The sequence below is a fragment of the Haliotis rufescens genome, unplaced genomic scaffold (assembly GCF_023055435.1).
Source record: "Haliotis rufescens isolate VD_foot unplaced genomic scaffold, xgHalRufe1.0.p SCAF_10, whole genome shotgun sequence".
Lineage (NCBI taxonomy): Eukaryota > Metazoa > Mollusca > Gastropoda > Lepetellida > Haliotidae > Haliotis > Haliotis rufescens.
The window spans coordinates 9,474,932-9,547,020 of NW_025963780.1; the positions used below are offsets into that span (position 1 = coordinate 9,474,932).

General features: G+C 38.7%; 3 protein-coding genes across 3 annotated transcripts; all 3 read right to left on the minus strand.

The window, feature by feature from the left end:
- Positions 1-13,238: 13,238 nt before the first annotated feature.
- Positions 13,239-15,684, minus strand: LOC124116204 (protein PLANT CADMIUM RESISTANCE 2-like). The gene is made up of 3 exons (XM_046477459.1): positions 15,406-15,684; positions 14,786-14,854; positions 13,239-13,545 (listed from the first exon to the last, which is right to left on the minus strand). Exons 1-3 carry the CDS (start codon positions 15,616-15,618, stop codon positions 13,492-13,494), a joined length of 336 nt encoding a protein of 111 aa, XP_046333415.1. The 5' UTR covers positions 15,619-15,684; the 3' UTR covers positions 13,239-13,491.
- Positions 15,685-15,834: 150 nt separating this feature from the next.
- On the minus strand, positions 15,835-19,212 carry LOC125375660. Its single transcript, XM_048386748.1, has 2 exons — positions 17,764-19,212; positions 15,835-17,675 (listed from the first exon to the last, which is right to left on the minus strand). Exons 1-2 carry the CDS (start codon positions 17,954-17,956, stop codon positions 16,954-16,956), a joined length of 915 nt encoding a protein of 304 aa, XP_048242705.1. The 5' UTR covers positions 17,957-19,212; the 3' UTR covers positions 15,835-16,953.
- Positions 19,213-27,186: 7,974 nt separating this feature from the next.
- Positions 27,187-46,244, minus strand: LOC124116205 (protein PLANT CADMIUM RESISTANCE 1-like). Its single transcript, XM_046477460.2, has 3 exons — positions 45,902-46,244; positions 42,373-42,441; positions 27,187-27,423 (listed from the first exon to the last, which is right to left on the minus strand). The coding sequence occupies exons 1-3, from the start codon at positions 46,109-46,111 to the stop codon at positions 27,382-27,384; spliced, it is 321 nt and encodes a 106-aa protein (XP_046333416.1). The 5' UTR covers positions 46,112-46,244; the 3' UTR covers positions 27,187-27,381.
- Between the last annotated feature and the right edge of the window lie 25,845 nt (positions 46,245-72,089).

Sequence of the window (72,089 nt, forward strand, 5' to 3'; positions counted from 1 at the left end):
ATGGGGTTGTCCCAGGATGCTTTGAAGCAGGCAACTCGTCATCACTTTGACTCTGGTCTCGAGTACAGCCAACTGCTGCTTGCTGTACGTCGGGTGGAGGAGGAACTGCTTACCCCTAAGGAGGCACATCAGTGTCCCGTTACCACTCCTGTACCATGTGGTCGGGAGATGGAGGATGTGCTCTCTAGGCTTAAAGACCTTGATTAGAGTCTAAAGTCTATCGGGGACAAAGTTCACTCTCTTGAGCTCAGGTCTGCTCAAGCCTCCTCTTACAAACCACCCACCAGGAGTCAAGGCCAAGCTCCCTTCAGGGGTGCCCAGACAAATAAACCTTTAGTAAAGCAGGTCGGTGATAAACCCCCTCCACAACAATCATCAGTTTTCTGTTTTGATTGTGGAAGGCCAGGGCTTAAAAGGGGTCACCAGCATTGCCCTGCTTTAAACTTCTAAGAGTCCCAGTTATGGAGCGGTCTGAGGACTCTAACCAAAGCGCTCAACGAAAGGTGCCTTCCAATTTAGTTGGGCATCCAAACATTGCGCATGTGAAGGTAGAGGAGCATGCCTGTGATGTTTTGATAGATACTGGTTCAATGGTCACCACTATCTCTGAAAACTTCTACAGAGCTTACCTCCCTCACTTGCCACTCCACCAAATTAGCTCATTACTAGAGGTGCATGGAGCTGGGGGAGCCAAGCTACCCTATTTGGGGTATGTTGAGGCTACGATTGCTATACCCCCTGACTTCATGGGTCAAGTAGTGGAGGTACCCTCACTCATCCTTGTGGTGCCCACTACCGACTTCACCTCTAAGGTACCTCTTATCCTAGGGACCAATGTCCTGCGTGCTGCTTGTGAAAGCAACCCTGGTGACAGGGTATCTAGGAGTTCTTCTCCTTGGACCATGGCTATTCAGTGGCTCAGTAGGCGTTGGAATGACCTGAACCGAACTGAGAATGTGTGGACAACTAAATCTATAACCATACCCCCGTCTTGCAACCAGATTATAACAGGTATTTGCAGGGGTAGTGCTCCACAGATTGGTATGGAGTTTTGTGCCACACAGTCCGTTCTTCCTGGTTCACTTACCCTCGTTACTGGTGTTGTTGGGTTTCAGTCTACCCACTCAACAACACGGGTCAAGGTCGAGGTCGCTAACCCGTCCACCAAGGCTGTGACAATTCCAGCCAAAACAGTACTTTGTCATTTGGAACAAGTTGCTGTGTTGGACGGCTTATCCCCTGAGGATGGTGTCAGTAAGACTGGCTCTGTACCTACCAAACTACCAAAAGAGTTATTTGAACTGGACTCTCTGGGTGATAATCACACTCCAGATGAAATAACTCAATTGCGCTCTCTACTGAATGAGTTTGACGATGTGTTTAGCAAGTCTGATATGGACATGGGACATACTGACTTGGTCACCCATCGAATAGAACTCACAGATGAGACTCCATTTAAGGAAAGACATAGACGTATTCCGCCCTCTATGTATCAAGAGGTCAAGGACTATATAAAGCAGATGTTAGATGCTAAAGTTATCCGTCCATCTGCTAGTCCATATGCCTCGCCTGTTGTCCTGGTTCGCAAACATGACTTGAGTCTGCGCTTCTATATTGACTATAGAAAATTGAACAGTCACACAATTCGAGATTCATATGCTCTACCAAGGATAGAGGAAACTCTTGATGCTTTACACGGGGCAAAATACTTCTCTTGTCTTGACCTTAAGAGTGGATATTGGCAAGTCGAAGTGGATGAGGAGCACAAGGCCCGTACTGCCTTTACTGTTGGCCCACTTGGGTTTTACGAGTGTAACTCTATGCCCTTTGGACTGACAAATGCTCCAGCTACTTTCCAACGCCTGATGGAGAGGTGTATGGGCGACATTCATCTTCTCCAATGCCTCATTTATCTCGATGACATCATTGTGTTTTCTAAGACCTTTGATGAGCATCTTGAGAGATTACGAGCAATCTTTCAAAGATTGCGCAAGAACGGGCTCAAGCTAAAGCCGTCAAAATGCCAATTCTTGCAGACCTCCGTTAAGTACCTAGGTCGACGTGAAAATGCTCACTCTGACACCGCCATATTCAATGCCATGCGGAGAGCAGCCAAGGGTTCTGCTGCAGATCTTCTCAGTGGTTTCCCTGCTGAGGCAACCCTTGATTCTGCCTTAGAGTAGTTGGACATTGTCTTTGGCAATGTGATGCCCGGCGAGACGCTGATGGAGCGCTTTTACACAGCTCGCCAGGAAATAAACGAGTCTGCTGCAGCTTGGAGTTGTAGACTTCGTGACTTGATCTCAAAGATCGAAGTCTCAGGAATGCTCCCACCAAATGCTGCCATGACCTTGCTTCGAAGCCATTTCTGGATGGGGTTGTCCCAGGATGCTTTGAAGCAGGCAACTCGTCATCACTTTGACTCTGGTCTCGAGTACAGCCAACTGCTGCTTGCTGTACGTCGGGTGGAGGAGGAACTGCTTACCCCTAAGGAGGCACATCAGTGTCCCGTTACCACTCCTGTACCATGTGGTCGGGAGATGGAGGATGTGCTCTCTAGGCTTAAAGACCTTGATTAGAGTCTAAAGTCTATCGGGGACAAAGTTCACTCTCTTGAGCTCAGGTCTGCTCAAGCCTCCTCTTACAAACCACCCACCAGGAGTCAAGGCCAAGCTCCCTTCAGGGGTGCCCAGACAAATAAACCTTTAGTAAAGCAGGTCGGTGATAAACCCCCTCCACAACAATCATCAGTTTTCTGTTTTGATTGTGGAAGGCCAGGGCTTAAAAGGGGTCACCAGCATTGCCCTGCTTTAAACTTCTAAGAGTCCCAGTTATGGAGCGGTCTGAGGACTCTAACCAAAGCGCTCAACGAAAGGTGCCTTCCAATTTAGTTGGGCATCCAAACATTGCGCATGTGAAGGTAGAGGAGCATGCCTGTGATGTTTTGATAGATACTGGTTCAATGGTCACCACTATCTCTGAAAACTTCTACAGAGCTTACCTCCCTCACTTGCCACTCCACCAAATTAGCTCATTACTAGAGGTGCATGGAGCTGGGGGAGCCAAGCTACCCTATTTGGGGTATGTTGAGGCTACGATTGCTATACCCCCTGACTTCATGGGTCAAGTAGTGGAGGTACCCTCACTCATCCTTGTGGTGCCCACTACCGACTTCACCTCTAAGGTACCTCTTATCCTAGGGACCAATGTCCTGCGTGCTGCTTGTGAAAGCAACCCTGGTGACAGGGTATCTAGGAGTTCTTCTCCTTGGACCATGGCTATTCAGTGGCTCAGTAGGCTTTGGAATGACCTGAACCGAACTGAGAATGTGTGGACAACTAAATCTATAACCATACCCCCGTCTTGCAACCAGATTATAACAGGTATTTGCAGGGGTAGTGCTCCACAGATTGGTATGGAGTTTTGTGCCACACAGTCCGTTCTTCCTGGTTCACTTACCCTCGTTACTGGTGTTGTTGGGTTTCAGTCTACCCACTCAACAACACGGGTCAAGGTCGAGGTCGCTAACCCGTCCACCAAGGCTGTGACAATTCCAGCCAAAACAGTACTTTGTCATTTGGAACAAGTTGCTGTGTTGGACGGCTTATCCCCTGAGGATGGTGTCAGTAAGACTGGCTCTGTACCTACCAAACTACCAAAAGAGTTATTTGAACTGGACTCTCTGGGTGATAATCACACTCCAGATGAAATAACTCAATTGCGCTCTCTACTGAATGAGTTTGACGATGTGTTTAGCAAGTCTGATATGGACATGGGACATACTGACTTGGTCACCCATCGAATAGAACTCACAGATGAGACTCCATTTAAGGAAAGACATAGACGTATTCCGCCCTCTATGTATCAAGAGGTCAAGGACCATATAAAGCAGATGTTAGATGCTAAAGTTATCCGTCCATCTGCTAGTCCATATGCCTCGCCTGTTGTCCTGGTTCGCAAACATGACTTGAGTCTGCGCTTCTATATTGACTATAGAAAATTGAACAGTCACACAATTCGAGATTCATATGCTCTACCAAGGATAGAGGAAACTCTTGATGCTTTACACGGGGCAAAATACTTCTCTTGTCTTGACCTTAAGAGTGGATATTGGCAAGTCGAAGTGGATGAGGAGCACAAGGCCCGTACTGCCTTTACTGTTGGCCCACTTGGGTTTTACGAGTGTAACTCTATGCCCTTTGGACTGACAAATGCTCCAGCTACTTTCCAACGCCTGATGGAGAGGTGTATGGGCGACATTCATCTTCTCCAATGCCTCATTTATCTCGATGACATCATTGTGTTTTCTAAGACCTTTGATGAGCATCTTGAGAGATTACGAGCAATCTTTCAAAGATTGCGCAAGAACGGGCTCAAGCTAAAGCCGTCAAAATGCCAATTCTTGCAGACCTCCGTTAAGTACCTAGGTCACGTAATCTCCGAGGAGGGTATCAAAACAGACCCTGAGAAGATTGAAGTATTGAAGACCTGGCCAATTCCACGTAATGTCGAAGATGTTCGTCGTTTTCTTGGATTCTCCGGCTACTTTAGGCGTTTTGTTCCAGACTACGCTAAAGTTGCCAAGCCACTAACCAGTTTGCTTGCTGGACATGGCGGGAGATCCAAGCGCAAGATCAAGTCAAACCAACCATTTGTATGGGGGGATGCTCAACAGTCAGCTTTCAGTGAGCTTATTAGCAGGCTTTCTTGTGCTCCCGTTTTGGCTTTTGCTGATTTCACTCTGCCCTTTGAATTGCACATCGATGCAAGTGGGGATGGCTTGGGTGCAGTACTGTACCAATCCCAAGACAATCAAAGGCGAGTGATTGCCTATGCAAGTCGCAGTCTCAGCAAAGCCGAGCGCAATTACCCTGCTCATAAGTTAGAGTTTTTGGCTCTAAAATGGGCTGTCACCAAGAAGTTTCATGATTACTTGTATGGCAACTCATTCACTGTAAAGACTGACAACAATCCCCTCACGTATGTCCTAACTTCTGCTAAGTTGGATGCAACTGGGCATCGCTGGCTCGCAGAACTTGCTACTTATGACTTCTCCCTTGAGTATGTTCCGGGTGCAAGGAATGTTGATGCAGATGCTTTGTCCAGGTTGCCGCGTGAGTCCATGGACATTCAAAGTGTGTCTGCTCTCTGTAATGGGCAACTCATCTCATCATGTGCCGTGGAGACACTCTCCCTCAATCAGGAGGTGATGAATTGTATGTTGGCGGTCGATGGTATGGAACCTTCTGATGTTGTCGCTAGCCAACGGATGAGAACATATCAGCAAGCTGATTCCTCAATCTGTTCGATTTTGGAACTCATCCGTAATGGTACGCGTCCAACCAAGGAGGCTCTTAAATCCATGGACCGGGACACTGCATCCATTCTCAGGCAGTGGGACTCACTCACTGTCAAAGATGGCCTTCTCCACAGGCAACAACTTTCAGATGGTGTAGTACCCTACTATCAATTGATTGTTCCTCAGTCTAAAAGAGATGAGGTCATTACCCATCTACATGACGGCATGGGACATCTTGGTAGGGACAGGACCGTGGCTCTTCTCCGGACACGGTTTTACTGGCCGGGAATGATCACGGATGTGGAGAAAAGGATTCGCTGCTGCCAGAGGTGTATACTTCGTAAAGCTCCTAACCAAACTGAGCGTGCACCATTAGTTAGCATCCAAACCACTCAACCTATGGAGTTGGTGTGCATGGACTATCTCAGCTTGGAGCCCTCCTCTGGTGGTTATGAGAATATCCTGGTCATTACGGACCATTTCACCAAATATGCTGTTGCCATTCCCACTCGCAACCAAACGGCACGTACTACAGCCAAAGTACTGTTTGATCACTTCATTGTTCACTATGGCATTCCAGAGAAGTTGCACTCTGATCAAGGCCGGAACTTTGAGAGTGATATCATCAAACAGCTGTGCAGCATATTGGGTATTCTCAAAACGCGGACCACTCCGTATCATCCAATGGGTAATGGTCTATGTGAGCGGTTTAATCGGACGCTCTTAGGGATGCTCGGCACTCTGGAAGAGCAGCAAAAGGCAAAGTGGAAAGATCACCTTTCTCACTTAGTTCATGCCTATAACTGTTCCCTCCATGAGTCAACGGGGTTAACTCCCTACTTCCTCATGTTTGGCAGACAACCTAGGCTGCCTGTTGACGCTGCTTTTGGTACATCACTGGCCAATATTTCATCACCAGCTTATACGCAGTTTGCTGCTGATCTAGAGTGCAAATTACACACTGCATATGAGCTTGCAGCTGCAAACCTTGAAAGGGCTCGGGCTAAACAACGCAAAGCCTATAATCTTAAGGCACGCGGAGCCACAATCAAGGTTGGTGACGTTGTATTGGTGCGTAACGTCAACATACGTGGGAAGCAAAAACTGGCTAACCGGTGGGAAGAGGAGTATTACGTGGTTGATTCTCAACCTCATGCCGACGTTCCTGTGTTTAAAGTTCATAAGGAAGGAACCAGAGAATGTCGTGTACTCCACCGTAATCTACTCCTTCCCATTGGTACGAATGGTCAGCCCATACCCAGGCCACGGTGCACACCATCGACATCGACGACGACGACGACTACTACTACTTCTGTTTCAACACCATCTTCTGGCGAGCTTAAGGACACAAGTACTGACACAACACTGGAGATCTCAACAACCAACATGGATATTGAGAGTTCTCCTTCTCCAGTGTCGGTATCATCCCCAGTGTCAGCACTGCCACCAATCAGCCCGCCATTTGCAAGTGTGTCACCAGTAGTTTCACCATCCACACCAGCACCAACTGCACCAACCAGTTCTATCCCTGGCTCAGGACCGTCAACTCCACAGCCACCACCTCGGCGAGTTGGACGAACCCGAACAAAGCCAAAGTGGATGACAGATAGGCAGTTTGTTGTAAAACAAAGTGTCTGGGTGTGAGGAGGTAATTATACATTGCCGCTATTTAATGGCGAGGTCGCCATTTCCCAAAGTGGAGGTGTATGTAGCCGGGTGGTGGTGCTAACTCTGAATGAGTTATAGCCACATAAGTACCACCCACTTATAACCCCCCTTAGATTCATTCTATACATATGTACATACATGTTCATCTATTATCACCATCACTTCATTCTGTGTTCATTATATGTTCATTATATGTTCATTATATGTTGTCCTTGTCTGCAGTTGAATGTCAGCCAACTAACACCAACCTGATACCCTTCTGCAGCCTCTGTAATTTCTCCAGCTTCACCTGGACTTCCCCCCCTATCTATTTTTAGACATGTCCACCACTTTATGTGACTGAAGCATCTTGACTTCCTTTTAATACCTGTCAGATGCTACCTTTCTTCTGATTGGCCCTTTGGTCCACTTCTTTAACTTCCTTTCTCACCTGCCCTCCTCATGCATTCTGCATGAACTCTTTATGGAGGGAGGACTCTTGTTTACAGCTTCCCTCCCACCATCTACTACAAAAGAATAAAATCATCATCATCTTCAAGAACTGCCTCATGTTTTGACTAGCAGCCCAGTGGCTGGACACATCACACCACGCCCGGCTACACAATCATAGCGTGTGTATCATAGCAGCCATCAGACTGCCTGGCTTTACGGGAGTAGGTATCTATGTTTTCAACAATCAAGTATGTAACCTGAGAGAAAATGACTTTTATGAGAAATAGAGCGTGACACTTGTATGAGGTCAAGATCAACGAGCTTTTGCTGATTAAAGGCAAAAGCGCATGCGCGAGACAGGCAGGTCACGGATTTGAATGCTCCGACTGAAAAGTGAAAAACCTGTCATTTCGTAAGTCTTAATCGCCTTTTACATGTTTTAAATCACCTCGGATCTTATTCTTGTGCTCCGTCTTCGATTTTACATCAAGAAGAAACTTTTACACGAGATATTTTATACTTGCAACCTTGACGATGTGTGACGTGTTGAGAGAAAGTGACAGTGAATTTGTTGAGACGGTCATGGCTGCTACAATCATAAGCCAGTCCACATGTGAAGACAGATTAGAACGAAAAAGAGCAAGAGACGAAGAAAGCAACGAAAGTTGTTCTTGGCAAGACGAATCGAAGAAAATGAAAAGTTCGGGAAATGCGAGCGAGCAGGACACAGTCGGCCCAAGCCAACATAGCGGGCTCAGGGAAGTTTCAAATCCAGCCAATGACACTGAAGTTAAAGGCATGCTTACCCTTCTGGTTAAAGAAATGTCACAAATGAGAACTGATCTCAACGACAGAATGTCAAGCTTTGAGAATAATCTAGAAACAAGGCTCACTGAGAAATTAGCAGCAATAATTGACGAGAAGATAAAGTTAGAAATAAACAGGGCGAGAAATGATATAGACTCAAGATTAGATAACTTCGAAAAGAAAATACAACAATTTGAAAAGACTTTCTCAGAAGCTGCTAAATCCAAACCTCAAGACAGGATCATCGAGAGATCTGTTTTTATCAAGAATCTGCAGGTTCACACAGACGAAGTAACGGACCCACAAGTTACAGTTAACAAGGTAACGGCTCTTATCAGGGACGGGTTACACCTACCAGACGTGAATGTCTCTAATGTTGATAGGAAGAAATCCTATGGTAAATACCCTGGAGTAGTGTTAGCAACTGTTGACACTTTGGACCAGAAAACAAAACTTATGAAGGCTCAATCATCTCTGAAGAGCTCCCGTAAGTATAGTAACACTTTCATTGAAAATTGTACAACGTTGGAGGAGAGAATGCATAGCAACAATATGAGAACATTACTAAAGGAAATTGGGAAGGAAAATCTATATACTGTGAACAGAAGTGGATTTATTTCTAGTAAAAGAGAAGTAACACAACTCCCCGGGCCTAGGGGGTCAGGCTTGGTCTGTGGAACGTCGGTGGATGGTCTCTAATGAATGTAAATAATAGACATTTTAGGGAAAATGCAGTTGGGTACTTTGACTATGATATACTATGTCTCTGTGAAACATTTCTACGGGATCAAGAGGACATTAGTCTGGATGGATATGTATGGTTCGGTAATAATAGAACAAACCTGCATACAAAGGCTAAACGTGGATCTGGCGGTGTTGGGGTTCTTATAAAGACATCATTTTTATCTAGATATAAAGTTGAAGCACTGGACAGTGACCAGGAGGATGTGTTATGGCTGCGTTTGTCTTCTAATACTACAGTTGAGAGTCTATGTTTGTGTGTAGCGTATCTACCTCCAGCCGCTTCTACAAGGTCACATAATGCAGAAGATTTTTTTGATATTCTACTTCAACATGTTTATGAATATCAAAATCTTGGAAAAGTTGTCATCGCTGGCGACTTTAATGCACGCATTGGTAGTAACTCCGACTACATCGAAGGTGTTTACAGTGTGGGGGAAAGGAATGCGATAGACGAGAGCGTTAATGCAGCTGGGTACCTACTACTAGACTTTCTTATAGACTGTAATATGTGTGTTGTTAACGGTAGACTTGGAAACGACAACTTCACTTCTGTGTCGCATAGGGGTCGGGCTGTAGTAGATTACATTATTGTGCCTCATGAGCAGCTGAATGATGTGTCAGATTTAAACGTGCATCTTAGGTCAGACGTACAGAATTTTACTACTCAGATGGGATGTGACTGTATTCCTGATCATTCTGTGCTGGATGTAACGCTAGACTTACTTGCAATTCAACCAGATTCTCAGTCTGACGATATGAAGCTGTTATCGGGTTGCTGGGATATACCAAGGTACAATGTAGCTAATATACCGGACAGTTTCCTGAATGATGAACATACTGCACGCAAATTACAAGATACACTTCAGAAGATAGACGATGAACTAACACAAGGTCAAGACGCTCACTCTGCATATGAGAAGTTTACTACTTTCATTAAAAAAGAATTCGACTTAAAGCTAGATAAGATGAAGACATTTACTGAGAAAAACACCAACAACAGGCATTATTGTAGGCGAAAGCCATATTGGACTGATGAATTACAAATGTTATGGGATGGGGTTAGTGTAAAGGAAAAGCGCTGGTTGTCTTTTAAAGGTTGTGTTCATCGTAAACGTGTTCTTAAAGGCGTTTTTCAAGATGTAAGAAAACTGTTTGACAAAGCAAACCGCAAGGCGAGAAGATCATACCAGCTACAGAAACAAGAAGAACTAATCAGTGTACAGAACATTAACAGCGGCAGAGACTTCTGGAAAGAGATAGGTCGACTTGGTATAGCCAACGACAGAAAGTCTAGTTCCGTTATCCCTATGGAGGTGTTGATGCACGACGGGTCCGTGACCTGTGAGACTGACACTGTATTGGATCACTGGAAAACCTCCTACAGCACGCTTTATAACGGTAGTGAGAATACAGCGTTTGAACGTGCTAATTATGATACTGTGTGTGAACGCGTGCGTAGCGGTACCGTGGGGTGTGCAGATTATGATCTGTCGGAGTTGAACCGCTCTGTCTCAGTCCAGGAAGCTGACTTTGCTGTTATGCAGATGAAGACAGGAAAAGCGGCTGGGGTAGACGGTATACCGGTAGAAGTACTACGAAATCCTCATTGTATTAACTTACTTCACCATATTATTAATTATTGTTTTGAACATTCAGTGTCGCCGTCTCAGTGGGGAGCAGGACTAATAACTCCTATTCCTAAGGACAAAAGTACCCCGTCAGATCCTTTGTCTTACAGGGGCATTTCTCTCATATCAATACCCTGGAAAGTCTACACGTGTATACTGAACTGTAGGATACAGAAGTGGTTGGAGTCAAATAATATTCTTGTGGAAGAGCAAACTGGTTTTAGACCTAAGAGAAACTGTACTGATCATTTATATGCACTTTATGATATTGTTAATAACCGTAAAGCCTCTAAACGATCTACGTATGTCTGTTTTGTTGATATTAAGAAGGCGTTTGATAGGGTTAATCGCAATTGCCTTTGGTACAAGCTTATGTCTGTTGGTATTCATGGTAAAATGCTACAAGCTGTACAAGCCTTATATATGGACGTAAAGTGTGCAGTTAAGCTCAATGGTTTTATCACTGAATCTTTTAACGTTACCTTGGGCGTTAAACAAGGATGCAAGGATGCTTATTGCCAACGTTATTTTCCGTTTATATTAATGATTTGGTGTTTGTTGTATGCTGATGATATAGCCTTGTTAGCTGAAGACGAAGACTCGTTACAGAAAATGTTAAATGTTTTAAAGATATGGTATCAAAAATGGCGTTTGGATATTAATTCAGACAAAATCATGCATTTCAGAAACAAATCTGTGGCTTGATCTGAGCGAGTATTTGAATGTGGCAAATCTATTATTTATTATGAAAGCTCTTACAAATATCTTGGTTTAACTTTTAATGAGCATTTAGATATGCACAAAACAGTCCAGGTGTTGTGTAAATCGGCTAGCAGAGCTCTTTCTGCGTTGTATTCAAAGTTTAAACACGCGGGTGGCATTTCCTACGAAGTATTTAACAAGCTTTATAAAGCTCTTGTAGAACCTGTTCTATTTTATGGTGCTGGCATTTGGGGTTTGAATAAGTATAAGGAAGTAGAAATAATTCAAAATAAGGCTTGTCGTTTGTTTCTAGGCATAAGAAAAAATGCCCCCGTTACTGCTATTAGGGGGACATGGGCTGATGTTCTGTTAACGTGTCACAGCATGTTGAATGCTTTAGATTATATTTTAGAATTCAGAATATGCAGACCCATCATCTTCCTCTTATCATTCATAATTGGTCCAAAATCCGATCACAATCCTGGGATAAAAAAATCGTAAATATTTTAGCTCACTATAATTTGTCATATTTACCTTATTGTGGATACAGCATTAAACAGTGTGTTGATCGTGTAAAGTGTTTCTTAACTGCTGAAGATTGCGATATGTGGTATACTGCGCTTTGGAATGACAAGAATAATCCAAATGGCAATAAATTACGCACATACAGAATGTACAAATCATTACCTACTGCTGAGCCTTATTTATGTCATGTACGTTTTAGAGATCATCGAAGACTTTTAGCATCGTTTCGATGTGGTATTTTACCTTTACATGTTGAAACCGGCCGTTACGCCAAGCCACCTACCCCACTGTTGGATAGGACTTGTAAATATTGTCACCCCTATCCTATTAATGATCATGTAAATTATGTTGAAGATGAATGTCACTTTTTAATAGAATGTCCATTTTATGATGATTTAAGATACAACTTAGCTAAAGAAGCAACTTCAGTTGATAAAGCATTTCATTATATGAGTAGTTTAGAAAAGTTTCTTTTTATTATGAACGAAGAATCGCTCAAATGTATTTTAGCCAAATCAATTTACAACATGGTTAAAAGAAGGCAATTTCATTTTTAAGCCAAGTATGTATGTATGACTTATATGACTGTATGTTGGTATGTATGTATGTATGTATGTATGTATGTATGTATGTATGTATGTATGTATGTATGTATGTATGTATGTATGACGTGTGTGTGTGTGTGTGTGTGTGTGTGTGTGTGTGTGTGTGTGTGTGTGTGTGTGTGTGTGTGTGTGTGTGTGTGTGTGTGTGTGTGTGTGTGTGTGTGTGTGTGTGTGTGTGTGTGTGTGTGTGTGTGTGTGTGTGTGCTCGGGGAGCGGGGGCGGCGCAACGAGGTGGGGGGAGTCAAGGGGGAGCGCACTTTTTAACTTAGGACTTTCGAAGTCAGTTGCCCTGTATCCTGGCATACTGGCCGTGCTCCGCGCCTGCATCACGAGGTATGTATTTATGTAAATGTGTCTATGGATGTATGTATATGTGCGGTGTATGTTTAGTATGAGTACGCGCCTCCGTGTGGCTGAAAAGTAGCTTCACGTAGGTATGTGTCCGTGTGCTACATTTTTTATTCTGTTTCAATAGTTTTATGATTGATACGTTTTATAGTGTCTCGTAGGTCATATTTAGCCGGATGTTATATTTTACTGTTTTGTATATATCTTATCACGAAGTGTATATAACATGTGACACTTTATTAAACAATATTCTCTCTCTCTTCTCTCTCTCTCATTAAACGACTCGTATATTCCTTCACGCGTGGTTGGGGCAGTTCGACGGTCACGGCCTCTTGTCTACATACGAGTACAATGTGGGCCGGCTCCGTGATGGTATTACCAATGTACTTAAATGTCAATATCGTTCCAAAAATAAATTTTCGAAATGAATTTGCTGTCATTTGCACATTCGCCTACTTAAAGAAATACTCGACACATACGTTAATAAAACGATAAATATTTTATTCAAAACACTTCAGTACAAGTTGAAATGTGACATGATAAATGGCATGTCGACTGATAAAAATGTTCGTGAGCGCTGAATATTCATCTTTGGACGAAAGCCGACTGGATCGCGTGCTCGACAACAAAAACATGCTCTGTAATCCGTAAGTCGTATCACAGATAGAAAAATATGACGTCATCAGTGGACGGAAAGATGGATATAAGGCCGGTTGACAGACGAGGAACACACTTATTGCCGGGCCATCGCCTGTTGTTGGCCCCCACGATCCAGTGCATCTACTTCCTGTAAAGGAAATTAGTGAAGATTTTGAAACAAACACATACATGCCAAGAAAATAGGGCCTATGTCCATGTTTCTCACGGTCTGTTATTTTGTTTGTGATATATCATAACGCCAAATCGGATCCATTTGAAGACAAACGCACGAGCAATAAATAGTGAGTTCATGAAAAAAACTATCGATGTATCCGTAGTTCGTGTCGAGTGATGATAAAATGTATTACTTGGAATTTGAGCACGATTTTATTTTTGACTCAAACTGCTGCCCGGTTATTTCTGACAGAAAACATCTTTTCACGGTCAAAACTCCACTATATTGTATAATGTTAGCCCTTGCTGACCAGGGCTTTATACACAGGTATGTCCATTGGCTTCAAGAATCATCTCACAGTTGTTCCAAACTACATGTTTCTCGCGTATTAAAGACATGATTCTAAACCATTGTTTTTAATTTGAGGTTTATCTTAATCCACATACAAAAACACTATATTTTAAATCACCTAATATGTTCCTTGTGCGACAGTTGAAGCAACGTGTTATGTACCTATTTTCATTTCACAGATTAAATCAGCTTCAATTATTAATTGTTTTAATAATATTCACTTATACGTTGACAAGTATTCTTTGCAGGTACCATATCAGTAATGGTATGTCAAACAAATAAACCTATACTGTTATGTTCTGAATGTATAACAATACTTATCAGTGTAATAGTAAATTATGTTGCAATTGGAGATATCCTTAGTCACAAAGAAGGGTCATATCCACTAAAGCTAGGGACATGGCGTGATTGATACATGCTGATCCATAGCAACGAGTAAACAAAAGAGAAACACCTGACACTCTTTCAAAGTGGACGCACTACTATTAACGTGTGTGTGAAACCCCGCGTCTATGCAGAAAGCCGTACCGTCGCCTAGATATTTGTAGTTGACAGGTCACATAGCCAATCCTATTGAAATTTGCTGAGCTTACCTTGCATACAAGTCAAACGTGAAAATATTAACAGTTTTTGAACAACTTTCAAAAAGTTAATGCTATGACAGTCTTGACATTAACGCATTAAAAACCGTGGTACACAGGTAATGTTTTTACCCTGGTTGGGCGTGTTGCGTACCTTCCTACCAATCTGTCCGCTGGTTGGGGCAGGCACGTCCTGTGTACATGCTACATTACTGTCAGAGTATGGTTATGATGATAATGATGAAGATGATGAAGACGATGATGTTGTGAATCCTTCTTACCTGTGCTTCTTGTATGATTGAGCAGATGCCACAGAACCAGTGCATGATACAATCGTTACAGAATTCGCCCTGAAATACGAATGAAATCATACAACGTCCAGACCATGTCAACATACATTGTCCTTGATTACATGTATACATCTTCGTATCTGCAATAGCTGCATAAAGTCAATTGTCAAATGAAATTAGCATTCGGGAATTTCGTTTTAGTTCCAAATTATGTTGAAAAGAATCTGCGTTGTAACTGATGTAGGTTATTGAAACGTTCCTTCGACCGCGATGAAGAGAAGTGTATAAAACATATACACCACTTTCACAGTGACATACTAACTGTCCATCGGGACCTAATGATGATTATGTATTAGTGTGTAGTTGATTAGAAAACGAACATTGGAAGAAGAACTAATACATGGTCTAAGAGTATTTCTCTCAAGATCACTTCCTTGAAAACAACAATTTGTTTCTTGACTATTGATTTCTGATGTTTATTATGTTTTGGTGATATATAGTGAATTACCTCAGAACATGACGCTATTGGCGCATTTGCTTCTGTGTAGCGCTAACATGTACATACACAAACACACCTTTACAAAACTTCTGACTGTTTTTGTTTAATTTACCTCGATTCCTTTGCTTTCCCTGACCTTTGCCCTGGTTTTGGCTCTTGTGTAGATACCGATAGGTCCCAAGATGCTTAAACATCCATAGGTACAGCAGCTTTCACCAGTTTTCTCTGCGATTTTTCCTGCGGTGTAGCAGGGTACGAAATAGGTTATTATGCATAATCCGCAGTCATTGAAACAACCAAAGAGACCGTTTGACCACTCGCCCATGCTGATGATGTGTTAGACTGCCAACACCGTGCCAGGTATTCCGGTATGTCTGGATGTCTTGCTTGTGGGAGGTAATATACGCCCGCCTGACATGACACTGCCGTTGCCAGAGGTGACAGCCAAACAAAATATTACCAACGATTGGGCGTTCAGGAGAGTGTGGATATAGGAGGTCAACTGTAGTTAGACACAAAGCGCATGCAGGTTCTGGTGAGCACGTCTGTTGAATGTACGACATCGTTGACCTCCGTATACAAACAATGGACCTTACGCCTATTACCTCAGTGCATTGAACGTAATATTAAAATCTCAAACGTATTTCTCTTTATTAAATCTGATTGAAAAGTAATGGAGCTACAAGTGAGTGAGTGAGTGAGTGAGTGAGTGAGTGAGTGAGTGAGTGAGTGAGTGAGTGAACGTGCTGATGAAGCGCCATGTTTATTTACCACTTCTGCATAGTTTATATTGAAGGTATAGCTTATAAATAATGAATGTAAAGTTTATAATGAAGGTATAGTTCATAATGAAGGAATAATTTTAAAGGAAGGTATAGTTTATGATGAAGGTATAGCTTATAAGGTAGGTATAGTTTATACAGAGTGCGAACCAGCGACTACAGTTTACTGGCACGCCAAAGTGAAGCGATGACGACGCAATGGGCTGCTGGCTATTTGTGCCAGACATGATAATGTGTTATGAGTGACGTTGTATATTTGTGTGGTTCACAAGGGGTCTAGTTCGGGTGGACGGCGTCATGCTTGATTGAGTTAAGCAAGCTGCCTGACGGGGAGAAGCGTGCTTGTGGGGTGATTGGAGTTTGAGTTGGCTTGGTAACTGATTGGTGTGGGCCGATAAACCTTTTGTTGTGTGCTGAAGTAGATAGCTTTCTTGGAAATTTGTTTACTATATGAGGGCAAGTTATCGAACAGAAAGGGGGAAGGAAAAAGAATTGGAGAGGGAGAAATAATGGTTTAACTGAACGAGGGCAGTTCAGCCCAGCGGTATGTCCGGAGACAAAGTTAGAAGGTCATGTCGACGCTTCGAAGGAGGAAACTGTTGTTACCCAGTTATCCTGTGAACTGTGATATACAAGTTTGGAACAATGTGAAATGGAATTCATTGGGAATATGATGTCAAGAAATCTGAGGTGACTATTATCTATATTGCACATTTGCCATATTGCTTAAAGCAGCCTAAATAGATGTGTATGAGTGCCTTGCCCATGCCAGTAACTGAAGAAGAAGTCTTTATTTGTACCAAGGCCACTGGCCCATATACAATACATACATTTGAAATAGTGCGGTACATGAAAAAAGGTAATGTCAGGTACAAATTTTACCGGTTTACAGGCTTTTCATAATTACGTCTTCTTTCATAGCTGTAATACAGGTATTTACATAGTTTTCCAAGTAATTGTTTACACGAAGATGACAGTAGCGTTTTAAATTTATGCATATTTGGATTATGGCAAAATGTTGTTGGTAAATACAGATGTCTAATATCGTTGTAATATTCACATTCTAAAGTAAAATGATATTCATTCTCTATACTTGTTTCACATATGGGGCAGAGTCGTAAACGTAAGTCAATATCAGCCCATCTACCTTCGTTTACCTTAAGTCTTAGTAGCCCGGCTCTAAGCCTTATCAAAACATTTCGATATTTTATTTCAGTAATAATGGAAAGGTATTTTTCTGGTTCCAGGAGACTTTTAAATTTTTTATACAGAATGTACCTAGAACTAGCCTTGATAGTACTATTCCATGATTGGTAGAACATATTTATCAAAACGTTTTTAAAACTATTCATGAATGATGGTTTGTCGCCAACAGCTTGACTGAGCCAAACTACTCCGAATCCGTGAGAAAATAATATGGAACGAATAGAAGAAGCATAGTTATGACGACCGCACTTGTCATAATATACAAGCATATTATAAGATTTTCTTGGTATCCCATCTTCGTCCATTTTAATCAGTTTTAGCCAATACTTTACAGAACGACACATAGCATTTACATGTAGTGGGTACCGACCGCATTCCCCATACACAATAGCATTTGGGGTTTGCAAAATTTACCGCATTCCCCATACACAATAGCATTTGGGGTTTGCAAAATTTACCGCATTCCCCATACACAATAGCATTTGGGGTTTGCAAACCAACGTTAAGAAACTTCTTACAAGCCATAATATGCACTTGTTCTATTTTTTTAAAACTGTCTACGCCCCATATTTCCGCACCATATAAAAGAATAGGTTGAATCTGAGTATCAAATATTTTAAAGAAAACTGAAGTGTCAACAAAACCAATCTTCCGTAGATTGCGAAATATTTCCATTAAAGCTCGTTTACCCCTTGATGCTAGATCTGAAACACATTAGTTCATCTTTGATGTATATGAGAATACAAACCCAAGATATCTATAGGAGTTGGCGGTTGAAATACGTTTGCCTTTAAAGAACCATTTCTCATGAACAGATAACCGCCCTCCTCGTCTAAATACAACAACACTCGTTTTATCTAAATTAACCGTTAATCCATGTGAATCTGCAAAGTTATCAAGAATATTAAGTTGGTTCTGTAAACCAGTTACTGTGTCAGAGACAAGAATAACATCATCGGCAAATAATAATAATAATATTTCAAACAAGTCAGGAAATAATTGTACGCCGTGTTTCCCATGTGATGAAACATCATTTGACAGTTCATTGATGAAAAAAAAATAATAATAGGGCTTAATATACAGCCTTGTTTAACTCCGTTAGGACAATCAAAATATTCTGTATAAATGTTATCATTACATCTCACACACGCTTTCACGGAGGCATAGATTCCCTTAAGTGCTCTCATCATCTTTCCACCCAAGCCAACATCGTGCAGACACTCCCATAGTTTAAGATGATTTACTGAATCAAACGCTTTTTTAAAATCCACAAAAGCAACGTATAATTTCCCTTTTCTTTTCGATAAACATTTGTTAACAATTGCATTCAACGTGAATATGTGGTCAGCAGGAGAATATCCCTGTCTAAAGCCTGCTTGTGTCTCGGGTAATTTACTTCTTATATTAGCCCAGTTTGTAAGTCTAGAGTTTAAGACACTTGTGTAAACCTTACTAATTGTACACAATAGAGATATCCCTCTAAAGTTATCTGGATTATTTTTGTTACCTTTCTTATGTAGTGGAAGGATAATAGCTTTCGTCCAGTTCTGAGGGAATAATCCAGAATCAAATAACTTATTCAACAAATTTCGTAGGAAAGGAGTTATTAAATTTTCACAACATTTTAACATTTCAATGACCACGTCATCAACACCAGGGGATTTGCCATTCTTTAAACGATTTATAGCCTTGTGGATTTCTGAGTCGGTAATCGGCGACTCCAAAATACACTGGTCAATCTCATCAAGTATAAAATGTTCATCACATTGACATTCGACTTCAGCATTTAATACATCTGTACACTGAAAAACTGAGAATTGTTATATACTTATCTTTGTTTTAATTATTATACCTAGCTTTAAACTTCAGAGATTGTTGTGATTCTTGTAATTGTTATTTGTGGTATTAGCGGGAACCCCTGCCGTTCATACCACACGTAACAAGTGTATAGTGATATATATTAAACACGTCCCATTTTATTTCTGGAAACCCATTGTCCAGAAACTGTCCACGCAGCGGCATATTAGAACCTAAATATACACGAACACCGTTCATACATGTTGCTTGATAAACATATAGTGTTCAGCCGACAACGTTTATTTGTATCGATCCCTGCTAGCTTCTAACACTGTATGTTCGTGATCAGGACAGGCATGTACTGGGGCTCGTTGTACAGTGGGGTGTATATCCCTAACAGCGTCCAAGTCTGACACATATTTTCGATCGAGGATATATTGTCTTAATCCACAGTGAGTAAGTGGCTATGGTTTAACGCCACGTTTAGCAATAATCCTGCAATATCACGTCGGGGGACACCAGAAATGAGCCTGACACATTGTATTCTTGTCGTGAATTGAAACCAGCGTGACGAACGAAAGTTGTATCACAAGGCTGCACCACCAAGCGGCATCTGCAACGCGCAGAGCGTCGACGTGGTTGCTATGCTAGGAACTGACAGAAGTCAGCTTGCAGTGGTCAATATGTTCAATGTTTCACAGTCTGTGAATAGCAGGCTATGTTACAGGTGCCAACAAACCCAAACTATTGACGACCGACCCCGTTCAGGGCGTCCCAGGTCAACGACAAGACAGGCTCTTCGAAATCGAGCTCAAACGGCCAATCAAACTGCTGCAAACATTCAAGAGACAACTGGGGTACGAATAACTAGTGAGGCGATAAGACATCGTCTACATGTAGCTCATCTCCATGCTCGACGGCCACGTGTTGTGCCGCCTCAATCGTCACATTGCCAACAGACGTCAATGGTGTACACAACGTCGCAACTCGGGTATTCGTCGCTGGTCACGTGTCCCGGCACTACTGATCCAAAAACGTCAACCTTGAAATTTTCCATCTTACCCCTATCGTCATTCAAGATCGTTGGCGGTGTAGCATCTACTGTCGGTTGAACTAATTATATCTATTACAATTTTGGAAAGTCTAAGTTATTTCCGAGGATCCCCTTCATTTGTTAAGAGTATATAATGATATTATACAGATATGCAAATTATTATCACATCATGCATGTAAACATGGTTATATCAATAGTCATGTCAGTATGTTTACATTGCTTTTGGTAGACATTGTTGAATATTGTAAACCTATAGAAAGTGTGTTCTGTGTTGTGATTGGCTAATTTGGGTCACGTGACCAAATGTCAAAGGGTGAAAATATGATTTGCATTCCCTGAAGCAAGCGACCGAATCACTGTGTAGGAACACATAATTACTCAGCATTTTTTGCATACTAATCAACAATGGACGCAAATTGAAATACAAAATTAACATTCATAACAAATATTTTGATTTTCTCTATTCATGGGAATTATTGGGATTTTTAATTCTTAATTAAAAAAAATTATAATGAAATAATTACCAAAATCACAATCACCATAGCGACTAACGCGCTCCTAGCGAATCTTCAGATATCACTGTTCTGTATATCAAACGGCATAAAAAAAAATCCAAGACCAAGCCAATTCTTCAAGAAATGTGTGCATATAATTTAATGAAAAATAATATCGATTTTGTTTAAGTTATATCGTCAGTTTTAGTTATAAAATATAATGAAACGGCTATTCATGGACATTATTTATATGAACTTATAATATTGACTATTACACTCCCTAGAAATATATACACGATGAAATGTAAATATACCTGTCACATGTACACTTGTTCAAATTAAAGAAATATCGTATACAACACTATAAACTTATCAACTTCATATGTGAACATTGTTCAAACAAACAGGAGATTATCAAACGTTCATATATGTTGTGGCCTATATCTACGTATGATATCATATTGAACATTGATTAATATCCAAAGTGAAATTAATTGTGTGAAAAAAATGTACAAAAGATATGCAAGATCTACATCATGAAACAGTAAAAAGCAGTTAACAATGATCGTGTGTACTTTCATTCAAGGACCTTCACCTCAGAGAAATAACCACATATGTACAACAAATATGTTGAAGTTTGACATCACTACCGGTGACCGAATTTTACAAAATGGCGTCTTGACGGTCAACAGTGCGCGGGATTTTACGAGGGGACTTTCGTTGATTCAGGGTTCGTATATACATAAATGTGACATGTAAGTAATCAGAAACATTCTGACAATCTGTGTACTGTTTTTTGTTGTTGTATTTTTCATTGAAACCAACGAAAATAGTCAGAAATTCTGATAAATACCGTTGTCGTTGTGCGTGATTTTGCGTCAGTCATGGCGTCACACAGGACGGTTCTGTTGAAAATATCAAATTATTGCAATGTATATGTATGTTTAATTCCCTAATTCTTCCTACGATTCTCTTCCCGTGTATATTCTGAAAATGCAGATCTCGAGCCAATGTACTCAACGAATAGACGAATGACTTTGTTTACATTTCGCTCAAGTGCATTTTTTTCAGCGTTCGTTTTCACACCTCATTTATTTTGCTTCATTACATCCAGACAATTTGTATTGATGACAAAGATCATTTGGCATTTGATTCTAAAATGTATGAGGAATTCAAGGATGTAGGTATCGCAGCTGAAATATACGTGATGGTATTTGCGTCTCATTACCGGTGTACGTTAATTACCAAAATCACAATCACCATAGCAGCGACAGAACGTTCGATGTTGACGCCACACAACCGAGTAAGTACGAGGTGTTAAAGAGTGCGCATGTTTTTTTCTAAATAAAACAATAGGTTTACAATATCGATAAATACTATGTGTGTGTCTATTTCCGGGATTTTATCGAGTATTTGCATCTTGGAAATTTTCATTCGAGCCCCTCAAGCTAATGCTTTCGGGTCTCGAGATGAATTTCCAAGATGCAAATACTCGATAAAATCCCGGAAATAGACACACACATAGTATTTATCTTCTAAATGTTGATTGAAGTAATATCATCTTAAAAACTACTTAGTCGAATGTGACCTTTCTCTTAAATTAAAACGTCAATGCCACCGGAATATTCATAGTCGTTTCTGTGTCTTAAGAAAAAACCAGTGGCGTCGACAATGCGAGACTCTCGTGTAGACTACCAAGACATAGACGTACTTAATGCAGTGTGGTTACATAATGCAAGGTCACCTAGCTCTACACTGAAAACGCAGTGTATTTATCCCCTCATGTTTACTTAATGATTCATAAATGTGTCACCAACATGAACACTATCTCGTATTACGTTACAGCTGATGAGTTAAACATTCCGAATGGACGAACTCAAGGCAAACATTCATTTGCGATGTTATTAATCAATACTGTGCCTACGTTACACAGTTATATTTACTTACACATACTACACAAACCCAAATTAATGTCGTAAGTTTCCATGTAGAGGCTATGCATCTTAATCACTGACATCAACGCAGTATGACACTTTATACAATTTTATTGATTGATGATGAGAGGAAATACACAAATACATATGCAGAAATTAACTTTACAATGAATAGCTTGATATGGACACACACAGATACCAAATAACTTTTCATGTATAGTTTTATTGATATTGGTTGACTCTGTCGAGTATTTAGCAAATTATCTTCACGTTAAGGACTCCTAAATGGTGATGCATGCAGACGGAGTCCCCTAGTGATGAAGATGTATTATGTCTATTGACCTTTTTCACACTTCGCTACTTCCGGTTTGAAAGCGAGGCTTGGAGAGCAGAAGGTGAAGGCTGGATAGCACATGAAACACATGGAGATGTCAACAAGGCATGCAATCGGGACAAACTGTGACAATTTAACCATCCCGGTACATTTATCGTAAGTATTAAACATTATTCTTATTGACAAACTATTCTACTGTTATCTGGTCTCCTTACCGATATAAATTTGAGTCTGGCCATTCTGTTGTGATTTCAATTTAAAATATTCATGACCACCTGGTAACTCCCAGTGCAGTTTATGGTAGCTGAACAGACTTAAAACAAATTCTACTGAAATCTTGTAAAAATAATTTATTGTTTACACACCATTAAGCCAAACTATTTATTGTGAGTTTAAATAACTTTGCGGGTTGTATTTGAAGTCGAAATATTGACCTTTTGACCATATCTAGATATATGTCAGAAACTAACTAAATTGATATGTTGATATAATGTATCAAATTGTAACCTACTGAGAATTTACAATCGTAACAAATCAGAAGTTTGCATCAGTTGTGTATTTGATGTAAATTGTAATGGACTCAAATGCATTCCAATAAAATATTAGACCTCTAGATCTACTTGTGCTGTTGTGATTGTGAACAGTTGTTATTTTGATTGTCAATGTTGACAGATTAGATAGCATGAGGTGTAATATTTCAACTGAATTATTACATAAAGGGTGTGTAAATATTTAAAGTAAAGTACAGTTTGATCTGCAATTTTGGTAACAATTAATATTTCTACCAAAATGATATTTACTTTACTGTACCAATTTAATCATGTCATGAAATGAACAAAAACCCAACTAATAATGTCCAGTAAATGTTCAATCTACATGTGATCTTTACATAATTTACAGAAACAGATAACTCTTTAACAGTTTGTATTCAAATATTTCAAATGCATAAACTGATATTGACATTACTAAAAACTTAAAGTATAAAAAGAATTATTTTTAATTCCCATGCGTATTGCAGTCATAACTCATTTATTCCCTTTGTTTAATTGTGAAACCCATCTGGTTTTATGTCCACAAACATGTTTTGAAACTTTTAAAACAAAAAGATATTTTTGGGTGCAAGCAATTGCCATGTATTATTGATTATTAATCATATCAATTTATATATAAGTTTATTATTGTGCTTACTGTGTCATTTTGCAATAATTGTATTGTTATGATGTAAAATTTACAATTGTTAACAATCTTTAGAACTTTAGTTTATTTCAATCACGTCAAGTGGTGTGATCATTTTGATATTTTTTTATAATTCAATCAAAACGAGAAAAATAAAAAAATATAAATACATAGAAGAAATTTGTTTTTCTTGTCAAATAACGATGATAGCATGAATTTATCTCATGCTCCTTGTATAGCATGCTCCTTGTGAAAATTCATTCCATTTCTTCTTCGAATGTACCTTATATGATGATTTTAGGGAGACATTACTGACAGCTATCGATAATCTTGGAGGACAAAATACTCTACATAGTATTCTTTTTGGTGATTCAAACTTAGATGTTTTCCTGAATACAAAAATATTCTTGTCTGTACACAAATTTATAGAAACGACTAACAGATTCAGTAGCTAGCATATTATTGTTTCCAAACTGTTAATCATTAATATTGTTAAATCTATATTCAACACTAAAATGTATAATATTAGGATATGTATGAGATGCACACTGTCTTCACTTTCCAGCACATTGTACATATCCTTCATATATGAGCACTGTATATATATTGCGCACTATGTTTCCACAATGTGAAGCTTCAACTGTAAATTGTTCATTTTCATTATGCAATATTATGTATAACTGTATATAGGGAGAAGGCGGTAATAAGTGCTGCCCTTTGTCTTTTTGGACAATAAAATATGTTTAATAATATTTCATCTTGTGATCTGACAAAGTTAATATTTTCAAGTCAAAATATCAACTTTAGTAAACCACATGAAGAGATAAATATTGCATTTGACAAAACAAATTCAAGTCTTATATTTTCTTTGTGATCTTCATGAACTTACTCAGAAAACCATAGTGTCAATGAGGCAGACTGACTGTAGGTGTGACAAAACGTGATATTTCACCTGATTTTAATAAAAATCTTATTTTTTTCACTCTAGCGAAAGTATGTTTTCAGCATGGTCATGATTAAATACATACCGGTAATACAAATATCAAAACGTCTTTCATTAAAACAAGAGTGAATTACTGTGACATTGATATAAAGAGCTGTAGTACACTGTCATTAAATTGATGCATCTGTTGAGTTTACCCTTTACACAGAATATACTGTTTGAGTTTTCGACATATCAGATGAATTGATGCCTTCAAGATTGTTCTAAAGTACATGTAGCATGTAATGTTACACACTGTGATTAATTTTCCTTAAACTTCTCTATTTCAGAAGAATGTTGTTTTCTAAATACGCAATATTTTGAGAGAAGGTGACTATGCATTGTTTATAAAAAATGTTATTGAAGTAGGAATATTATTACAATATAATAGAATTATTCATTTCAGGCCAGCGAGTCAACACAATGAAGTACATGTACTAGTATCCGGTGACGGATGTCTGGAGGAGCTTTCTGCTGACAGTAACACAATGGTTACAATGTGCGTCCTGTCAAAGGACGAGGAAGTGAAAAGCCATATTCATTCAATCAACAAATGTGGTTCCTGTCACATTTCTCTTAAATAGGACGAGGAACTGAAAAGCCTTATTCACTCACAAATCAACATGGCCAATATTTATCGGACACTGAAAAAGCACATTGTACCATTTGTTTACAAGCAAGAAAATTACTTTCTCCTGGAATTTAATTAGGTGCTTTTGACTGACAAAGTCACTCAGTCCATGTTAAGTTTTGAAAACTTATATTGTGAGAAATAAAAATATGAAAATTTTGGTTTGTTTTTCTTTGTCAAATATGAGAAATCCAGATTGTTCCATCAACATAATTTGTACTGATACATATATTTTATCTTGGCTTGATTACCAATTGAAGTTGATTCCTTTTTATCTTTTGATATTTTATCTGTACTCATATCTGATCAAGACATTTTCAAACTATTCAGGATAAATGTATGAGTAGCTTCCTTTTGATATACAATTACCTTTCATCATACAGGATTAGGTGAGGGTGTTCAAGAAGTTGGTAGTTGTATCAATTCTTATATTTCTTCAATTTCATGCATTATTTATATTTATCAATTTTTAGTTTCCTTTTAACTTATTTTAAACAGTTCACACATTATTACTTTTGTAGTGCACGGTGCAATCTCAATCGTCAATAATCAGTTAAGTAAGTGATGTTTGAAGAACAAGTAAGTATCATCTGTCATTGTACACACTGAATAGGGTTATCGCCCCTTCTGAATTTTATTTTGACACACGAATTATTTTCATATTTAACATTGTAATATGTTAAAATGAAAATCATAGCAGAAAAAGTGTCTTTTGTCAACTGGACTCATGGCAAAACGATAGTGCGTTGTGCAGCAAACACCACTATGACACGTGAAAAAAACATGATCTCAATCTTGATCTAGAGTTCGCCCAGCCACGCATTGACTGAGCAATTTTGCAAAAGTACACTGACGTGTTTCATGTTATGCGGTTTTTTTACGATAGAAAACTTCTGTCATTGAATGTACTGTCACATTGTACCTATATGCCGACGAGGTTATGATAAAACAATCTATTTCTGAAATACGTATCTCGAAATGCACCTTTCGATTCACTTCCGGGATCCTGACAGCAAAATGCTAATTCCAGTGTATAACAGGCATATTTTAGTTGGACCTCATGATTTAATGTGAAATATCTTCTGTATTATATACAGAGGATACCATTTTTTGTTTGTTTGAAATGTCCATCAGTGAAATGCACAACATGCTGTCTATTCCCTATGAGCTGATGCGACTCTCACTGCATGGAGCTATGCTCTCCAAGCCTCGTTTTCGATCCAAGATGGCGAAAGTGTGAAAAAGGTCAATAGATGCCAACACTGACCTCGTTAACTCCGTCTGATGATGTAATGTTACAAACGCCTAATTTCAACACTCGCTTAACTCGAACGACATGTATTGATATCTCGATGTATACTTTCTATAGTCACAAAAAATCAAGTTAACGAGGTTTTAATTTTATATGAAAATAGTATGAGCAAAACAAGAGCATTCATGCTGAAAAATATATGAAGCCATAATTTGTTAAAAAGACATATGTCGTACATTTTTTGAAAATAATATATTACGTGTTTTACATTCGCAAATGTACACATTCAATGTAAATGTTATAAGTGCTTTACAAAATGTTCGAATGTTGGTCTCCTCGTAAAGTCAGTATGACCAACTTTCCAATATGCATGACCGTGCATAAATACTCAGCAGTCAGAAGACGGACGGAAGTGCATGTTGCTGAGTCGTCAGAGGTAACAGGCCCTACTCCCGTGCAATAGATTGCTGAGCCATACCTTCCACTTCCTGAAATAGAGAAATGAAACATCATGAATATTCCTCGTTCATTATCAGTAGTTTCACTCTTACGCGGGTAGTCACGAGGTATTTCAGGTAACCGAATTACCTGGGCACCCCCAGCACGAGCACCCACGTGCACTGTGACAGGGAACTTTGTTTGTTTTGTTTGTTTGTCGTTTAACGCCGCACTCAGCAATATTCCAGCTATATGACGGCGGTCTGTAAATAATCGACAATCCAGTGATTGGTATCATGAGCATCTATCCACGCAAGTGGGATACGATGACATATATCAGCCAACTCAGCGAGCCTGACCACCCGATCCCGTTAGTCTCCTCTTATGACAAGCATGGGTTGCTGAAGAACTCTTCTGGTCAAAATCTTCACGGGTCGACAAGAAACTGGTTATGAAGACAACCACAGGTCACTCCACGTGTTCCGCGAATAGGGGGAATTCAACATGAGTTTGTTCTCTGTCTAACGTATTAGTGATAAACAAAACAATTAACTCATATCGCCTCCTTTGATCTCCGATGTATCGTCTTGCCAAGCAGACCACCTCCGTGGTCTAGTGGTAGGGCGGAGAGCGGAAGGTCCGGGCTTCGATCCCCGGCCGCATCATACCAAAAGACGTTAAACGATGGTACTTGTTGTTACCCTGTCTGGCGCTCGGCATTAAGGGGCCAAAACAAGGACTGTTCGGCTCGGAGTCAGTATACTGTGTCTGAGTGGGGTATTCATGTTAAACTGCGGCATGATATCTCAGTGAGCTAGCACTATAAATCGGCATCAGTCCGGACTAGTACAAGCAAACACAAAACACGTACATGCACGTCGCTATATAAGTGCAATAATCTTGGACGCGACGTTAAACCCCATTTCACCTCACCTCACCTCTTGCAAAGCCCACTCTCAATATCAGCATTTTTTAAGTAGTGACTGTGTTCTTGAAAGAAAGTAAAGTCTGTGTATTAATTTAAAAATATCTTTCTAATATTTAACACAACCTCCGCTATATACCTGACTAAAACTAGTGTGTTTGCTTCAAACAATAAAAGCCGTTAGCCGTATGTGGGGACGGAGTAAGATAAAATGTCTATGTTGAGGTTGGAACCGCAGATGTACCTACCATGCTCTCGTGACAAGTTCAGAGTCTCATCCTTGATAATGTCACAAAATAAAGTGACATCACTCAGTTTACTTAAAGTACACATAGTTTATGAATTACAACTCCTGGACTACTTCAAGTTTGCACAGTCTTAAGTTACACATCGTTGAGGACATCTCGACTTTTTCACATGCCCATACGGATAACTCTGCCCCTGTGTAACAATGTCATTCCATACTTAACATGATGCCATGTATAGCTTTAATCCATTCCCTCGTCGCTATACATATTGACAAGATCACATAATGTCCGTAATTCGGGTCGATGAAAGACTATCTCTTGCAGATGTGTCCGAAGATGTTCTTCGGTGCGCTAGAACAATATGACCCTGTATATGATGAGTATATAACAATATGACCCTGTATATGATGAGTCTATAGCAATACGACCCTGTATATGATGAGTACATAACCATACGACCCTGTATATGATGAGTATATAGCAATACGACCCTGTATATGATGAGTACATAACCATACGACCCTGTATATGATGAGTATATAGCAATACGACCCTGTACATGATGAGTATATAACAATACGACCTTGTACATGATGAGTATGTAACAATACGACCTTGTACATGATGAATTTATAACAATACGACCTTGTTCATGATGAGTATATAACAATACGACCTTGTACATGATGAGTATGTAACAATACGACCTTGTGCATGATGAATTTATAACAATACGACCTTTTACATGATGAGTATGTAACAATACGACCTTGTACATGATGAGTATGTAACAATACGACCTTGTACATGATGAGTATATAAAAATACGACCTTGTACATGATGAGTATATAACAATACGACCTTGTTCATGATGAGTATATAACAATACGACCTTGTTCATGATGAGTATATAGCAATACGACCTTGTACATGATGAGTATATAACAATACGACCTTGTACATGATGAGTATGTAACAATACGACCTTGTATATGATGACTTTATAACAATACCAGCATGTACATGATGAGTATATAACAATACGACCATGTACATGATGAGTATATAACAATACGACCTTGTACATGATGAGTATATAACAATACGACCTTGTACATGCTGCGTATACAACAATACGACCTTGTACACCATGACTTTAGAACAATAAGACCTTGTATACCATGACTATAGAACAATACGACCTTGTATACCTTGACCACATGACACTATTATTATCTGACTATTGTTTCAGATATAATATATCTCGACTATTTTATGAGTTCTGATGGATCACGACTATTGTGTCAGATATGATACATCTCGACAAATGTATGAGTTCTAATGCATCACGAATATTGTGTCAGATATGTTATATCTCGATTATTGTATGAGTTCTGACGCATCACGACTATTTTTTCAGATATGATATATCTGGACTATTGTATGAGTTCTGATGCATCACGACAAATGTAGTAGATATGATATATCTCGACTATTGAATGGGTTCTGATGCATCACGACAAATGTAGTAGATATGATATATCTCGACTACTGTATGAGTTCTGATGCATCACGACTATTGCATTAGACATGAAATATCACAACTATTATATTAAATCTGATACATCTCGACTTATGTATGAGTTCTGATGCATCACGAATATTGTGTCAGATATGATACATCTCGAATATTGTATGAGTTCTGATGCATCACGACTTTTGTTTCAGATATGATATATCTCGAATATTGTATGAGTTCTGATGCATCACGACAAATGTAGTAGACATGATATATCTCGACTATTGAATGAGTTCTGATGCATCACGACAAATGTAGTAGATATGATATATCTCGACTACTGTATGAGTTCTGATGCATCACGACTATTGTGTCAGATATGATATATCTCAACTATTGTATGAGTTCTGATGCATCACGACTATTGTGTCAGATATGATACATCTCGAATATTGTATGAGTTCTGATGCATCACGACAAATGTAGTAGATATGATATATCTCGACTATTGAATGAATTCTGATGCATCACGACAAATGTAGTAGATATGATATATCTCGACTACTGTATGAGTTCTGATGCATCACGACTATTGTGTCAGATATGATATATCTCGACTACTGTATGAGTTATGATGCATCATGACAAATGTAGTAGATATGATATATCTCGACTATTGAATGAGTTCTGATGCATCACGACAAATGTAGTAGATATGATATATCTCGACTACTGTATGAGTTCTGATGCATCACGACTATTGTGTCAGATATGATATATCTCGACTATTGTATGACTTCTGATGCATCACGACTATTCTGTCAGATATGATACATCTCGAATATTGTTTGAGTTCTGATGCATCACGAATATTGTGTCAAATATGATATATCTCGACTACTGTATGAGTTCTGATGCATCACGACTATTGTGTCAGATATGATATATCTCAACTATTGTATGAGTTCTGATGCATCATGACTATTGTGTCAGATATGATACATCTCGAATATTGTATGAGTTCTGATGCATCATGACAAATGTAGTAGATATGATATATCTCGACTATTGAATGAGTTCTGATGCATCATGACAAATGTAGTAGATATGATATATCTCGACTACTGTATGAGTTATGATGCATCACGACTATTGTGTCAGATATGTTATATCTCGATTATTGTATGAGTTCTGACGCATCACGACTATTTTTTCAGATATGATATATCTGGACTATTGTATGAGTTCTGATGCATCACGACAAATGTAGTAGATATGATATATCTCGACTATTGAATGGGTTCTGATGCATCACGACAAATGTAGTAGATATGATATATCTCGACTACTGTATGAGTTCTGATGCATCACGACTATTGCATTAGACATGAAATATCACAACTATTATATTAAATCTGATACATCTCGACTTATGTATGAGTTCTGATGCATCACGAATATTGTGTCAGATATGATACATCTCGAATATTGTATGAGTTCTGATGCATCACGACTTTTGTTTCAGATATGATATATCTCGAATATTGTATGAGTTCTGATGCATCACGACAAATGTAGTAGACATGATATATCTCGACTATTGAATGAGTTCTGATGCATCACGACAAATGTAGTAGATATGATATATCTCGACTACTGTATGAGTTCTGATGCATCACGACTATTGTGTCAGATATGATATATCTCAACTATTGTATGAGTTCTGATGCATCACGACTATTGTGTCAGATATGATACATCTCGAATATTGTATGAGTTCTGATGCATCACGACAAATGTAGTAGATATGATATATCTCGACTATTGAATGAATTCTGATGCATCACGACAAATGTAGTAGATATGATATATCTCGACTACTGTATGAGTTCTGATGCATCACGACTATTGTGTCAGATATGATATATCTCGACTACTGTATGAGTTATGATGCATCATGACAAATGTAGTAGATATGATATATCTCGACTATTGAATGAGTTCTGATGCATCACGACAAATGTAGTAGATATGATATATCTCGACTACTGTATGAGTTCTGATGCATCACGACTATTGTGTCAGATATGATATATCTCGACTATTGTATGACTTCTGATGCATCACGACTATTCTGTCAGATATGATACATCTCGAATATTGTTTGAGTTCTGATGCATCACGAATATTGTGTCAAATATGATATATCTCGACTACTGTATGAGTTCTGATGCATCACGACTATTGTGTCAGATATGATATATCTCAACTATTGTATGAGTTCTGATGCATCATGACTATTGTGTCAGATATGATACATCTCGAATATTGTATGAGTTCTGATGCATCATGACAAATGTAGTAGATATGATATATCTCGACTATTGAATGAGTTCTGATGCATCATGACAAATGTAGTAGATATGATATATCTCGACTACTGTATGAGTTATGATGCATCACGACTATTGTGTCAGATATGTTATATCTCGATTATTGTATGAGTTCTGACGCATCACGACTATTTTTTCAGATATGATATATCTCGACTATTGTATGAGTTCTGATGCATCACGACAAATGTAGTAGATATGATATATCTCGACTATTGAATGGGTTCTGATGCATCACGACAAATGTAGTAGATATGATATATCTCGACTACTGTATGAGTTCTGATGCATCACGACTATTGCATTAGACATGAAATATCACAACTATTATATTAAATCTGATACATCTCGACTTATGTATGAGTTCTGATGCATCACGAATATTGTGTCAGATATGATACATCTCGACTATTGTATGAGTTCTGATGCATCACGACTTTTGTTTCAGATATGATATATCTCGAATATTGTATGAGTTCTGATGCATCACGACTATTGTGTCAGATATGATACATCTCGAATATTGTATGAGTTCTGATGCATCACGACAAATGTAGTAGATATGATATATCTTGACTATTGAATGAGTTCTGATGCATCACGACAAATGTAGTAGATATGATATATCTCGACTACTGTATGAGTTCTGATGCATCACGACTATTGTGTCAGATATGATATATCTCGACTACTGTATGAGTTATGATGCATCATGACAAATGTAGTAGATATGATATATCTCGACTATTGAATGAGTTCTGATGCATCACGACAAATGTAGTAGATATGATATATCTCGACTACTGTATGAGTTCTGATGCATCACGACTATTGTGTCAGATATGATATATCTCGACTATTGTATGAGTTCTGATGCATCACGACTATTCTGTCAGATATGATACATCTCGAATATTGTATGAGTTCTGATGCATCACAAATATTGTGTCAAATATGATATATCTCGACTACTGTATGAGTTCTGATGCATCATGACAAATGTAGTTGATGTGATATATCTCGACTATTGTATGAGTTCTGATGCATCACGACTATTGGGTCAGTTATTACACATCTCGACTATTTATCAGTTCTGATGCATCACGACAAATGTAGTAGATATGATATATCTCGATTATTGAATGAGTTCTGATGCATCACGACAAATGTAGTAGATATGATTAGCTCGACTACTGTATGAGTTCTGATGCATCACGACTATTGTGTCAGATATAATATATCTCGACTATTGTATGAGTTCTGATGCATCACGACTATTCTGTCAGGTATGATACATCTCGAATATTGTATGAGTTCTGATGCATCACGAATATTGTGTCAAATATGATATATCTCGACTACTGTATGAGTTCTGATGCATCACGACTATTGTGTCAGATATGATATATCTCAACTATTGTATGAGTTCTGATGCATCACGACTATTGTGTCAGATATGATACATCTCGAATATTGTATGAGTTCTGATGCATCACGACAAATGTAGTAGATATGATATATCTCGACTATTGAATGAGTTCTGATGCATCACGACAAATGTAGTAGATATGATATATCTCGACTACTGTATGAGTTATGATGCATCACGACTATTGTGTCAGATATGTTATATCTCGATTATTGTATGAGTTCTGACGCATCACGACTATTTTTTCAGATATGATATATCTGGACTATTGTATGAGTTCTGATGCATCACGACAAATGTAGTAGATATGATATATCTCGACTATTGAATGGGTTCTGATGCATCACGACAAATGTAGTAGATAAGATATATCTCGACTACTGTATGAGTTCTGATGCATCACGACTATTGCATTAGACATGAAATATCACAACTATTATATTAAATCTGATACATCTCGACTTATGTATGAGTTCTGATGCATCACGAATATTGTGTCAGATATGATACATCTCGACTATTGTATGAGTTCTGATGCATCACGACTTTTGTTTCAGATATGATATATCTCGAATATTGTATGAGTTCTGATGCATCACGACAAATGTAGTAGATATGATATATCTCGACTATTGAATGAGTTCTGATGCATCACGACAAATGTAGTAGATATGATATATCTCGACTACTGTATGAGTTCTGATGCATCACGACTATTGTGTCAGATATGTTATATCTCGATTATTGTATGAGTTCTGACGCATCACGACTATTTTTTCAGATATGATATATCTGGACTATTGTATGAGTTCTGATGCATCACGACAAATGTAGTAGATATGATATATCTCGACTATTGAATGGGTTCTGATGCATCACGACAAATGTAGTAGATAAGATATATCTCGACTACTGTATGAGTTCTGATGCATCACGACTATTGCATTAGACATGAAATATCACAACTATTATATTAAATCTGATACATCTCGACTTATGTATGAGTTCTGATGCATCACGAATATTGTGTCAGATATGATACATCTCGACTATTGTATGAGTTCTGATGCATCACGACTTTTGTTTCAGATATGATATATCTCGAATATTGTATGAGTTCTGATGCATCACGACAAATGTAGTAGATATGATATATCTCGACTATTGAATGAGTTCTGATGCATCACGACAAATGTAGTAGATATGATATATCTCGACTACTGTATGAGTTCTGATGCATCACGACTATTGTGTCAGATATGATATATCTCAACTATTGTATGAGTTCTGATGCATCACGACTATTGTGTCAGATATGCTACATCTCGAATATTGTATGAGTTCTGATGCATCACGACAAATGTAGTAGATATGATATATCTCGACTATTGAATGAGTTCTGATGCATCACGACAAATGTAGTAGATATGATATATCTCGACTACTGTATGAGTTCTGATGCATCACGACTATTGTGTCAGATATGATATATCTCGACTACTGTATGAGTTATGATGCATCATGACAAATGTAGTAGATATGATATATCTCGACTATTGAATGAGTTCTGATGCATCACGACAAATGTAGTAGATATGATATATCTCGACTACTGTATGAGTTCTGATGCATCACGAATATTGTGTCAGATATGATATATCTCGACTATTGTATGACTTCTGATGCATCACGACTATTCTGTCAGATATGATACATCTCGAATATTGTATGAGTTCTGATGCATCACGAATATTGTGTCAAATATGATATATCTCGACTACTGTATGAGTTCTGATGCATCACGACTATTGTGTCAGATATGATATATCTCAACTATTGTATGAGTTCTGATGCATCACGACTATTGTGTCAGATATGATACATCTCGAATATTGTATGAGTTCTGATGCATCACGACAAATGTAGTAGATATGATATATCTCGACTATTGAATGAGTTCTGATGCATCACGACAAATGTAGTAGATATGATATATCTCGACTACTGTATGAGTTATGATGCATCACGACTATTGTGTCAGATATGATATATCTCGACTACTGTATGAGTTATGATGCATCATGACAAATGTAGTAGATATGATATATCTCGACTATTGAATGAGTTCTGATGCATCACGACAAATGTAGTAGATATGATATATCTCGACTACTGTATGAGTTCTGATGCATCACGACTATTGTGTCAGATATGATATATCTCGACTATTGTATGAGTTCTGATGCATCACGACTATTCTGTCAGATATGATACATCTCGAATATTGTATGAGTTCTGATGCATCACGAATATTGTGTCAAATATGATATATCTCGACTACTGTATGAGTTCTGATGCATCATGACAAATGTAGTTGATGTGATATATCTCGACTATTGTATGAGTTCTGATGCATCACGACTATTGGGTCAGATATGATACATCTCGACTATTTATCAGTTCTGATGCATCACGACAAATGTAGTAGATATGATATATCTCGATTATTGAATGAGTTCTGATGCATCACGACAAATGTAGTAGATATGATTAGCTCGACTACTGTATGAGTTCTGATGCATCACGAATATTGTGTCAGATATGATATATCTCGACTACTGTATGAGTTATGATGCATCATGACAAATGTAGTAGATGTGATATATCTCGACTATTGAATGAGTTCTGATGCATCACGAATATTGTGTCAGATATGATATATCTCGACTATTGCATGAGTTCTGATGCATCACGACTATTGTGTCAGATATAATATATCTCGACTATTGTATGAGTTCTGATGCATCACGACTATTCTGTCAGATATGATACATCTCGAATATTGTATGAGTTCTGATGCATCACGAGTATTGTGTCAAATATGATATATCTCGACTACTGTATGAGTTCTGATGCATCACGACTATTGTGTCAGATATGATATATCTCAACTATTGTATGAGTTCTGATGCATCACGACTATTGTGTCAGATATGATACATCTCGAATATTGTATGAGTTCTGATGCATCACGACAAATGTAGTAGATATGATATATCTCGACTATTGAATGAGTTCTGATGCATCACGACAAATGTAGTAGATATGATATATCTCGACTACTGTATGAGTTCTGATGCATCACGACTATTGTGTCAGATATGTTATATCTCGATTATTGTATGAGTTCTGACGCATCACGACTATTTTTTCAGATATGATATATCTGGACTATTGTATGAGTTCTGATGCATCACGACAAATGTAGTAGATATGATATATCTCGACTATTGAATGGGTTCTGATGCATCACGACAAATGTAGTAGATATGATATATCTCGACTACTGTATGAGTTCTGATGCATCACGACTATTGCATTAGACATGAAATATCACAACTATTATATTAAATCTGATACATCTCGACTTATGTATGAGTTCTGATGCATCACGAATATTGTGTCAGATATGATACATCTCGACTATTGTATGAGTTCTGATGCATCACGACTTTTGTTTCAGATATGATATATCTCGAATATTGTATGAGTTCTGATGCATCACGACAAATGTAGTAGATATGATATATCTCGACTATTGAATGAGTTCTGATGCATCACGACAAATGTAGTAGATATGATATATCTCGACTACTGTATGAGTTCTGATGCATCACGACTATTGTGTCAGATATGATATATCTCGACTATTGTATGAGTTCTGATGCATCACGACTATTCTGTCAGATATGATACATGTCGAATATTGTATGAGTTCTGATGCATCACGAATATTGTGTCAAATATGATATATCTCGACTACTGTATGAGTTCTGATGCATCATGACAAATGTAGTTGATGTGATATATCTCGACTATTGTATGAGTTCTGATGCATCACGACTATTGGGTCAGATATGATACATCTCGACTATTTATCAGTTCTGATGCATCACGACAAATGTAGTAGATATGATATATCTCGATTATTGAATGAGTTCTGATGCATCACGACAAATGTAGTAGATATGATTAGCTCGACTACTGTATGAGTTCTGATGCATCACGAATATTGTGTCAGATATGATATATCTCGACTACTGTATGAGTTATGATGCATCATGACAAATGTAGTAGATGTGATATATCTCGACTATTGAATGAGTTCTGATGCATCACGAATATTGTGTCAGATATGATATATCTCGACTATTGCATGAGTTCTGATGCATCACGACTATTGTGTCAGATATGATATATCTCGACTATTGAATGAGTTCTGATGCATCACGACAAATGTAGTAGATATGATATATCTCGACTACTGTATGAGTTCTGATGCATCACGACTATTGTGTCAGATATGATATATCTCGACTACTGTATGAGTTATGATGCATCACGACAAATGTAGTAGATATGATATATCTCGACTATTGAATGAGTTCTAATGCATCACGACAAATGTAGTAGATATGATATATCTCGACTACTGTATGAGTTCTGATGCATCACGACTATTGTGTCAGATATGATTTATCTCGACTACTGTATGAGTTCCAATGCATCATGACAAATGTAGTAGATAAGATATATCTCGATTATTGCATGAATTCTGATGCATCACGACTATTGTGTCAGATATGATATATCTCGACTATTGTATGAGTTCTGATGCATCACGACTATTGTGTCAGATATGATATATCTCGACTATTGAATGAGTTCTGATGCATCACGACAAATGTAGTAGATATGATATATCTCGACTACTGTATGAGTTCTGATGCATCACGACTATTGTGTCAGATATGATATATCTCGACTACTGTATGAGTTCTGATGCATCACGACAAATGTAGTAGATATGATATATCTCGACTATTGAATGAGTTCTGATGCATCACGACAAATGTAGTAGACATGATATATCTCGACTACTGTATGAGTTCTGATGCATCACGACAAATGTAGTAGATATGATATATCTCGACTACTGTATGAGTTCTGATGCATCACGACTATTGTGTCAGATATGATATATCTCGACTACTGTATGAGTTCTGATGCATCACGACAAATGTAGTAGATATGATACATCTCGACTATTGAATGAGTTCTGATACATCACGACTATTGTGTCAGATATGATACATCTCGACTATTGTATGAGTTCTGATGCATCACAAATATTGTGTCAAATATGATATATCTCGACTACTGTATGAGTTATGATGCATCATGACAAATGTAGTAGATGTGATATATCTCGACTATTGTATGAGTTCTGATGCATCACGACTATTGGGTCAGATATGATACATCTCGACTATTTATCAGTTCTGATGCATCACGACAAATGTAGTAGATATGATATATCTCGACTATTGAATGAGTTCTGATGCATCACGCCAAATGTAGTAGATGTGATATATCTCGACTTTTGAATGAGTTCTGATGCATCACGACAAATGTAGTAGATATGATATATCTCAACTACTGTATCAGTTCTGTTGCATCACGACTATTGTGTGAGATATGATATATCTCGACTACTGTATGAGTTATGATGCATCACGACTATTGTGTCAGATATGATATATCTCGACTACTGTATGAGTTCTGATGCATCATGACAAATGCAGTAGATATGATATATCTCGACTATTGAATGAGTTCTGATGCATCACGACTATTGTGTCAGATATGATACATCTCGACTATTGAATGAGTTCTGATGCATCACGACAAATGTAGTAGATATGACATATCTCGACTACTGTATGAGTTCTGATGCATCAGGACAAATGTAGTAGATATGATCTATCTCGACTATTGAATGAGTTCTGATGCATCACGACAAATGTAGTAGATATGATATATCTCGATTATTTCATGAGTTCTGATGCATCACGACAAATGTAGTAGATATGATATATCTCGACTACTGTATGAGTTATGATGCATCACGACTATTGTGTCAGATATGATACATCTCGACTATTGTATGAGTTCTGATGCATCATGACAAATGTAGTAGATATGATATATCTCGACTATTGAATGAGTTCTGATGCATCACGACAAATGTAGTAGATATGATATATCTCGACTACTGTATGAGTTCTGATGCATCATGACAAATGTAGTAGATATGATATATCTCGACTATTGAATGAGTTCTGATACATCACGACTATTGTGTCAGATATGATACATCTCGACTATTGTATGAGTTCTGATGCATCACGACAAATGTAGTAGATATGATATATCTCAACTACTGTATCAGTTCTGTTGCATCACGACTATTGTGTGAGATATGATATATCTCGACTACTGTATGAGTTATGATGCATCACGACTATTGTGTCAGATATGATATATCTCGACTACTGTATGAGTTCTGATGCATCATGACAAATGCAGTAGATATGATATATCTCGACTATTGAATGAGTTCTGATGCATCACGACTATTGTGTCAGATATGATACATCTCGACTATTGAATGAGTTCTGATGCATCACGACAAATGTAGTAGATATGACATATCTCGACTACTGTATGAGTTCTGATGCATCAGGACAAATGTAGTAGATATGATCTATCTCGACTATTGAATGAGTTCTGATGCATCACGACAAATGTAGTAGATATGATATATCTCGATTATTTAATGAGTTCTGATGCATCACGACAAATGTAGTAGATATGATATATCTCGACTACTGTATGAGTTATGATGCATCACGACTATTGTGTCAGATATGATACATCTCGACTATTGTATGAGTTCTGATGCATCATGACAAATGTAGTAGATATGATATATCTCGACTATTGAATGAGTTCTGATGCATCACGACAAATGTAGTAGATATGATATATCTCGACTACTGTATGAGTTCTGATGCATCACGACTATTGCATTAGACATGAAATATCACAACTATTATATTATATCTGATACATTTCGACTTATGTATGAGTTCTGATGCATCACGAATATTGTGTCAGATATGATATATCTCGACTATTGTATGAGTTCTGATGCATCACGAATTTTGTTTCAGATATGATATATCTAGACTTTTGTATGAGTTCTGCTGCATCACGACTATTGTGTCAGATATGATACATCTCGAATATTGTATGAGTTCTGATGCATCACGAATATTGTGTCAGATATGATATATCTCGACTACTGTATGAGTTATGATGCATCATGACAAATGTAGTAGATGTGATATATCTCGACTATTGAATGAGTTCTGATGCATCACGACTATTGTGTCAGAAATGATACATCTCGACTACTGTATGAGTTCTGATGCATCACGACTATTGTGTCAGATATAATATATCTCGACTACTGTATGAGTTCTGATGCATCATGACAAATGTAGTAGATATGATATATCTCGACTATTGAATGAGTTCTGATACATCACGACTATTGTGTCAGATATGATACATCTCGACTATTGTATGAGTTCTGATGCATCACGACAAATGTAGTAGATATGATATATCTCGACTATTGAATGAGTTCTGATGCATCACGACAAATGTAGTAGATGTGATATATCTCGACTATTGAATGAGTTCTGATGCGTCACGACAAATGTAGTAGATGTGATATATCTCAACTACTGTATGAGTTCTGATGCATCACGACTATTGTGTGAGATATGATATATCTCGACTACTGTATGAGTTATGATGCATCACGACTATTGTGTCAGATATGATATATCTCGACTACTGTATGAGTTCTGATGCATCATGACAAATGTAGTAGATATGATATATCTCGACTATTGAATGAGTTCTGATACATCACGACTATTGTGTCAGATATGATACATCTCGACTATTGTATGAGTTCTGATGCATCACGACAAATGTAGTAGATATGATATATCTCGACTATTGAATGAGTTCTGATGCATCACGACAAATGTAGTAGATGTGATATATCTCAACTACTGTATGAGTTCTGATGCATCACGACTATTGTGTGAGATATGATATATCTCGACTACTGTATGAGTTATGATGCATCACGACTATTGTGTCAGATATGATATATCTCGACTACTGTATGAGTTCTGATGCATCATGACAAATGCAGTAGATATGATATATCTCGACTATTGTATGAGTTCTGATGCATCACGACTATTGTGTCAGATATGATACATCTCGACTATTGAATGAGTTCTGATTCATCACGACAAATGTAGTAGATATGATATATCTCGACTACTGTATGAGTTCTAATGCATCACGACAAATGTAGTAGATATGATATATCTCGACTACTGTATGAGTTCTGATGCATCACGACTATTATGTTACATCTGATACAGCACGACTCTTGTATTTTACCTGGAAAATACAATTTATGTTTTCGGTTATATCATTCCCATGACATACCTCACTCACAGATTTACTCACTCACGAACCCAAGAGACCTACCTGGCCCTCCTGTACTAAAGTACACAGCGTGCAGAACATGATCAGTACACAATCTCCAATACAGCTGCCCTGAAACATACAATACAGAACACAGTTAGAGTGAAAAAGGACACTTTGTAGGAGCGACTGCCACTGCGACTTTTCTGAGTCAGGGGTTGGCATCATACCTGTCATACATATTCTTACCATAGATATTCCTATCATACATGTAGATTTTCCTGACATCTATATTCCTATCAAAGATATTCCTATCATAATTTTACAATTTCCTGACATAGGTATTCCTTTCGTACATGTACACGTTCCTGGCGGTCATGTCCCTACAATAGATATTCCTATCACACATGTCTATTCTTCTGACGTAGATATTCCTATCAAAGATATTCTTATCATACATGTAAATTTGTAGACATGAAAAAGAAACATGTATGCTCAGCACCAAAACTATCTATTTGTCCATGTAACGCAGGGGTGGCCAGGGAGTCCAGTATAAGCCACTGTAATTTGCTGTCCTCAGTTACCCCTTCAGGCGTGGCAGCATCCTCGGATCATGGGTTCCAATCCTAGATTTGTTTGCAGATAATTGTGTCCAGGTTTGTCAGCACCTCAGACTCACTCACAGGTTCCACCCAAGTGATAAACGTCTTTACTTCTAGGAGTACTTTGTACTGGCACTCTGCTCCGCTGTGTGTACTAAAACCTTTCAAAGTAATATACTTTGTACACGCGCTAATGCATTTGATGACGCTTGAACTTCATGATAAATCAATTGTTAATTTAGTACATTGTTTCCAACATTCGGTTTATAATTGTGCATTAATCTGTTTATGATACCTTTAAGGCGACGAAAAGCATTACGTTGTCTTACGCTGGACTGAATTAAGAATGCTAACTAGCTGAGAAGCGCATTGGCCATGACAGTGTTTTGTTCTGTAGCAACAACACAACACACAACAGTGTTATTTTAAGAAGAAAATCGACAGACTTGCATGTAATTCAATATCGAAGTTGCTGTCGATGACAACGTTGCAGCCGCCTCTGACGTCTATTGTGGTGTGTTGTCTGTCACCAGGGTCATCTGGTGTACAACAGTTCTTTAAGTTCAAAACGTGCAGTAACAAAATATTCTTTGTGTGTGTGTGTGTGTGTGTGTGTGTGTTTGTGTGTGTGTGTGTGTGTGTGTGTGTGTGTGTGTGTGTGTGTGTGTGTGTGTGTGTGTGTGTGTGTGTGTGTGTGTGTGTGTGTGTGTGTGTGTGTGTGTGTGTGTGTGTGAGGGTGTGTGAGGGTGTCTGGGGTGGGGGTGGGGGGAGGGTGTGTGTGTGAATGGGGGTGGGGGGGTGACAGTGGGGGGGGGGGGGGGTCGGGGGGAGGGTGTTTGCAATTGTGTGTGTGGGGGGGGGATGTGATTCACAGTAAATGTCCCATGCTGCAATGTCGATGGCAATTCATATCACTTCGACTGTGTAGTTATTCTTTTTACACTTTGTAAGAGCATGATATTGCTGTATTTGCATGATACTCTCCCAAGGCAATTGTAGAGAGTAAGGATTTTATATATATCTTAGCACTTGACAAAACTATTTCAGGAACAAAAGAAAATATTCTTAAAATATAATCTTGTTGTTGTATTAATAGTAACCGTAGTGATACCAAGAATATTAGTAGTTGAAGTAGGAAATAGTTTTTTGCAGTTGTTGTATAAGAAGTAGTTTCAGTTGTAATTTTAGTTACTGTAGTATAAGTATAAGTAGTAGTAGTAGTAGTAGTACTAGTAGTAGTAGTAGTAGTAGTAGTTGTTGTTGTTGTTGTTGTTGTTGTACTGCTAACAGCTGTAATAGATGTTGTAGTGCTAATGAGTGAGTGACTTTGGTTTTATGCCGCTTATATCATTATTCCCGCAATATCACGGCGGGGGACACCAGAAATGGACTTCACACATTGTACCCATGTCGGGAATCGAACCCGTTTCTTCGGCGTGACGAGCAGACGCTTTAGTCACAAAGCTACCCGACCGGTAGATGTAGATGTAGTAGTTGTTGTTGTGCTAGTCGTTGTTGTTGTCTACACCGCAATGTAATCCAATCTGAGTGACGTGTATAAAGCAGTACAGGAACTGTAGTTCATACATCGGCTGCCAATACAGCACATCAGAATATTTGTGGACACATGTCTTGAGCGGACGTCAAGGGTTTCGAGTGAGCTAAATGTCTACTAATACACGTATGAGACCGATAGTGATGCCACTGTCACTGAGGGGAGTGAAGTATTAAATGGTATCTCAACAAATGATCTTACATAGTGTCCCACAATTGTTATTTATCCCCATAGTATATATACAGTCAAATAAACAATGAGAGAATACGTGAGCGAGTGAGTATGAGCTTACGCCGCTTTTAGCAATATCATGGCGGGGGACACCAGCATTAAGCTTCACACATTGACCCCATGTCGTGTATCGAACCTGGGTCTTCGGCGTGACGAGCGAACGCTTTAACCACCAGGGTCCGCCCCTCCATAAACAATGGGTGAAATGGGTCTTAACGTCGGGTTCCGGGGTGTTACACAGCGACGTGTTTGTATAGCCTGTGTGTGCCTGCGAGCTGGGGGTTGTTGCGTGCAGCTTTAGTCTCTTCTTACATGTATTATTGAATAGTTCAACCAACCGACAAATGCAGTTATATGATAAACATAGCAAAAACATGCATTAATATACTCACATTTAGTTTATATATTATTATGTCTTAGTACACATTCCATTGAGCACAGAACGTGTTTCACGGCAGCTGTTAGGGGTATGGAAAATGGTGGACGATGAAAACGTATCCCTTCAACTGTATTCGAGAGTATTTTAATGGGAATAAATGGACTTCCGCAGAGGACAACGTCATGTGAGAGTCCATCGATATAAACCAGTAACTCATATATCGATCCCTGTAGGATTGAGAGTGCTAGTATTTGCTTCTTAGTCGAATGCGTGACTGACTCGCCGGCTCAACATGATCATTGTCATATTTTATACATCAGATGCGTGCAGACAGGATGCGGGGTTGTGAAGTGTTTTATATTATTGTGTGGAGTAGTCAGCGTTTCAGAAGTCAATAATACCACATGTTTCCTATGGATGTTTGTGATTAAAGGGAAATTATAGTAGTACATGACTGGATCCGTATTATGTTTTTTGTCACACATTTTGTTTTGTTGGTACCCATTCTATCAACATTTTGCAATAGTCCAGCTACTTCGCGGAAAATAACACACTTACGATGAAACATTTTCAATAAACACATGCTCTTTGATTCTTTAGAAAGAGCGGACACGGTAAATCACTTTTTCAAAGGTGAAGTATATATGTTTAAGAGAAATAAAACGTATAGTCACGATATTACACACTCCTATGAAAACCGAAAAGATATTTTTTATCACGAATCGTCGAAACTAATATCCCTTTATCGAAATTGCCGGAAGAACAACAATATATGTTATATTTCCTGAAACAGCTCAGATGAGCTGCACCAGAACCCTTACTTACTTCAATGCCTTTTGCCTGCCTGATCTTCCCTCTGACCATCGTCATTGACCACAGTCCCACGCACGTCATGGAGAGAAAGCCGTACAGGCAGCAGCTCTCCCCCACGGCTTCGGCGTTCCTTCCCGCCGTCACACAAGGCACAAAGTAGGTGATGATACAGATACCGAAATTATCAAAACATCCACACAAGCCATGCTGCCATTCACCCATGGTGTATTATACTCGTAGCTTGCTGGTAGAGATGAGTACTTATCCCCCTGTGTTATCTCCCTCGTCTTCGACTGGGTCTATTGTTAACCCTCTGCCAGACCTGTGGCATCAGTGGTGCAGATGATAACAGTGGCGTTGCTGTTGTCACTGACAACCTTTGTAAATAGAAGATGTGATTGGACAGTGAAAACTTGTTGTCTGACAATTGCAGGATTTCTTTTGTTTAACGTTTCCCCTGTTTGCATCTTTCCGCTTCATCAATACCTGCTGTCGACCATATCCACAGGAGGTTGGAGAATAATGGACGCGTTCTTTGTAGAGAAATCGAACTTCTTAATATTTTATGATGGCATAGTTTTTGTTAATTCTTACGAATGAATATTATAAATTGTTCAAGGCTGGAGCGTCGCGATGGAATAGGATGTAGATTCCCCTTTGAGGATGTACTATGTAGAGTCCCTGTGAAGGATGTAATGCGTAGGGTCGCTGTGAAGGATGTAATGTGTAGGGTCCCTGTGAAGGATGTAATGTGTAGGGTCGCTGTGAAAGATTTACTGTGTAGGGTCGCTGTGAAGGATTTACTGTGTAGGGTCGCTGTGAAGGATGTAAAGTGTAGGGTCGCTGTGAAAGATTTACTGTGTAGGGTCGCTGTGAAGGATGTAATGTGTAGGGTCGCTGTGAAAGATTTACTGTGTAGGGTCGCTGTGAAGGATGTAATGTGTAGGGTCGCTGTGAAAGATTTACTGTGTAGGGTCGCTGTGAAGGATGTAACGTGTAGGGTCGCTGTGAAGAATTTACTGTGTAGGGTCGCTGTGAAGGATGTAATGTGTAGGGTCGCTGTGAAGGTGTAATGTGTAGGGTCGCTGTGAAGGATGTAATGTGTAGGGTCGCTGTGAAGGATGTAACGTGTAGGGTTCCTGTGAAGGATGTAATGTGTAGGGCCGCTGTGAAGGATGTAATGTGTAGGGTCGCTGTGAAAGATTTACTGTGTAGGGTCGCTGTGAAGGATGTAATGTGTAGGGTCGCTGTGAAAGATTTACTGTGTAGGGTCGCTGTGAAGGATGTAATGTGTAGGGTCGCTGTGAAGGATGTAATGTGTAGGGTCGCTGTGAAAGATTTACTGTGTAGGGTCGCTGTGAAGGATGTAATGTGTAGGGTCGCTGTGAAAGATTTACTGTGTAGGGTCGCTGTGAAGGATGTAACGTGTAGGGTCGCCGTGAAGGATGTAATGTGTAGGGTCGCTGTGAAGGATGTAATGTGTAGGGTCGCTGTGAAGGATGTAATGTGTAGGGTCGCTGTGAAGGATGTAATGTGTAGGGTCCCTGTGAAGGATGTACTGTGTAGGGTCGCTGTGAAGGATTTACTGTGTAGGGTCGCTGTGAAGGATGTAATGTGTAGGGTCCCTGTGAAGGATTTACTGTGTAGGGTCGCTGTGAAGGATGTAATGTGTAGGGTCCCTGTGAAGGATTTACTGTGTAGGGTCCCTGTGAAGGATGTAATGTGTAGGGTCGCTGTGAAGGATTTACTATGTACTACAACTATTACTACTACTGCTAATACTAATACTAATACTAATACCACCAATACCACTGATACCACTACTAATACTACTACTAATATTGCTACTATTAAGTGTCTAGAATTACGACTATTACGTCTACTACCACTACTACCACTTCTACTAATACTACGACAAATATTGCTATGTAATGTCTAGAACTACGACTCCTACTTCTACTACCACTGCTAACACGACTACCACTGCTACTACTGCCACTACTACCACTACTACCACTACTACTACAACTACTACAACTACTAACTCTACTAACACCACTTCTACTACTACAAATATTGCTACTATTTAATGTCTAGAACTATGACAACTACTTCTACTACCACTACTACCACTACTACTACTACTACAACTACTACTACAAATATTGCTACTATTTAATGTCTGGAGCTACGACTACTGCTTCTACTACCACTACTACCACCACTTCCACTACTACCACTGCTACTTCTGTCACTACTACCATTACTACTACCACCACTACTACTACTACTACCACCACCACTACCACTACTACCACTGTTACCACTACTACCATTACTACTAACACTACTTCTACTATTACTACAAATATTGCTACTATTTAATGTCTAGAACTGCGACACCTACTTCTACTACCACTACTACCACTACCACCACTACTACTACAAATATTGCTACTATTTAATGTCTAGAACTACGACAACTACTTCTAGCACCACTACCACCACTACTACTACTAAAGGTAAACTCGAGCATGTTCTTTCCACGAATATTTCAAAAATACTACTCTTGCTCAAAAGTTACAATATAGAGGACATTTCCAAATTTGACACATCACAATGATGTCCGATGCAATTCCCTATTTTGACTTGTACCATGTTCTCGTGGGTTTTTTTCAAGTGAAAAATTGGCTTGCTTTTGCATGTGTTTGTGACTGGTGCCACCGATGGGGCAGCATACGCTAACCTTTTCGCAAAAACCTGGTATCATGATTATTTGCTAGTGATTCATAAACGCGTGCTCCCCATAAAGTCGCATTCGTACAATGGATTCTGCTTGTAGCAATGATGATCGTAGGACGGTTGAGTCAGCTTCTTGCGAATGAACCCTTTGACACACTGACAGATTGTTTGTTGGGTAGCTTCATAAAACAATGTCAGCTAAGTTATTGTCCCGAGCAGCACTTTATTAAAGAAGAATGATGTTACAGGTTGCTAGTAGTTTGAGACAGGCAGTGCGAATCAATGCCTGCAGGCTGCATGATAAATAGTTGATGAAGGCGACTCGACGTGTGTTGTGTCTGTTCCACGGCGTGTCACGGTCAAGAGAAGGGTCGATACAACATGGCGTGTATCCTGGTAACTACCACGTCTAACGCAGCGGTTATACATTATTCTGCCTTTCATGAATCCCCTGAATCACCCAAACATTTTCTCCATAGTTTTTTTTTGGTTGTTGTTTGCAGCGATTGAGTGAGTCGTCGCCATAAAGCCTTGGAGTATTGTATCAGGATAGCGTTGTCTTTTCTGTTCTTGTGATGCATGTTAATCTACATTAGTAGCAAACATACAAGTTTATACCTGTAAGTTTTCCAACCTTCATTTCTGACGCCTTCAACAACATTATTCTCATGCTGTCCCCATAGCTCCAATCCTTCGATACTAAAGTGAAATAGCACGCATTGCATGTAGGCAATCAATTTCTCCTTGGAGAAGAAGTCTGTTAGTTTCAAGTGTGCTCAAGGTTGAGCAACGCCTGCAGTTGCAAGTAGCAGTGCTCGGCCTGCTCGGGTCTTTGGCTTCCAGGTGTATGTGTGAGGCTCTACTCCAGAATGGAGGCATTTTCTATTTGAATGTGATGAACGTACGGCCCATGGATATATGACTCGACATGGTGCATCCACAGACTGGTCAAATTGTTTGGAATATTCATCTGTCCATCTAGCAGTAGAATGAGAGTGCGATGAAACCCTCCAGCGCTAGAGAACATGTCAAGCAATCACCAGGAACTATCAATAAATAACCGCTTCACAGCCTGTTGGTTTATCATACCTCTTACTGTGTTGCCTGGTCGCATTCCTTCGCGAAAAGTCTTGTTAATCTTAATCTAATAATCTTAGAGGTACAGTGAGTTGACTGAGTGAGTGAGTCTGGTTTTTAAGCCAATATTCCAGCAATATCGCGGGACACCAGAAATGAGCTTCACAAATTGTGCCCATGTGGGGAATCGAACCCGGGTGTTCGGCGTGACGAGCGAACGCTTTAGCCAGTAGGCTATTCCACCGCCCTCTGTTACCTTTGATCCTTACTTCAATCACTGCCATGCATCACTGTTGTAATTCCTTTTACACATGCTTACAGAAAGAGGTTTTAACGACGGGTGTACGAAAAGTATGCAAAAACCTCCGGCAATGTCCTCCATGTACAGTAGTACTGATAGTTCAATAATTTATACTAATTATATAGGCTACGTTGACACTATAGGAGCCAGTTAAATGACATTTTATTGGTGCAGTTCATAATTCGACGCAACTATGCTTAACCAAAGTTAGTAAAACCCACACTTTGAACTTTTGTAACAATTGAATGGACAATTCATGCTTCGTGTTAAGTTGGTTGTCTAGGTGCATATGTGTAACGAATGCAGACTGGTAAAATATCCCTGTTACTAACCTATACCCTTAATTCCACAATCACCCAGACAACGCACCCCCACCCTCCACCAACACGGCAACGCTCCAGCCGTCTCGGCATTTCAGCGCACAGTGTGTGAACTTGTGCATTAAGTGTTACCCAAGAAAAAGATCAGCTGAACACTCAACGACACTCGAGTTATCGAAAGACATAAACTATTTGTTATTCTGGGGCGCCGGGTGGGGGCGAAAAAAATCTATTGTCCCCGAAAATTTGAAAAAAAATAATTAATATGCTTTAGGCTGTTAAAGAAAAAGAAATTACCTGCCACAAAAATACATTGTTGAAAGATGTTGGTTTTTTTTCTTTTTAAAAACTCCTGGTATTGTAGCTGTAGCTGAAACAATATTTAATCTCGATACAAAACCCAAGACTTAATCGTGTACTAATGTCGGCGTTCGTTCGTAAAATGACAACTATCCGTTCCCATATTGTTCACCATTATTATATGTTCAATCGCCAAATACCCGTTCCCTTATTTTCGTATCATCGACATATATTTCCTGATCAAACTTTAATACTCGCTCCCTTGTGTCTCACCATTATTATGATATTCTGTTACGTTGTACAATTGTTATACCAGTTCCCCTAATTCCCACAATCAGTATACGTTTCTTTGAATCCATTAACTTGTCTTAAGAGTCCCAATCCCCATTTCCTACGATCACTATAGTAGTATGTTTATTCGTCAAGTTATCATACCCGTTCCCCTACTTCCTACCATCAGTATATATTTTCTCGTCAATTTATCATACCCGTTCCCCTATTTCCTACAATCAGTATATGTTTCTTCTTCAACTTCTCCTACCCGCTCCCCTATTTCCTACCATCAGTATATGTTTCTTCGTCAACTTATTATACCCGCTCCCCTATTTCCTACCATCAGTATATGTTTCTTCGTCACCTTATCATACCCATTTCCCAATTTCTTGCCATCAGTATATGTTTCTTCGCCAACTTATTATACCCGTTCCATACTTCCTACCATCAGTATATGTTTCTTCATCAACTTCTTTCGTGTTCCCCTATTTTTCTGCATCGGTATATACGTTTCTTGGTCAGGTTGTATACACATTGCCCTATTTCCCATATCGGAACACAAAACTGAACTTGTCTCAAACAGCCAAAACAACCACATGTACATCAGTCATCATGTGTAATGTATCCGTTATAAATCAGACATCATTGTGTACGTGTACGCCAAACGGCACAGAAAGAAGTCATACTGCAATGAACACTTCCAGTGAGACATAACTGTTCCGTTATTGATCCGTTATTGACTCGTTATTAAACATTCACCATACCCGTTCCGCTCCTTCACAACTACAACACGAACACAAATACACCCATTACCAGGAAACGCGACAATTGACTAACAAGACAAAGTGCAATCAGTCACCCCAGCGTCGTGCTTAGAGGTGGTCTGATACTGTTTATCAATCGTTACGTTTATGTTAGGCGATCATAACGTCATTAATATGTATTAATATATATTAATATGTTTGTAATAGACAAACACAAACGAAACAATTAATTTGAGATGTCAGATATATATGACATATGTATGACATATATATCTGTCATACGTGATACGTGATACGTATATATATATACCGTAGAGTTTCTGGACTATATATATATATACGTCCCATTTTAATTCTGGAAACCCAATAGTCCAGAAACTCTACGATCTTTGCCCAGTCTCGGTCAAAGGTTTTTACAAAATTAAACATGCTGTTTTCATGGGAACACATTAAGGAAGTTAAAATGAAAAACAGATTGTTCTGAAACTCAATATTAACACTATGTCTCCCCATGGGCGAGAATATTTACCTTTACTCAAGTGTCATGACGCATAATGTAACTCATTTTAACCTAATTCAACTATTTTATGGCGTTATTGAAATACTTCGCCCTGGGTGAGAAAGTTTGGCCCATGGGCGAGAATATTTTCCTTTGCTCAACCGTTTTAGTTTCGCAAATACATAAGGGTGTGTCTACAAGCATGACACATGATTCAACTAATTTTAACTTAATTCAGCTAATTTGTGGCGTTATTAAAATATTTCGCCCATGTTTTCGTCAGTCCCTTTAAAGCATTAACTAATTGTGTGCAAAGTATAATGTATCATGTGAAATATTCTTTATATTATATCATTACATTACTATTTAAAAAGGACCTTTGGTTGGATGTTTCCTTTATAGAAGTTTTACAAATTTCAATATTTTTTACATATTGTTACGATCTTTAATGAACCGGGCCTCACCTCTCAAAATGTTTTGATAGTTTATCATACGAATTCATTGCGCGTGTACTCATTGGCGTTATTTTCCACAACATTAAAGTTTAGTTAGTTTCTTTTTAAATTTCCCATTTTATTTCTCGTTGTTACATCACACTGGACAATTAAGTGACACTAGGTATGCAATATACAGGTACACGTGCGCGTATTTTAGTGGAGAAAAACCGATTCGTCTTTCATTGCATAACGTCTGGCTGAATATCTCACATTCTAACGAAATCTCGAAATAATTATTTAATTATATTCGGTGTCGAAATTACCAATGAGAATTATGTTTAAAATGCATTGCCACTTTTGGTATGAAAAATGGGAACAGTTCCGAAAAAAACAGCCTTCTTATGATAATTCTCATATTCTCGTTAGAACGTTGTATCTAATTACAATGTCGGTCTTATTTACGGGTGATTCTACAATACCTGCTCTCGTTCAATTATATATATATATATATATATATATATATATATATATATATATATATATATGTATATGTATATGTATATATATATATATATATATATATACAAAAATGAGGTAAATGTTCACTCGGTGTACATGTAATATATAATAAAGTCCACGTTAGTCCATCATCTCCTTTATATCAGTTTCATACATAGTACTTTCGCTGTTCTGTGAAGAAACATGAAGAAACTGTGCACGGAGAAAATATATTCTGGATTGATATACAACACAGCAAGAACAAAATGATGCAGAAGTCACGGACGTTATCTTGAGGATGTGGAAGACGACGCAGACGGCGCTCCATTTCATCCCACACATGCTCTTTTGGGGAGAGATCTGGAGAAATTGCAGGCCATGGCAGTAACATGACATTGTTATGGTGAAGGAAATCCATTGCGACCCTAGCCGTGTGAGGACGAGCGTTGTCCTGTTGAAATGTCAATCCCGGGCCATGACGTTGCAGGAAAAGGAATGACCACAGGCCTCAGAATCTGATCTCTGTAGCCAACACCGGTGAGATTACCCTGAACGACCACCAAAGGGGTTCGGTGCCGTGCTGTTATCCCACCCCAAATCATCACAGAGCCACCTCCAAAACGATTCCTCTCCACAATACAGTTGCGTGCATAACGTTCTCCCAAACGCCGGCAGACACGTTGGCGCCGGTCACTGTGGGAAATGTTGAACTTCGATTCATCTGTAAAGACAACATTTCTCCACCATATTCGAGGTTGGCGAACATGATTTCGACACCATCTTAGACGGTTGACTCGATGACGGTGTGTCAGGATGGGACGTATGGCAGGGCGTCGTGGTCGAATCCCGTACTGACGTAAACGATTCCTGACAGTGTTGGGATGGATACGGCGCAGTCCAGGAATTGTCTGGGACGTCGTTACTGCCGTTTGGAACCTGTGTCGGAGACAACTTGCCTGAACACAAGCAGTACCCAAACTTGTTTGACCATATTTAGTGTGTTGTAGACTGTCGAATGGGACTCATGTGTGTGCGTAGGGTACATATATCTATTGCAAGTTTTAGTATTCATACACTTACTCTTTTTGTGTTGATATGATTTCTATTTTCGTACATGATATGATTTCCTTCTTTTCTTTGGCTGCTCTGTTTATAATTATATGTTCGAGTAGCTGTCCGTCCCTCATAAATTGATATAGTTCGGCCTCGCTATTGCATCTCTTGACTACAGGAGATCTACAACAGATAGCATATCTAACTGCAATTCTTGTTTTAACCAAGCCCGGGCTTGACATTCCAGTAACTGGATTCAGGTTGATTGCAAGAAAGGCATACATCGTCATAGTGATTGTTGTGAATTCCTCAAAGTTTTGTTTGTTTGTTAGTTGTTTAACGCCGCAATCAGCAACATTCCAGCTATATGACGGCGGTCTGTAAATAATCGAGGCTGGACAAGACAATCCAGTGACTGACACCATGAGCATCGATCCACGCAATTGGGATACGTTGACTTGCATCAAGTCAGCGAGCCTGACCACCCGATCCCGTAAGTCGCCTCTGTCGACAAGCGCAGTCGCCCTTTTACGCCAAGGATGAGTTGCTGAAGATCTGTTCTACCCCGGATCTTCAAGGGTCCATAGACGCAGGGATTTGTGTAACGTCATTCCGAGAGCATACAATGCCAACTCAACAATGATACTCAATGTCTCCTCAAAGTTGTTGTTGTTGTTGCATTAAGTGTTTAGGAGGTCGCCTTCTGCCTAGGCAATTTCGGCTGACCTGTCCCTCTTTGGGACTCCTGTGTGTGAGTAGGGTACACATATCTATTGTGAGTTTGGTGTTCACATAATTTCTGTTTTGGTATTGATATGATTTCTATTTTCTTATATTGATATGATTTCATTTCTATCCTTGGCTGCTCTGTTTATATACGTTCGAGTAGCTGTCCATCCCTCAGAAATAGGGTTAGTTTGGCCTTCGCTATTGCATCTCTTGGCTTTAGTAGATCTATGACAGACAGCGGATCTAACTGCAATTCTTGTTTAAACCTAGCCCGGGCTGGGGCATGGTCTTGACATTCTAGTAACACGTGATCAATGGTTTCAGCCTGATTGCAAGATGAACAAACCTTGTCATAGTGCTTTTTGTGACCGAGTCTGAGGCGTGAGATAGCAATTTCAATTTTCCTTTCATTTGAGTATGAATTTAGCTTTTGTTGGACCTTGGGTTGAATTTTGTATAGCCATCTGCCGATCTTACTTGCGTCCCATTGGGCTTGCCATGAATATCTATGTGAGAGGGGATCCAACACAGTTCCACCTGTTGCCCTTGGTCCGATAGTTTTGTATATTCGTATAGAATATTGTTGACTGTGTTTGGCCTGGAGTTTGAGTTTCTGCCACTGATGGCCTGAAGTGCACTTAGCGAGTCTGATAGGACGACTGCCTTTGCTTCCGGAAGTTCCGGAATGAGTTCGAATGCATGATGAATTGCCTCCAATTCAGCCGTGAATACTGACTGACCATCAGGCAAGCGAACTGAATGTGCTTGGGGTTTGGATATGGATCCCGTAACCAGCATTGTTGTTGATAGGATTCTTGGATCCATCAGTGTATATATGGGCCCAGCTGTCCCAGGTAGTTTGAATTTTAGTGATAGCTACTGATCGTAGTAGGGTTGGGTTTTCTTTTTTAGTGACTTCTGATGTTAAAGCAGTGTCAACTTTGGGAGTGTGACCCTTTGTAGTGACTTTCTGGAGGCTGAATGTCATCACAATTGTGACTTCGAATGAGTTCACGTACTAATATCCCAGATGGCTTTAGTGAGGGATTTTTTCGAGCTAGGGCTTCATCTCGAGTGTTTTTGTCTTGCCATATCTTTTTAACCAAAGGGTTTGATGTTCGTCCCCAGAACGATAATATTGCCTGCTCTCTTCTTAGTTTCAATGGGAGTTCTCCCGTTTCTACTTGTAGTGCTTCTAGTGAGGTGCCTGTTGCTGCGCCTGTGGCCAGCATTAGGGCTTTGTATTGTATTCTGTCTAGGCGCCTCAACACAGTATTTGATGCTCAATGAAAAGCCTCACAACCATAGTCAATTTTTGATCTGATAAGAGATTTGTAGAGGTCCAGCTGAGTGTCCCTCGATGTGCCCCAAGATGTGCCTGAAATTGCCCGTAATACGTTCAGGTCTTTTTGACATCTGTTTTCCACATATTCTATATGTTTGCGCCAAGTGAGGTGTTGATCAAGGATCACCCCAAGAAATATTGTAGATTTTTCGAATTTGATAGGTTTGCCTTTCATGGAGACACGGGGTATCATAGCATCTTTCCCCCGGCGTTTGAATAGAACTCCAACAGTTTTTTCACTTGAAAGGGTGAATCCCAATTTATTGCACCATTGATCTACTCCGTCCAGGGCTGACTGGAGTTTTTTTCTGATTTGTGAAATATCTCTGTGCTTTACCCATATTGCTCCGTCATCAGCGAATTTAGAAGATTGGGTAGGAGAGTTGACATGGTCAAAAAGATCGTTGATCATGATATTGAACAGGGTTGGGCTTATAATGCTGCCTTGTAGCGTGCCATTGTCCAGTGCAATAGGATCAGATCGATTGTTCCCTATTTTAACTGATAGCGACCTGTCTTGCAGGAAGCTGTCTATGAAGTTTGCCATGTTCCCTTCTACTCCATTTTGTGCAAGTTTTGAGAGGAGTCCGTCATGCCATACCATGTCGAAGGCTTTGCTGAAGTCCAGAAATACTGCGGCAAGTCTCCTCAAAGTAATATGGTACGGTACTTATAGATAGTACATGTGAGATTATACTTAGGTTAGGGAGATGTTTAATCGGTGTAACGTGTTATTATTCTCCTAACAAGGACTTCCGGTGGCGCTGCGCATGGAGTAAGGCGGGTAAAACGATCCCTCGCGAAAATCCAAGTAATCTTGACAAATAATGTCCTCTACAAGAAAAGGAAACCGATCAAACAGCAAGGGAAAAGTTCAATCTAAACAACAAACCACAAATTTGGATGATTTTCTTACCAATAGGGAAGAAATGAACGCAGAAGATGTAGGAGATTTGGGGGACCGCGACACGACGGTCGCCATTACACCCGATGAAGAAGTGAAACAACTTTTCACTGCGCTGTTAAAAACACAAACGGAAGAAATTACTGCGAATTTTAAGCACGAAATTACGTCTCTGGAAACGAAGATAGAGGGGTTACTTGAGGCGGTGGAATTCAATGCGACTGGCATTAAGAATAATAAGGAGAAAATTGACAATCTACGAACAGATTTGAAAGATCTCCGCACTGATATCGAGAAAAAGTTGCTGTTACAAGAAGTCTATCTCCGAAAGGCGAACTTGCTTTTTTACGGAATTCCGGATAGTGAGGACCCAAACAAAGCATGTAGGGAGATACTCGGGAAAATTGGAATTACAATGGCCGAGGAAATGCAATTTATGAACATTCATCGTTTACCTCGCTTCAGTACTACGCCCGCTACAGCAAATAAACCCAAAACAATCATTTTCAAGTTTTTGACAATGATGGACAGACAATTGGTACTAGAAGCCAGTTACAAACACAGGGCATTACTACGCGAGAGGAAAATATCTATCTACACATATCTCCCAGTTGTTTTGAAGAAATACAGGACAAAACTGGCCAACAAAGCTTACGAGATCCGGAAAAATCAGCGATATCAGACAAGGATACAAGAAAGAGGTGCAGATGTTTACCTCCAATACAGAAAAGACAAAGAGGATAGGTGGCATAACATCGGACTTGAAGAAAATGCGGCGTGAGAACGTACAGATCTGTCAGAATCGAGAGACAGAAATATTTCTATTTCAAGTGGGAGTGGAGATATTAAACTCTATTTATTGGATTGTGTTTTCGCATTGTGAGTGAGGTAACTGTATTTAACCAAGCATTGAAGCAAGTTTTAATTTGAAATATTTGTGGTGTATTTTTCAAAAAATCTAGTGATTTATTCTCTAGAAAGAGAATTTTACAGTAACTACTTTGATTATTGTGAATCAACAAAATTATGCTTTTGTCTAAGTTATATTTTACAATTATTAATTAAAAACAGTCAATGGATCAAGTGGAAAATTGATGAAAACGTTTGTTTACAGTGGATTAAGAAACCACGTGTTTTTGTTTATATTTTGGACAATGGACCAATCACGACGAACTTCCGGCCTATATATAGATCCGCACCAAGATGGCCTATCGTAGCGATATGAACTATGAAAAATGACTGATTGATTCATAATAGGGGGCATTTGGGGCCTCCAACTACTCAAGCTTTAACTTAACACTCAGTATGAGCAAAACTGAACTTTCTGATTGATATACAAATCCGGGACTGAATGTTTTGTCGGCCCTAGAACTCAAATCTATTCGCTAGGCCCTACCTCATCTGCTCATGCTGAACTGTGCATATAGAAACCGACTGATGCATATATTGGGGGCATTTGGAGCCCCCAAGCATCCAAGCCTTATTTTAAGAGAGAGGTATCCTTCCGTTATTACCTCTATTCTTTATTAACAGAACTGTGAACGAAAGTCTGAAGATGTGTGCTAAGAGACAATATGTAGATCTATTTGTTAGATCTATGAGACATGATAGAACTTTTTTATAGTTTTGAAATATGACCCTTAAAATGATTAAACATATGATTTAATTTTATATTGAGAAGATATAATTTATGATGTCTGTAATACTCAGGTGATGTAATTTTTAAAGAAAAACAATTGAAGTTTCAGTCAAGCTCTTGATCACTTGAAGGTTGTCTAATTGCTTTTAATTACACTGTGTATACATGGCTACAGTACTGTTGTATAGACTATTTACAAATTACATCAATATAGATTGTAGGAATCACAAAGGTCTATTTTGAATTTCATTTTAATGGAGCAAAGAGGAGTGCTGTAGCTATGAACATAGGCTTATGTGTGATCATGGTGATGTGAGTAATGATTAGAATCTCTTGATAAGGAAACTCCTGATACTTAGGGAATCATATTGTAATTGTACAAGGATGTAAAAAAGACTTTGACCTGATCTATAGTATTTAATTACCATGAGATTAAGTGTGATATGATGTACAAATAATATAAACAATTACATATGATGTTATAGCCATGATAATAGGAAGTGAGGTCTGGATTAACCGTAGTCATCTATAGCAGAATTGGGACAGTTTTGTTGTGAAGCGGTTATATACAAAACTTATTCTAATTTTTATTTTACTTTTTTTTTCTCTTCTTTTTCTTTATATGAAAATTATATACAGCCAGGTACCCTTAATAATATTGTACAAAGAGGCATATATATGAACATTATTGCATAAAGCTGGGTTGTAGCGAACAATGATTCCAAATGGAAGTCGTTTTAAGTATAATTTTGATACAGTTATATGAATTTCGTTTTCTGTATAAAAAATCCCACCCTTTTCAATATAGGGTCTACATGTGCGAACTTGATGTGATGATAGTCTTACAATATTTAATAAAGTATATTCAGTACAATATATAGATATGAGTAAATTTAATTATGAAGAAAAATAAATTAACTGCCATCTATTAGTGAATTGATAAAAAGTGATGGAACAGTAATTAAAAAACAAAATGAGATATTGGAAGAAACAAAATTATTTTATCAAAAATTATATTCCAGTGAAGAATGTACACAAAATTATTTAGAAGAGCTTTTCACTGAGATAAATATTCCAAGACTAGACACAAATATTTCATTAGATTTAGAAGGTGAAATATCTTATGAGGAAGCTCTTGTAGCATTAAAAAATATGAAAAATGATAAAAGCCCTGGACCTGATGGCTTTACATCAGAATTTTTAAAATTCTTTTGGAATGACATTGGTAAATATCTAATAAATTCTCTTAATTATGCATACAGAAATGAATCTTTATCAATAACACAAAAACAAGGATTGATTACATGTTTGCCCAAAGAAAACAAATTATTTCTAAAAAACTGGAGACCAATATCACTTTTGAATACCTCATATAAATTAGCATCAGCAATAATTGCAAACAGAATTAAAAAAGTACTACCCCAAATTATACATGAAGACCAAAAAGGTTTTCTTCCTGGAAGATATATTGGAGAAGTGACGAGGCTTATATATGATTTAATGGATTATACTGATACATACCAAATACCTGGTCTATTATTACTCATAGACTTTGAAAAAGCTTTCGATTCAGTGGATAGAAAATTTATTTTAGATGTTTTAGAATTTTTTTAATTTGGACCAAATATACAACAGTGGGTAAAAACATTTTTTAATGGTATGGAATCAAGTGTTCTAGTAAATGGTTTTGCAAGTTCTTTCATTAAACTAACTAGAGGTTGTCGTCAGGGCGATCCATTATCACCATATTTATTTATTATGTGTGCTGAAATACTGGCAATTATGATTAGGAGCAACAAAAAGATTAAGGGAATTCAAATGGGAACATATCTTAGCTCAATTTGCTGATGACACTACTCTAAGTTTAGATGGTACAGAAAATGGCCTCTATGCAGCAATGAATACATTACAGTTTTTTTGCTAGATTTTCAGGATTAAAGGTAAATACAGATAAGACCAAAATAATATGGATTGGATCCAAAAAGAGATCACGATATAAACTATGTAAAGAATGGAAGTTAGATTGGACAAGTACAAAATTTAAATTGTTAGGAATACATTTTGATGTGGACCTGGAAAAATTAGTGGAGATTAATTATGAGGAAAAACTGGAAAAAATTGAAAAGGAAATGAATCAATGGTCAGCAAGAAGTTTGACACCAATAGGCAGAAATGTAGTCTTAAAATCCCTTCTATTGTCAAAACTAAACCATTTATTCACTGCAATACCAAATCCTTCAGTCGAAACTATTGAAAATTTTCAAAAAAATGTTTTAGATTTGTATGGAAGGGTAAACCAGACAAAATCAAGAGAAGCAATATTTCATTACCTAAAAAATATGGAGGAATTAAAGTACCCATTATAAAAGATGTTATAGCAGCACAAAAAATAGTATGGGTGAAGAGATTACTGTATAGTCAGTCCAAGTGGTCAACTCTAGTTTCTTATTGTATACCGAATAGAAATAGATTACTATGGATGGCAGATGCTATGTACATTAATACTTACATCATCCCAAATGTTGTAAATTTATTTTGGAAAGAGGTTTTGGAGGCATGGTCGCGATACCTGGGAATGAATAAAATAAAGACTAAAATTGAATTTATAAGCCAATCTCTATGGTATAATAACAATATTATGATTGGGGGAAAACCGGTATTTTATGGAAATTGGTTCTGTAAAGGTTTAATGTTTATTTGTGATTTATTGAAGGATAGCGGGGAAATATATACCTATGAAGAATTTGTGGAAGCATACAAAATTGAAACTGATTTTCTTACATATCAAGGTTTATTAAGTGCTGTCCACCAATATTGTAAAACCAACAATTTAGATAATTATACGGGAATATATTTACGACCAATATTACCCTTCAATGTATCACTTATAATTAATTGGAAAGGCGGAAGTAAAGACTTTTATAACACTCTTCTACAACCAAATTTCGTATATAACCCATGGTATGCTTAAGTGGGAAAATGTTTTACAAAAAGATTTTAGTAATGAAGAGTGGGAAATATATAATTTGATGGTTTGCAGATGTACACAAAGTGTAAGCCTAATTTGGTTTCACCTTAAGATACTACACTATATTCTTGCAACAAATAGTTAGTTATTTAAGATTGGTTATGAAGATACCCCCACATGTACTCTTTGTAAAACTTTCCAAGAAACCATTATTCATATGTTTTGTGAATGTCAATATACAATTCATATTTTGGAGGATTTGAAAGATTGGTAAGGGACAACAGTGGAAGGAAGTATTGATTGTAGTAACCAAAATCTTTTATTTGGATTTAAAGGAAAAAACAATAACCCATTAAATATTATATTTTTAATTGCAAAATTTGTAATTTATAAACAAATTAGAAAGAAATCAATTCCACATTTTAAACAAGTAAAGTGGGAAATAATTAAATATTATGAAGCTACAAAATCTATTGCTTTCTCAAATTGTAAACAAGCTAAATTTTTCTCTTTTTGGTCTTCATTCCACATATTATTCAAGAATACCAAGATATGATTTAATACTACAATTTGTCTGTTATTCTGTATAGAAACCTTATATATAGATCTACCAGATGTACCAGAGAAACAAACTACTGAATGTACAACAAGGCGATTTGAATATATACCATGCTGATCTTAATGTAATATGTTCCATGTATATTTTGTATTTGAAATGATGGGAATAAAAAATTATATAAAAGAAAATAAAAATTATTCTCCTAACAATGTATTTAATGAAATTAATGCAAAACAAACTCAACGGTTAAAAGGTTTCATTGAAAAAACTACTCCTGGTCTTGCCTACTTAAACACACGCAACCCGACACAGATCAAACGCATCTTTCAAACACAATCATAATCTGGTTAATCTGTATCACTCAACCAGTGGAAGTTGCTTACTCTGCCCACAGTATGACAGTATGGAACAGCTCAGTAATTTGTAGCTTAGACCAGGCAGGTACACTGGTCACACTTGACTGGTGTGTCTAATGATTAGGTCGTCTGACAATTGGGTGTGAACCATAGCAAGTACAGCGGATTATCTGCGAAACTAATTGCTCCTTTTATGGGACCGATTAGTTTTATGACCGCCGGGCCTCGGCACAAACGTGCTGTTGGAAGACAAGTTGTGCCGTTAGCTGATATAAGGAATGTAACATCCATTTGATTTTCCAGTTGACGTACTTTCTGTTTTTGGGGGTTTATTTTCAAATAAGAGGACTGTATACGACATACGTTAGTCTGTTTACGAACTTTTTACAATTAATGTTTTGAATAAGCCGTTAATATGCCAGTTGTGACAGGGATGATGGCATGGTTAGCTGAAGCAGACAGATTGACAGTCGTTGTTGTTATGTGCGTCACTAGGTTATTAGTACGGCATTGGCCTTGTTGATTGTTACTATACTTTGAGGATTTATGTGGCCAGTGGCGGATGTAATTCATACTCCTTCCACACTGACACCGCATCAGATATATTTGTGTACCGATAGCATCACTCTTACTGACAGGGCTGGGTTGTAGTTCACGTGAAAAGGACGACACTGTGTAAATTGGGAGGCGCCTTAGATATCGCCTCCAAACATACTTTTATTGAATGACCCATTAAACGATGGTACACATCAGGATCGCAGAGAAATTACAAGAATCGTTCTCGTTGAATATATCAAGGCATCAATTCATCTTTCATAAACTTTTTGTGTCTTTGTGCTAAATATATCCACATTAACGAAAATATGTAATATGTATCCACACAAAAAATGGATATTCAGGCTGGGTATTTGCCCACAGCAACACCTGCATAACTGTGTATTCACGCGTGGTGTGGCATGTTGTAACTGAACGAGAGCAGGTATTGTTGTGGTGGCCGAGAGGGGACATCGCTTTATCGCTCTATCGCTCTCTCGCGGTATAGCAATATTCCCTCACGATATGGGTCGCATGCGTTATGTGTTTCTTTACGATAAAAGGTATATACCTAAAACAACATTAATGAATTGTTAAACCTGACCTGAGTGTGTGTGTGTGTGTGTGTGTGTGTGTGTGTGGGGGGGGGGGGGGGGGGGGGGGGGGGTGTTTGGGGGGGTGTTGGGGGTTGTTTGGGGGGTGTTGGGGGGGGGGGGGGGCTGATGTGGGTTTTAATCATTAAAGAGAGCTGAGATTTTTCCAGTCGCATTTCAAATTATACATATGGACGGAATGTTGAAATGTTCTCACTATCTACTTAAATATAATTTAACAGTACAGACATATGTGCTTTTATAACAATCCACGTATTTCTGCGTAAAAAATGATTTGGTTGATTTATGGTCCTATTTAGCTATTGGACCCCCCGCCCCAAGGCCAACTTATCAAAACAAATAGCAAATAACACCGCTCAATAGCGCTGAGTCGTACGTACTTCCAAAAAAGCAATAGTGTTTTCCTAAAAACAACGCTCATATCAATGTTTATTCTGTTTGCGAAGTAGATGTCATCAAAGTGGAAGTCCTCACCCAAGCAATGGTTATACTACCGGATGTCCATTATGTAATTTCTAGTTTTTGGATGACATATTGTTCTCAGTAACCGTAATGTGGAAATAGATAGATAGATTGGTTTTATATTCAAGTTGGTATTTCCGCTATTCAAAGTGTTCAGTGGTCTTATCAACAGTCACTTCTGAGACATAAATGCAAAGTATAATCAACGTATTCGACGTAATAAGCGCCCCGCTCTCATATATTGGCTAGTGAACAATCCCAATAGTCACCCCTTCAGATTGATTAATGTACACAAGACTTATTTATTCGCGTATAATACGCACTCGTGCGTTATATGCACACTTAATTATGGGCAATTAAATTCGGGAAAAATATATCTGTCGTACATAAACATTTCAAGCTGTCACCATAAACCACGAAATTTATCTTTCAACTCAACTTTTTTTTTCACCAAAATAATATTCTAATTTTGAGAGCGCCCTGGGCGCTTATTACGTCGAATACGGCTATTAAGTCTACGCTAATATTTTTGCATTTATAATTAACTCTAACGTTAATTTCAAGATATACAGTACGTTCTATTCAAAAGAAGTTAAAGAACACCCGATTCCTTCATATTACTGTGGTTAGTCATTAGAGGAAGCGATAGAGCGATAAAGCGATAAAGCGATAAAGCCATAGAGCAGGATAGCGATAGAGCGAGAAAGCGATAGAGCGGGAAAGCGATATTTCCCATAATGCCGTACATTAATACGGTTTTTGCTGATATTTAGTGATCCATTCCTGTAATTCTCACCGCTATTTTGCCTCTTATAATTAGATTTTTTAAACATCTTGTAGTAGATAAATATGTTACAAAATACACATGTAATGTTTTCTCGTTTAGCTTGTATATTTAATAAATAAGCAAGATTCACAGAATACAGATAGTCACTGTTCATATTTTCATTTTTTTCATAGTATCCCCCCCCCCCCCCCCCCCCCCCCATCAATCTTAAAACTGATAAAAAGGAGATCTTATATTGACAAATAATTGTCAGTTTTATAAGCCAGTTTGTATTGTTTGCAACGTCCAAAGACTTATTGTATTCGGTCATTAGATTTGGAATTGAAGTCGAATATGTGCTCGTCTGATTTCGGGATCACAATTATGTTCAATAAGTTGCATGTACATTATGCAAACAAAAGTTGTACATGTGCACAGTTATGTTTCCCTTACAAAATACAGATGAATTAGATATATGTCTCTACCTTAAGTCACATATACGACTTTCGAGAGCGTCATTAACCCGTAACCCCATTCCTTGGACAATAGAAATGAAATGCGTTGTAAATATTTTTTTAAAACAGCTCGTTTCTTATAATGACTTTCGATCAAACTGTTTTCGGGAATTAAATTTAATGTTAAAGTGCTTGTAAAATAAAGTTGAACTTTCCCGCCAGGAGAGACTAGATATCCAATTATAGTATAGGCTCAGACAGGAATATACATATTTATGTAGCAATTCTCTATCCATTTAAACTGTATGGTTAACAATTGTGCGTTCTGATGTGAGTAATGTAGTTATCTACTACCTTTTTACACAGACAATGAGTCAGACACAGACACACACACACACAAACACACACACACACATATATCAACTGCGGTAACGCCACAGCGATGGGGGCATTTGGGTAGCCTAGTGGTTAAAGCGTTCGATCATCAAGCCGAAGACCCAGTTCGATTCCCCACATGGGTACAATCTGTGAAGCCCATTTCTGGTGTTCCCCGTGATATTACTGGATTATTGTTAAAAGCGACGTGAAACCATTCTCACTCACTCACTCACTCACGGCGGTGTTTAACAAAATACTATATGCAAGTACATATATTTGTAGATTTGCACAAGACAAGAAACACACTTCAAGTTAAACATACAGTCAAGTCTCGTTAATCCGACATCGTTGGTTGCACATGATTGTTTCGGATTAACGAGGATGTCGGAATAACGAAATTAAGTGATTTGTGATCGAAAATCGGACGTCTTCACGATAGATAATAACCGTGTGTACCTTGTAATAAAATCATTAAAAACGAAATATTAATATTGTTATGTTGTTTATTCATTCATTCCTTAATTTATAATTAATGACTGTGCAAAAATAATAATAATTTTCCCATTTATACATAACAACAGAGACATTACTCACTGAATTTATCACATGATCAACACACGTTTCCTCGTGTATATGCAAGTGCTACTGTCTTAACAACTTGCTTCATCTACTTAAAATAGTCTGTCAGTGTTTTCTGTTTCTAACATTTTGAAGGCACATTTCTCAAAGTCCCCTGCTCGCTTGACGTCTAGGGCTTGTGGTTCTTCAGCATCAACATTGTCGAGGTGTAATTTCATTTGCTGTTTCTTATAATAAAGCTTGAAATTCTTTATGATCCCGGCATCTAGTGGCTGAATGTGCGATGTGGTGTTTGTAGGCAAAAAGTGACATTTCACATTAGTTATGTCGACAGTAGCATTGGATGGGGCGTTGTCCAACAGCAATACCACGTGGCGTTGCTCCAATCGCATTTGCCGTTCCAAGATCAGTAGCCAGGCTTTGAATATTAATGAAGTCATCCATGCTTTCTTGTTTACATACCAGTCGACCATGTTTTATATACCTGTTCGTATTTTAAACTGGCTTCATGCACATTTATCTGGCTTCAATTTGTAAACTACATTTGTATAGCTTTGTACATACAGGTTTGAATAGCTTTTCCTGTTAATTGTTAAGTTAATCTCTGCAGCCAGTGCATGTCAAAACACGGGGTTGTGTACTCGCGGGCAGATGACCACGGAGTACGCTGACCACAGTGTCGGATTAACGAGACTGAATAGCACTGAATCAATCAGTTCCCATCATTTGTGTCGGATTAACGAGACTTGACTGTACATCAAATGTCAAAAAGAACATTTACGGACAACCTTATGACACACTGTAACATCATATACTACCGAAAACAAGTTATAGAACACCCACAATTATAAGATTGTATTTTTGCAAAACAATCAGCCATGACTAATTAACCATAGTCTTCTTAACTTCTTTTGAAAAGTATATATTTAGATTTTAACCTGATTTATTTAGAGCGTATTGCCATGATCTGCCACGCGCTTTCGGCGTGATGGTCACATACAACTGAATAGGGCCATAAATAGATCAATTACATTTTAAGCAAAAATCTGTGGATTGTTTTAAAATCACCTACGTCTCTACAGTTAAATTATGTTTTAAGTAAATCGTGAGAAAAGTTCAACATTACCTCCCAATTGCAGCAGATATCACATGCGGTCCCTATAGTGGTCAAGAGGCGATATTGCTTAACCGCAAGAAAGCGATAGAGCGATAAAGCGAGAAAGCGATGTCCCCTCTCGGCCACCATATATTGTAGAATCACCTGTAAATAAAGCCTATAATTAAATATAACGTTCTAATGAGAATATGAGAATTATCATAAGAAGGCTGTTGTTGTTTTCTGAACTGTTCCCATTTTTCACACCAAAAGTGGCAATGCATTTAAAAGTTGCTTTCGTGTCACAATATTCACTCAAGCTTTCCTCAATCGCCTTAAAACATCATTTCCATTGGTCATTTCGACACCGCATATGATTAAATAATTATTTCGAGATTTCGTTAGAATGTGAGATATTCAGTCAGACGTTATGCAATGAAAGACGAATCGGGTTTTCTTCCATTAAAATACGCGCACGTGTACCTGTATATTGCATATGCAATGGACAATTAAGTGTCATATTGCAATGGTTTTGGTCACTGATTCAAAGCAAACAATGACTTTATCAAAATATTGCAGTTTTTGTATCTTATATTCATCGGCATTCCCAGGAACTGGGAACTACATGGAGCTGGCGCCGCTATGTATGTGAATATTGTCAACAAACGCTTTGGTGCTAATACATCTTGACTGACGCATGATCACGACGACAGCGAATGCAGTAGGTAGGTAGGTAGGTAGGTAGGTAGGTAGGTAGGTAGGTAGGTAGGTAGGTAGGTAGGTAGGTAGGTAGGTAGGTAGGTAGGTAGGTAGGTAGGTAGGTAGGTAGGTAGGTAGGTAGGTAGGTAGGTAGGTAGGTAGGTAGGTAGGTAGGTAGGTAGGTAGGTAGGTAGGTAGGTAGGTAGGTAGGTAGGTAGGTAGGTAGGTAGGTAGGTAGGTAGGTAGGTAGGTAGGTAGGTAGGTAGGTAGGTAGGTAGGTAGGTAGGTAGGTAGGTAGGTAGGTAGGTAGGTAGGTAGGTAGGTAGGTAGGTAGGTAGGTAGGTAGGTAGGTAGGTAGGTAGGTAGGTAGGTAGGTAGGTAGGTAGGTAGGTAGGTAGGTAGGTAGGTAGGTAGGTAGGTAGGTAGGTAGGTAGGTAGGTAGGTAGGTAGGTAGGTAGGTAGGTAGGTAGGTAGGTAGGTAGGTAGGTAGGTAGGTAGGTAGGTAGGTAGGTAGGTAGGTAGGTAGGTAGGTAGGTAGGTAGGTAGGTAGGTAGGTAGGTAGGTAGGTAGGTAGGTAGGTAGGTAGGTAGGTAGGTAGGTAGGTAGGTAGGTAGGTAGGTAGGTAGGTAGGTAGGTAGGTAGGTAGGATTGTTGGGTTAAGATCGTAATTCCATGATTAACGGGATTTATGTAAAGTGGTTATGGCACAGCTTTAAAGTTTGCTTTACATATTCGTGTAGGCACGAATGTTGGATGTTATCTCGAACAAATACAGACTTTACTTCGACTTGGAGGCATCCTAGAAGATTTAACGTCCGAGGTTTAACCTGCCACTTCCTGGGTATGTTTGTGGCAGCCGGGACAGCGGGTCCACTTCAGAACTGTTGACTGTTCCATTTACGTGTTTTGAAACCTACTGCGCAACATAACGATTGAGTTTTGATTGAAGATAACGACAAGGACCTCATGAACCACTCGTTGTATGAAATGTGTAAAACACACCGACCACACGGGAACAGAGCAAGCATGCATGTTGACACATGAAACACTAAGACTGATATACTAACAACCGCACAGTATATATCTTGGCGATATTAAACTGTTTAATGAAAATTTAGAATGATGGAATATATAACGGTGGTTGACGATAAAGAATGTGTTTGCAATATGTTTATAGGAATACATCTATTTTGGCCTTTTGAAAAAGGTGTTTTATGGTCTTTTCAGTTTGACAGTAAGCTGTATTTACGAGGCAAAGGAAGCTAACAACATTTTGGAAATGCAATATACTAAATGTAACGTTGGTCCTATTATATGTGTGACAGTTTGTGAGTGTAACACAATCTTATACAGATGTAGCTAGACATGAACAGGACTGGCACCAACACATACGCTTCATGGCTCGCCATTAATATCAACACACACTCATGCTGGAGAAGACTGAACAATTCAACGTCGAGCAAGAAGTAGGTCATATGTTTCCCACGTTGAAACATTGTAATGTGCACCACAAAAAATCAATACTGATAATTGGAAAGCTGCTAATTAAGACTTCCAGATAATAACACGTGTGTACACGCTTCATATTTAGTTCAGGTTTGTGTTCCACAGACAAAGATAGTCTAGTTTGTATTGTACGAGAACAGACAACCATATTCGACTGAGTGCATGCAGGAACGTAGCTGTTCAAACATATACGGTGACCACGGTGTAGTAGCATCGGCCATTGTTGTTGTGGTCGTTGCACTGGACAACCTGATAAACATTATACATGCGCCAGTGTGTGTGGCAGGAGTCATGAATGCGGAACAAGCAAGCAAGATGTACACTGACTGAGTGTGTGGACCACCTTAAACAATACATTGACTTCTGTATCACCGTACTGTCCCACAGTGTGTGGACCACTTCAAACAATACATTGCCTTCTGTATCACCGTACTGTCTCACAGTGTGTGGACCACCTCAAACAATACACTGACTTCTGTATCACCGTACTGTCACACAGTGTGTGGACCACCTCAAACAATACATTGACTTCTGTATCACCGTACTGTCTCACAGTGTGTGGTTCACCTCAAACAATACATTGACTTCCGCATCACCGTACTGTCTCACAGTGTGTGGACCACCTCAAACAATACATTGACTTCTGTATCACCGTACTGTCACACAGTGTGTGGACCACCTCAAACAATACATTGACTTCCGCATCACCGTACTGTCACACAGTGTGTGGACCACCTCAAACAATACATTGACTTCCGCATCACCGTACTGTCACACAGTGTGTAGACCACCTCAAACAATACATTGACTTCCGCATCACCGTACTGTCACACAGTGTGTAGACCACCTCAAACAATACATTGACTTCCGCATCACCGTACTGTCACAGTTTGCATGGGTGTTTTCACCTGTGATAGAAGTCATTGACCCTCATTGCCTCAATTCGTCAATGTGCACTCTGTGGAATGGCAGTCGTATCATCAACGTGAACGTGAACGTTCTCCATGGTTTATCGCTAAAGATTTCTTGTTTTCAATACACACATACAGGGTGACTTGAAGAATGCAAAGATAGAATGCATCTTTTCCTCGCCGTACCTGTAGCCTAGGCTGACTGGTAGTAGACGGGTGAAAAAGAATTTTTAACTATTTTGGAGAAAAAAAACCATTTTGTTAGGGTTAAGTGCTGACAAAAGCAAATCGTAATAAAATGTCAGCCCTCCCTCACTCACACACACATACCTCCCCAACCCCAGTTGTTACCAGTTCTGAACATTGCAGAGTGACAATTTTGAACACTTGCTACTGGCTATACGGATTATTTTAATTGTCTGTAAAACATATGATTAAAACGATCAAACGCGTTTGTGCCCCCACCCCAACCCTCACCCTCACCCCCACCCTACCCCCTCCAGCGACGTGTCCCATTATGCAAACTGAAATATGTGCAGAAAATAGATCTTTTACTGTCATGGATATCTTCGTACTGCCAAGTTTTATTAAACGCCCATTGTTTGGAAATATTCATTGTAGTGTCATGTCGCCAGAGCTTTTGTCGACATATTCCGTTGTCATCACATTACACCTGACAACACGGCTGCGTGACTCGGGGTTAATCAATTATAGAGATCTGACAGCTCTCGATCTTTCGACGAATGTCGACCTTCGTTGGTGTGAGTGAGTGTAGTATTACGCTGCTTTTAACGGTATTCGAGCATGAATGGTCTTCACACATATTCGAGAATCGAACCCAGGTTTTCTGCGTCCACTACACTACCCCAGCATATTTATTTTTGCAAGTTAAACATCATATACTGAGCTTAATTCAAACGAATAGGCGTATCAAAACTCCTATTGTACAGGTCAACGAACGATAGTAAAATGTTTACCCCGTTGTCACCAACACACTGTGTTGTCAACCGCGCGCCCTGACCCGCACACCCTGGTCGTCTTACCCACGGTGCGCTCATGTTGTAGGCTGGGTGAGATCGTGTCAGTATACCGTATATCCGTAACGGAAACCCAACCACGCTCACCTCGGCTATCCTCATACTCGTTGGAGCGAGGGGTTCTTTGTCACGACGTTTCAAAGCAGCTTCTTGCTCCTTAATCAGGTGAAACATTCCAGCTTGGGTCGCGAGCCTGAGTGGAGCCGTCTCGGGTGCAGATCTTGGTGGTAGTAGCAAATATTCAAACGAAATTCACCTGATGAAGGGGCAAGACGTAGCTCTGTAGTCGGGACAAAGAATAAAAGAAGGCGCTGTCCATAAAATGTGTCATATATACATATTCTTCCATCTTCTACATGAAAGACTTGATACTGATCGGGCTGCATAACAGATTCTATT

What these genes read in the sequence shown, in the direction of transcription:
- LOC124116205 (XM_046477460.2), bottom strand. Translation starts at nt 46,111, where the DNA reads ATGGGTGAATGGCAGCATGGCTTGTGTGGATGTTTTGATAATTTCGGT. An exon ending in GGCAGGCAAAAGGCATTGAA is followed by an intron (nt 42,442 to 45,901) that starts GTAAGTAAGGGT and finishes TGTATGTTTCAG; the next exon opens with GGCAGCTGTATTGGAGATTG. An exon ending in CTTTAGTACAGGAGGGCCAG is followed by an intron (nt 27,424 to 42,372) that starts GTAGGTCTCTTG and finishes TCTCTATTTCAG; the next exon opens with GAAGTGGAAGGTATGGCTCA.
- LOC125375660 (XM_048386748.1), bottom strand. Translation starts at nt 17,956, where the DNA reads ATGGAAATATTTCGCAATCTACGGAAGATTGGTTTTGTTGACACTTCA. An exon ending in CGTTGGTTTGCAAACCCCAA is followed by an intron (nt 17,676 to 17,763) that starts ATGCTATTGTGT and finishes TGCAAACCCCAA; the next exon opens with ATGCTATTGTGTATGGGGAA.
- LOC124116204 (XM_046477459.1), bottom strand. Translation starts at nt 15,618, where the DNA reads ATGGGCGAGTGGTCAAACGGTCTCTTTGGTTGTTTCAATGACTGCGGA. An exon ending in GGGAAAGCAAAGGAATCGAG is followed by an intron (nt 14,855 to 15,405) that starts GTAAATTAAACA and finishes TTCGTATTTCAG; the next exon opens with GGCGAATTCTGTAACGATTG. An exon ending in CAATCATACAAGAAGCACAG is followed by an intron (nt 13,546 to 14,785) that starts GTAAGAAGGATT and finishes TTTCCTTTACAG; the next exon opens with GAAGTAGATGCACTGGATCG.